At 33.5% G+C, this 72,089-nt stretch overlaps 4 protein-coding genes across 12 annotated transcripts; 3 read left to right on the forward strand and 1 right to left on the reverse strand.

The window, feature by feature from the left end:
• Positions 1-21,232: 21,232 nt before the first annotated feature.
• Positions 21,233-22,582, forward strand: LOC112715908 (large ribosomal subunit protein bL27c). The gene is made up of 3 exons (XM_025767731.2): positions 21,233-21,684; positions 22,108-22,209; positions 22,305-22,582. The coding sequence occupies exons 1-3, from the start codon at positions 21,400-21,402 to the stop codon at positions 22,479-22,481; spliced, it is 564 nt and encodes a 187-aa protein (XP_025623516.1). The 5' UTR covers positions 21,233-21,399; the 3' UTR covers positions 22,482-22,582.
• A 2,062-nt stretch (positions 22,583-24,644) lies between these two features.
• Positions 24,645-25,779, forward strand: LOC112717717 (isoliquiritigenin 2'-O-methyltransferase-like). The gene is made up of 3 exons (XM_025769674.1): positions 24,645-24,725; positions 24,813-24,947; positions 25,483-25,779. Exons 1-3 carry the CDS (start codon positions 24,645-24,647, stop codon positions 25,777-25,779), a joined length of 513 nt encoding a protein of 170 aa, XP_025625459.1.
• A 3,622-nt stretch (positions 25,780-29,401) lies between these two features.
• LOC140175699 (uncharacterized) lies at positions 29,402-30,499 on the forward strand. The gene has a single exon (XM_072204236.1). It carries the CDS (start codon positions 29,402-29,404, stop codon positions 30,497-30,499), a length of 1,098 nt encoding a protein of 365 aa, XP_072060337.1.
• A 10,079-nt stretch (positions 30,500-40,578) lies between these two features.
• LOC112715909 (uncharacterized) lies at positions 40,579-58,117 on the reverse strand. 9 transcript variants are annotated; one of them, XM_072205092.1, is made up of 20 exons: positions 54,654-58,114; positions 54,131-54,192; positions 53,620-53,692; positions 53,463-53,538; positions 52,910-53,322; positions 52,728-52,806; positions 52,436-52,496; positions 50,717-51,082; positions 50,157-50,329; positions 44,965-45,231; positions 44,757-44,856; positions 44,492-44,613; positions 43,969-44,053; positions 43,737-43,869; positions 43,442-43,596; positions 43,209-43,338; positions 42,577-42,690; positions 41,266-41,454; positions 41,072-41,149; positions 40,579-40,923 (listed from the first exon to the last, which is right to left on the reverse strand). In XM_072205092.1, exons 10-20 carry the CDS (start codon positions 45,215-45,217, stop codon positions 40,756-40,758), a joined length of 1,527 nt encoding a protein of 508 aa, XP_072061193.1. In that variant the 5' UTR covers positions 45,218-45,231; positions 50,157-50,329; positions 50,717-51,082; positions 52,436-52,496; positions 52,728-52,806; positions 52,910-53,322; positions 53,463-53,538; positions 53,620-53,692; positions 54,131-54,192; positions 54,654-58,114; the 3' UTR covers positions 40,579-40,755. The 9 variants fall into 9 exon arrangements, 7 of the variants coding, with proteins under 7 accessions (XP_072061193.1, XP_072061192.1, XP_072061196.1 ...); XM_072205091.1 differs by having other exon boundaries at positions 42,577-42,750; XM_072205095.1 differs by lacking the exon at positions 41,266-41,454.
• Between the last annotated feature and the right edge of the window lie 13,972 nt (positions 58,118-72,089).

The following is a 72,089-nucleotide window of genomic DNA, read 5'->3' on the forward strand; positions in this document are numbered from 1 at the left end:
GGTGGAGGAGTCCACTCTGATGAAACAGATGGACGACTTCCTGGTTGCGACGGTGGCGCAGCAGTAGGAGCCACGTAGTTGTGGTTAGGGACTATGATGAACCGGCTGGTCCTGTGCACCCATTATCTGTGACATCACAGGGGTAGTCGGAGTAGAGGAGGACAACTGAGAAGTCTCAATAGTACCAGTAAAACCCTTTCCTCTACCACAACCACGAGGTCAATTAATGACACCTCTATCTCTCGTTATGTCTGCAAAGAGCATATCAATTAATACTAGTCACAGAAACAGTGTAATAACAAAGATAAAATTCATTGACACTTTAATCCCATAAATTAGCAAATACAACACAAATCATGTGTACATTCATATTATTTAGAAAAAAATTTGACATAACCTCCCTAAAGTTGGACATATATCCACTTTTACTGTTCCCACAAATCCAACCAACCTCAACCATAAATTAAAACTTAAAAATAGCCACAACATATACAAAATAACTTAATCAATTAACTAATTAGTTGAGTTCCTAACTACTTAGGTCTTTTAATTTGTTCATCATTAAACCAATAATTTAATCAATAACACCCCAAAACATATTTTAATTATAATAAAAACAAATCAGAACTAAGTAACGAACACAAAATTATAATAGTAAATCAGAACCAAAATTATAATAACAAATCAGAACCAAAATTATAATAATAAATCAGACATTGTTCCTACTTTAGAAAAAGAGAAGTGCAGAAGCATTACCTGAAGAAGAGCCAGTCATCACGTGCTAATCGGGCAGATCTTTACTTAGAGTGAAACAGAAACCTAAAAGAAAAGAATTGAAGAAGTCCACTCAGAAACAAGAAAATTACATTGTGATTTAATTTTATTTAGATTCGATCTCGATGAAAACAATACATCCATACTTTGTATCCGGAGTACTTCACTTAATTTCTTCTGCAGTATTGGACTTTGGTGGTATTTATCATGTACTTCTGGGACCTGAGATTCTTGAAGAATCTTTTCCATTCTTCGGTTATGTATGAAAAGATAGAAATAAAATGAATACAATTATCATAACTTACAGATTACATATAAACACGAAAAATCGTAAATACAAAGAAGCACACAAAGAACATAGCAAATAGCAAACACAGAGAATGAACAATAAACAAATACAAACAAATGTGAAAACAATACGAGGCATGCCTATTCCTAATACAAGCCATGAGCTCATGCGTCAGTTAGCTACTCACACCCGACGTTATCCAGGACGAATCCCAAATAAATTTTCTCCATTGAATCAATTAGCATAAATACCACATAGGTATCTCCATGTCAGTCAGATACCAAAGTCACACGGATTTATCCGTATTAGTCAGGCTAAAACTATAATCATAATATTGCTATATCAAATATGCATTCAGTGAAAAATGGGGTACCATATAGGCGAACCCATGTCACTCAGATACCACTCTACTTTAAAGTAGGCCTTCCCACCTAGCAACTCTGCTTAGCTAGTACATTTTTCCTAGCTGAAGTCTCTGTCTGGTCCGTACATTTTCTCAGATGGGGTTTCTCTGTCCAGTCAATATATTTCTTTGATTGGGGGCATAAGGCATCTTGGGGCTAGCTCTTATCTCGGGTGAATCTTTTAACTCTATTTTTTCTTCTGTAAGGGATCACTACTTTTAATATTTTCTCAAATATTTAAATACTTTTTCCTCATCTTTCACTCGAGAGTAAATGACCATTTGTACCCACAAAAGATACAAACGCTGACAAATGTAACCATAGAAGAAGGAAACTCACCTTGTAACCACGGAAGATGACCTCCGTGTGCCAGAAATGCCCTAACCTTGGTTATGCATCTGGTCCGTTAATATCCAAACCTACGTGGCAATAAAACCACTCCAAACCTATCTACGTGTAATCCAACGTATACCTCTACAAAAACTGAAACCCTAGCATGCCTTTCTTGTTCCTTTCTTCTCCAATATTTACCCTAACCCAAAAATTGAAATCATTTCATTTTCGTTTCTTCTTTAAACACGAATACTGACAAAGAAAAATCCTCTAACCCTTGGCCATGTCTCTGCGCAAATGTAACTCTGCTATAAGTAATGTAAGTTGCAGCAATACTACGAGTTCAAGGAAGAAGAAGGAAAAGAAGCTTGATGGGAGATGCTTTTGTGGACTGGAGGTTGCGTTAATAGAATCTGGCACGGTAACAAACCCAAATAGATGGTTCATTCGATGTCCTCTCTGGAAGGTAATGGCTTAGCATCTTTCTTTTTTTTTTTCTTTTTTTTGTGAAGGTTCCATTTTTTTATTTTCGTTGACAGTTGGATGGGTATGGGTATTTTGATTTTTCAGACAAGAGACTGCAAATACTTTATGTGGGTGGATGAGATCGAAGAAGGTTGGGAAGGTCTTGCAAGATCATTAGCTAAAAGAAATACAGAGCATTGTTATACAATATGTGAAGATGGGTTGACAAACACTGCAGTTAAAAGGGAGAATCAAGAAAGCTTCTCCATGATTGCAAGGAAAATGAAAAAACTCAGGGGCGAAGTTAGAACAACTAGAGTGTTGCTTGTAACTATAGCAGTGGTGGCTGTGTTTTGTTTAGCTTGTAATTTGTATTTAGTGATGAAAATATAGGATTAATATAATCTGGAGATTGTTGTTTATGAACATTGTTTATTGTTAAGAATGACAAACTAGTTTGAATCAATTCAGTTTGTTATATTTGATAGGAGTAGTCATGAATGATTAATTAGATGGCATAGATAATCATGTGTATTTGCTTTATTTGACTAAACAGGTCCTGTAAAATTAATGAGATGCTGTCTAAAATGTTCATTTATCATGTATTAATTCTTGTGGTATAAAACTACAACACAAGTTTATAATTCTATAACACTGTCTTTAAAGGTTAAAACAAACTTCAGCTTGTGATACATTGTGGATTCATAGAGAAACACAAGAGTTTAGTATTTGTTAAAAAGTACCTCATATTACCAAAATAAAATTAAAGAGTCTATAGACTGTGCTCAGAACATCATAACAACAGAATGAAACAGAAGAGTCTGTCATCTCTCTTGATCACATGAAACATACCAAAAAAACAAGCCTAAAAGTCTAATTCAGATTAAAACAAGATTGAAGAAGTACATCAAAATAATTGGTTTTCATCAACTAAACAACTATGATTTTGGAGTTGAGTTGCTGCTCCCGCTTGAAACAACATTACTGGGTCCACTAGAAGTTCCTCTACCTCTGACCGTTGTTCCTCTGCCTCTAACAGTTGCACCAGGCGTAGGCATAAACTGCATAAAACGTGTGGTTGTTCCAGCACTAACACCTTTCATTGTTTGAGGTGTAACCATTGGTGTTGTTTCTGAGTTAGTTGTGGGAGGGTTGGTAGAGGGAGGTCTGGTAGATGGTGGAACAGTTGGAGGAGGTCTCTTAACACTTCTCCTTTTAGCAGGCTTTTTTATTATTGTAGGGTTCGGTGGGAGATTTGGTTGAGTTTTCTAGAGTTGATACAAGAAGCAATAGATTAGTATTCCAACTCATCATTAATCACTAACAGAATATATGAAGAATATATGAAGAATATTTTAACTTACTAAATTCTTAAATGTATTAGGTACCTTTTGCATATCTGACATGAAGTTAAATCCATTTGCTCTGAAATCTCCAATGTCCTCTTCTAGTATCTCTAAAAACCATTTCCAACTGGCTTTGTTCTCAAACTCAACAATGGCATAGGCAATAGGGTATATGTGGTTATTTGCATCTTGACCTATGGCGGTAAGTAGCTGATCCCCAAAGTACCCTCTGAGAAAAGTCCCATCTAATCCTATAAATGGTCTGTATCCTCCAAGAAATCCCTTTTTACAAGCTTCAAAACATACATATATTCTGAGAAACAGAGAGTTTGAATCAGGTTGTGGATTAGTGTGTATCCTCACTGTGGACCCCGGGTTAGTCTTCAGTATCTCATTTGCGTAATCACGGAGCCTAGCATATTGAGCAATCTCAGAACCCTTTATCCTCTCCTTTGCTTTTTCCATCGCTCTATAGATTTTTCTTTCATTAATCAGCACATCATACTCATTTCTAAAAAATTGGTCAGCCTCCCTTATTGTCAGATTTGGTTGGACTCTTATTCTCTCTTCTAATTCATCTACAACCCATTTTCCGTTAGCTGACTTACAATGGTTATCTCTGCTGCAAGTGTGTTCATTGACAAACGTCTTGACCTAATAACTCAAGGGAAATGATCTCTTAGCACAATATATTTGCCACGGGCATTCCTCATCATAGCAAATTGCTTTGCTTCTAGTTGAGTCACATCGAGGAAAGAATATGCTCCTTCCAAGGTTGATGTTAAACTTTCAAACTGCCTTCCTAAAATGGCTGAGAGTTTCAAACTCCATTCTCAACTCCAACCGGACTTGGCTAACAGGAGCATCAATATTGCTTTGAGGAAAGTCTGGAGGCTGATCAGCATCTTCATCACTTGCTATGCTTCTCAATTCTTTGGATTCATAACAATGGTATCCAGCATTTTCATCCGAAAATTCTTCTGACTCAACAGGCACATAGATGGATGGAGGCTTGTCAGGATCAGGATTGGGTATGAAGGATTGTCCAGTTGGGGGAGGTCTTTGTGCTGATCTTCTCTTGCTCACCTTAGGTCTTCCCTCAACTTGCTCATCTGTGTTGGTCTGATTGTTCTGAGGAGTACTGTTAGTATCAGATGGTGGGACTGGGTCTGATTCAGGTTTGATTGTGAAAGTGGGTTTCTATATGGTTATGGAATGTATTGGGTTACTTGTTCAGCTGCTTGGGCCTCGTTCTCACTAGATAATGAGACAAAAACTGCACTTGGAGATGTTGAACCAGCAGTATGTATTGGTTGCTGCTCTTCTTCAATGGGATTTTGTGAAGGCTGTGATTGATTGGAAGGTGCCTCATCTGGTTGCACAGGTGTTGTGGGAGGCTGAGACATCTGTTTTGCTGGAGATATTTGTCGGGCCACATTAACAACATCCTCCTTTTGGGACTCAACCTCAATCTGGCTTCTTGCTTCATGGACCTCTTTCCTATTCTGGACCTCACCATCCATAAGTTTTCTTCTTGGAGTCTTCTTTGGAGTTGGATTTCTTTTAGCACAAGTCTTCAATCTCACCTTTGATGGAGTAATATTCTCTTCAACAATAACAGGATCATTTATAGGGTGCTCTGTGTATAAGTAAATTCTGTTACCATTCTTCACATCAGCCTCATATAACTTAACTATGTCCATATCAACCCTTAACAATTTCAACCCATTATCAAGCTCCTTACCATGTTCTAGCTAATAAAAATCAGTAATGGATGTATATCCAATGTCCCTTAGCAAATCATTTATGAAAAATCCATTGAGAGTATCCACATTAACCCTCTCAATCTCTATTACTTCCCCACCAACATACCCAAGCTTCCCACATGGACCTCGCTCAAATCTCCCCCTATGATTAATACACAGAGTAATATGCACAGTGGCCATCCCTGCGACCAATACAGTATAGATATAAGGTACCATCCCATGTAATTACAGACAACAACATAGCAATTGAAAATCTAACTCTAACCCAAAAATTCTGAAAACATTCTAAGATGGAAAAACTGGTAATCACATACCTCTGTTCTCTATGGAGTAACGATGGTGGGCTATGGATAGTGGACAACGAGATGCATACAACAATGGTGGACTACGGGTAGTGTGGACGGCGAGATGCAGACAATAGTGGTCTGCGGGTGGTGAAGCAACGACTTGATTAAACTGGAGAAATATCTCTGTTGCGAAATGGAGGTGCTCCGGTCTTCTTCTTCGATTTGGAATGGCAGTGGTGAGTGGTGACAACAATGGAGCTCTGCTAGGGCACAGAAAGGGTGTAAAGATTTTTTTTCTATTTCTTAATAAAAAAAGGGTTACACGTAGATAGGTTTGGAGTGGTTTTCTTGCCACGTAGGTTCGGATATTAACGGACCAGGTGCGTAACCAAGGTCATGGTATTTCTAGCACACGGAAGTCATCTTCCGTGGTTACAAGATGAGTTTCTTACTTCTATGGTTACATTTGTCAGCATTTGTATCTTTCGTGGGTACAAATGGTTATTTACTCTTCACTCGAAAACGTCTTTGACGTTCCAATTTTTTTTTTATACTAAAAAATATCAAACGACCTTCGAATCCCGCAAATTTTATATTCATGCATCTGTATCAAACTAAAGTTTCTAAAGGATTAAGAATCACATTTTTCTGAGCGGTCTAGCTCTACTTATTGAAGAGAAACCGAGACTCCTGTGCTAGCTTCTCGAACAGCACCTTGTTTCTTCGCAAGGTCAATATGCGTCATGAAATATTAGCGGAACGACTCAAATTACTAATGGAGGTATTCTAGGGACTCTAAGGGTCGGTTTGGTTTTAGTTTTGGGTGTTCGTATTAAGAATTGAATTTTTTATAAATATTCAAAGTTCGCCTGCCCTGTTTGGTAACTTCTTAAAGAAAACAGCAAGTAGTAGTATACTTTGAAAAATCATGAAAAATCCATTTATAGTAGACTCTCCTAAGTGTAATATGGTTTAGGTTTCAGAACATTCTTATTTCAAAAACAAAAGTTATGCATATTCTGTCTTTGAGAGGTTTTTGTTTGGTTAATCAGTAAACCGGTTAAGTTCGAAAGGGCATAACTAATTTTCTATAATTGCTATAGCTCTAAAATTTGAACTGAATGAACTAGACATCATACGCATTTATTTGGTTTTGGTCTCACCTCAACAGCCCTTCTGGATTAGAAGTTATACATCTAGGAAGTCACTGCTCTAAATCTAGAAATTCTGTTTAGCCAACAGTGAGTAGTAATTTTCTAAAATTTATAACTCCCAATGTATAACTCCAAAATTTATGAGCTTTTTAGAAAATAAAATTAGACACCCTAAAGTTTTACTCTCAACTAGTTTCACATCAAATCGAGTTCTGGATCAACCGGTAGCTCACACAAGTGGCTGGCATAACTAAACGAGTCACAGGATTGCATGTCAATAAAACAGTGAACATGTCATTTTGTAAATTGCACAATTAATTATATAAAACTGATTTTGTCCTAAAATTTGGTCACACTATTATTGGCATGTCAATATCTCAACTCTCTTTAGTTATATCTTAAAACTTCTCAGAATTTAAAAGTTACATAGGTTGGAAGTTGCTGCTGCAATAGCTTTAAAATAGGTTTTTCAACAGAAACGATTTACTTTCAACAATTTTTATCTTCCAACCTACTCATAAAAAAATTATGAAATTTTTTAGGAAAGGTTATGTACTCATCAAAGATTACTGAAATATTTATTTTCTTAATTTTGGATGGCTAGATATTTCCCAGAAATTCGAGCAAGTTGCTGCCTAATTTGGTAACAGATTCTGCAGCTATTGACTTAGGTTTTAACTGACCAATTCGATTACCTAAGCTTCCAATCCTCTTCTAATCATGATTCTATTCTTAGACTCTCTTAGAATTTTCATCTTTGTCATATAGTCCCAAGAGCTCAGCTCTTGTTCATTTCATCATTCGTTCATCATATAATCATCCAAGAGCAATGTAGTGCAACAATTCATCATAATAGCACTATAGTCCTAATCATTATACTTAATCAGCATCAAATACATCAAGCAACCATTCATTTTATCATCAATCATCATCAATCACATAACCACAAACATGCAATTAAACTAGCCTAATCCCTACCTCGTTGGAGTTCACTCTTGGCGACACTCGGTTCAAGCTCTCTCTTCCTTTCTTGGTTAGTTTTCCTCCAAGCTCTGGCCATCCCTTTATTGGCTTGTGATTCAGTTGTTCTAACAGAGTTCTAATGGAACAAGAGGAATGATCAGAATTTTCAAATTGGAAGGAGAAGAAGATAATGTTGCTGGTTATTACCAAGCAAAGGAAGTCAAAGAACAGATTTTGGGTGATGGTGTGACTCCTTTTCACCTTCGGTCAGTCACCATTCTTTGTCATCACTCTCCTTTCTCTGTTGATGGTGTGATAAAGAATCAAGAAGAAGTGACAGAGGAAACCGAATTGATGAAGTGGATTTTGCATAATTCGATGGATAAAGACTACATTCTTGATTCGAATGTTAGCAAAACATCTCAAGCTGTGAGAAACCAGATGCTAGCAATTCTGCAGATTGCTCTTGTTTGTGTTAGTACATCTCCAGAAGCAAGACCAAATATGAAGAGTGTGCTAAGAATGCTTCTTAATGCTAGATAGATGAAGCCATCGTATTATTTGTTCTGCAAGGTTGCAATGAAATAAATTGTCTAAGTAGGAAACTTTTCTTTCCAGCATAGAATTTATAGATAAAAGATAGAATATCTGATAGCACAGATTTTGCTTAGTATGCCATTTTTGTACAGTAAAATCATATTAGACATTTAGTTCAAGGTGTTGGATTCTAGATCCTCTAATTTCATAGGAAAATTTTAAGAAGGATCTAAACTTTATCAAGGATTTTATATAACTAACAATACTATAATAGCAATGTTATTCTTTATTAGTATTTTGCTTAAGCTCCAAATTATTCGATGTCATATTGGGTGTTTTTGCCTGCCTTGAATTTTTCAAAGGAAAACAAAAATGGTCATTAAATATATATTTCTGTCGTACTAATTTGATATAACTGTATAATACTTCACAAAAAAGGACTTAATCTTAAGATTTTTGATAGAAAATTATTAAACAATCAAAAATATTTTTCTGTGATAATAAATGTTGATTGGCACATAGTTTTTTTTTTCTTTTTTTCCCTTAAAAAATCAAGTATATTAATGTGTGTTTGATACAATTTATTGATAAAGTGTTTGTATTTAATTTTCAATTAAGAAAAATATGGAACAACTCCATACTACGTTTTTGTTAAGCAAAACTTTTATGTATCTCATATTAGTAGAAGTAAGCAATTTCATAAGTCTGGTTGTTAGAGAGAATTATTATCTTTCAATCTTGATTAGTCAATTAATGTAATTACTTTACCAACTTATTTAAGGGTTTTGATAATTAGTAGAGGGAGAGGACGATTAAGAGGAGAGAGAGGGGGAGTGGGAGATCGGTATAATTTTGTAATGCGTCTCATAAAAAATTCCTATAATAATATTAACATTATCAACTTCCAACACAGCATAATTGAATGTCAATTTGATAGAGTGGCTACAACAACCTCGTCCATATGAAGAATCTAATAACTTAACAAAGGCTTCTAAAAAAATTATATATAAAAAAATAACATCATAATTAGGACCCTTGAAGAAATTAAAATATCGAATGACCGATATTTACACAGAATAACGTTAACACAAGTGAATGCCATTTACCAAAGTAGAATATATATATATATATATATATATATATATATATATATATATATATATATATATAGTTTTTAAAATAACATACATAATAATCACTAGTCTCGACCCACAAAAATAAAGTCGGAATATATATATATATATATATATATATATATATATATATATAATTTTTAAAATAACATACATAATAATCACTAGTCTCGACCCACAAAAATAAAGTCGGATAAAAAATATTATAAAACGAGAAGTACAAAAATACAACTCTGTTTTTCTAAAATAAAATCTCTAAGAAGAAAGTATACAAATACATGTTCAACAGTAAAGAAATTGCTAAATACAGAATAAACTTTAAAAATAAAGTCTTCTTCGCTTTGCCAACGAATCTCGCACTCTTAGCGAGATGCGTCACGTCCTGTTATCTGAAAAATCAATAATTTCTACAACGGTGAGAACCCGAAAATTTTCAGTAGGGTAATAGTTTCATATAGAGATTATGTAAAATTGCATGGACCTACTAGGCAAGCTTAGTCTCCAAACTCACAAAATTTAATCCTCGGGTTTTTTCTAATCTAAACAGGGTTAAGTTACTAAGTCTCAGCCCTTGTCAACCGTCTCTAACCTTAATTCTTTCTAGCACTAAGTTATTATTTCTCACAATATCATTATTGTTCGTTTCAGTATCAAGCCCTTTCGATCTTATCAGTCTCAAATAGTTATCATTAACAACGTTCAATCTCAATGGTATCAAATTATCATCATTATTTTATTATTCACCGTTTTTAGTCTCATAAGTCTCAATAATCTCATTAGTCTTAGTAAATCTCAACAGTCTCAATAGTCCCAATACATTATCAGATTCCTATATTTTCACTCTCAAGTTCTTAATATAATCAAACACAAACAAAACAAACAAGTCAATCACCATAGAGTGCAATTAATACAAGTAGCAGATAGGTGAACAAGTAGGCAAACCAAACAATTATACACACCAAAACGATTGCAAACAAATGCACATGATGCATGCCTATCCTACTGGCCATGAACTTACGCATTGGTTAAACTGCCAAAACCCAACACATTTGGTAGCTAACCTGGATATTGTCTCTCTGTTATGTATCCACACTCTTGGGATAAAGTACCCGTCACATTCTTGGAATATAGTGTCCGATACGTTTCCTAGGATATAATGCTCTTATAGTCTTGGGATATAGTGTTTGCCACACTCTTGGGATATAGTTTCTCCCACACTTCCCAAACAGAGAGAAACCGTGATGTAGTAAGAAAGAAAACCCTCAACCTAACTCGTCCACACTGCTGCCAGAAATTGAATAGAAGGGAATCCTCAACCTTCCATCCAATTTTCCAATGTAACAAGAAAGAGAATCCTCAACTTCTCTTGTCCACTGCCAACAAGAGAGGGAATCCTCAACCTCAGCTTGTCTATCCGTGAGGGAGATCAAACCACCATCGTCACTGTGGGCGGAACGAACTACCATCTCCACAACATCAATCTTAATGTCTTTTCCGTTAATATCACAACACAAGAGAATAAATTCTCAACATCAACTTGTCTGTCGCAGCAAGAGAGGAAATTCTCAATCTCAACTTTCCTATCTACTTCGAGATATAGTGTCCGCCACACTTTTAAATCATAGTTTTCATCATGAATCTCATATAAATCCTCGCTTTTGATCTAAGCCTCAAGTCAATTCAATTCAATTCAATCCTAGTCATAATCTTAACCAGCCTCGTAAAGCACAACTCATCATAACCCATTCACATACAAATATATGCACAACCAGACGAAATCCTTAACCTCCCCAATACATGAGCATGATTAAACCTCCGTCCTCACATCATACCGCAATCAATAAACAAGCGAGATCATGTAAAATCCGGTCAAACCGTAATTAATTAAATAATAAATTAAATAGGAGCGAATATATTTAGAAAATTTAGCAATCAGAATTTGGTAATTAAAATATGATATTTGGATTCAGGAAATTTTTCTAAGTCAAAAAACATAGTTTTTTTTTGCGTAAAAACGCGCACTGGAATTTTGACCGGCAGTACCGACTGAGATCTGTCTGGTACTGTAGCTAAGAAAATTGATTATAAGTAAATGAGTTTAAAAAATTAGGAATTATAATTAGGGAATGTATAAATATTTAAAGTGCGCTTTTGAGCACTAATCTTAAAGGTTTTGGACCAAAATTGGGCCAACGGACAAAAATAAGTGAACCGAGTCTAAGTGGGCCCAAAACCCAACATATATAAACATTAGTTATGAGCATTCCAGCTTATTTACCCTAAAAATGTGGAAAGGGGCGCTGAAATGGTGAAGAGGGGAGGAAGGGAGAAAATACTCTCTCCTTGAAACTTCAAATCACCATAACTTGAACTACGGAGCTCCGATTGACAAGCCGTTTGTGTCCACGCGTCGCTCTGCCCAGTTTTCGATTTTCCCTTTAAATTCGAATTTGGTTTGGGTTTTGAGGAAACCTTGTGATTTTGGTTGCTTACGAGTGCTCTAGTATGAGCCATGGTGATATTCATCACAAACTTTAGTGGGTTAAGGTAAGTAACCCTCCAACCCTTGTGATTTATCATTCTCATGAACCCTAGATTAATGTACATATGTGAAATTAGTTATGTTAGTGTATTTGGTGATTTTGGTGCACAACTGAGAGATTGGTGTTGCTTGAGGAGCTTTGGTGAGGCTTGGAGCTAAGGTTGGTGGAGACTTCCAAAGAAGAAGCTCAATTATTTTGGCTACAAGAGGTACGGTATAAGTTTCATTTAAGTACCGTGCCGTGTGATGAGAATTTCTAGGTTAGATGCCCCTAGGATTAAGTTTGGATTGTGTAAATGGTTGGTGGTAATATGCATAGTTGATATGTATGTAAATTAATTATTGGATTGAGAATTGTGTGAATTATATGTTTGGTGTGCTGAGAATTTGATGAATTGGATAATGAGTATTGATTTGTGGAATATTTATTTAAATTGTGAATTTGGGCCGAAGGCCGTGAATTTTGGGCCGGAGTCCGAAAAGAGGTGAGGAAGGTAAGTTGATGTGTGTATTGAGTGATGATATAAGTGATTGGATGGATTTTAAATATTGAAGGTGTGAATAATTGGTTTGGTTATTGAATAATAAGGTTTGAGAAATTGAAATATGGAATTTTATGGTTTTGGGTGAAATTGTGTAGATGAGGTAAGTTTGGTTTTGGTTGAGTGCAATTATGTGAATGTGATTGGGTTGTGGTCATTTGGATGAGTGAAAATGAATTTGGCTTGGGAACATTGGAAAAATTGGTGATTTCTATGTTTGGATAAAAACTTATTTTTGACCAACTTTGGCAGTCCGTAACTCAATCCATGGAGTTTGAAATTCTTCAAAATTGAATTTTTATGAAAGTTTATTCAACGATCTTTCCAACGGTTTAGAAATAGTTGAAAAAGAAATTTTGTAGAAGAAGTTATGTGTATTGAAAGTTTGGGGTTTGAAACTGTGAATTCTGCAGCTTTTTAACTTAGTAAAATTTTTAGCAGAACGCACTCCCACGCGTAGGCATTCCCGATGCGCACGCGTCGTTTTCACTACCCACGCGTGCGCATGGTCGACGCATACGCATCGATGTGCTGCACCAAATGCCAGCCTAATTTCTGAGAGTTGTGCAAGAACTGCTGGTTTTGTGCGTGGGGCACAAACCGCACCCACGCTTACACGTGGCTGACGCGTGGGCGTCACCTGGCTTTTCTTCCATCCACGCGTGCGTGTGGGCGACGCATACGCGTCGCTGTACTTTTGGCGTTCCACGCGTGCGCGTGGGCGACGTGCACGCGTGACCCTGTTTTCACCCCAAGGTTGATTTTTGAGTTTTTAAATCCAAATTTCAGACTTCTAAGTCTTCTTTCTCACCTTTTATGTCCTAAATACTTATAGTATGTCTAGCGATGGAAATAGACTAGGAGATGTGGTAACTTGTGGACGAAGTAAGGGGAGAATTAATGATAAGTCATGACTAATGATGACTGCATGGGTGTTGAGGGTGATGATGGAAGTGCGGGGTATGCCGTGAGCCAAATGGCTGTATTTGATAATGATTATTGGCTGGTTATTGGTTATGCCACGAGCCGGATGGCTATGATAAATATTGATTTATGGTTGGAAATGAGAATATGGCTTTGAATGATTGTTTTATCTTGAGCTCTCTTTCTCGGAAGTGCGACCCTAGAGAAATAGAGGAAGGTGAGGACCCCCTTCCTTGTTCTTCCTGGTATTGTAAAATCGCCCCCAGCGAGATGGTGGGAGGTTAGGATCCCTTCCTTGGTTCCTCCTGGGCATATGAGAACGTACCTCCTGGGTAGATGCAAGGGTTGTGGTTACGCCCCATTTGCTCCAGGTTGGTTAGTATAAAGGCTCTCCGGGTAGACGCAAGGGTTGTGGTTTCATCCCACTTGCTCCGGGTCAAAGATTGTGATGCCTGAGGAGTAGCAAGGGTTGTGGTTCATTCCACTTGCTCCCGGTCAAAGATTGTGATGCGTCGGTAGTAGCAAGGATTGTGGTTCGTCCCACTTGCTCCGGGTCAGAGATTATGGCGCCTGGGTAGTAGCGGCAGTAGTGGTGATTCCACTCGCTCCAGGTTGAGCCTTTGAGACTCTTTGGGTAGATGCAGTGGTTAGCCCCCACTTGCTCCCAGTCGAGTATGATTTGAGATTGAAACTATCTGAGTCTCGGATTTCCTTGGGTAGATACAGTGGGTCGGCTCCACTTGCTCCAAGTTGAGATCCAAGATTCTGCTGACCCTATGTCGTAAGTGCAGCCGGACACTGTGAAAGTTTCGGATGAGCTCGCCCCCGTGGATAAACACCAATATAGGTGTTGTATGATTATAATTATGATCATGTTTATGATTGAGAATAACTCGAGTTGGGGATGCACGACAGAGAGACAGTCCAATGGTTAGCTACCAGGACTTGTCGAGTTGGCTATATAACCGACAGATGATATCATCAGCCATAGGGCAGGCATTCATCATTTGCATATGTTTGAATTGTTGTGGGTTTGCCTACTTATTTTGGATTGCTATATCATATATACTATGTTACTTGATTATGTACTACTTGTTCTACTTGTACTTTAATTGTGTATTACTTGTCTGTATTGCTTGTGTTTGTACAACTGAGAGGTCCCTCATGCTGGTGTCGGTGGACGCTGAGGGCTGTTCTTGAGGAGATAACTTGATGATATAATTGAATAATGATGATGATCATTGAATGAGATAATTTGAGCTCCCTAGGTAGACGCAGTGAAGTGAATTCACTTGCTCCAGGCGTGGATATGATGTATTGATATAGTATTGCTGAGGCAGAATAACTGGTGATAGTTTTGTTTATAATTCTGGTCCTAGTTTGTTGGAGAGTTAGCAAGTTGAGAAGAATGAGAAAGATGAATTAGATTTAGCATTCCCTTATGACAGTTGCCTATTTATGGATTAGCGAGATCATAGGGTGAATATTTGGTGAAAAGAAGTTTAGGATGCTTAATGAGTTTTTATTGCAGTGCATTGTATTTATTTGGCACTTTTACCTTACTGGGAACCCATGGGTCAGGGGTTCTCATTCCGTATATATCTCTTGTTTTTCAGATACAGGTCCAGGTGCTCACAAGTGAGCTGTGGTTCATCCGAGAGATGGCGAAGATCTTTACATTCTCCACTTTATATTTTGCTTAGAATCTCTCTACCTTTATTTTGAAGAACTTATATTATGTATTGAACTCTTTTAAACTTGCCTATAGAGGCTCTTATGTTTCTTTTGGGAGAGCTTAGGAGATTCTGTTGTCAACTAGTGTTATACTATACCCTAGCCGACCTAAACTTCGCGGGTCACGACTAGTGGCTATTTACTTATGTTATATATCTATATACTATCCTTCTCTTATTCTCCTTTGTGCCTTTATCTATTTATCGCTTTCGACTTCACGCTTTATCTTTTAGTCGTCGAAACGTGAGTGATGCTCCATTGCGATTTTATTTTTACTCTTTTTACGCTTCTCAATTAATACTCCTTTCAATTATACTTATATTTATATATTAAAGATCCACCTGAGAGTCGTACCACCATAATATCATTGACTTATGACTCGAGCATAAGGATTTGAATATTAGGGTGTTACAGATAAAATCACCGTCCTTGCCTGATGCAGGTGCCAAAACAATTATCAAATCAATACGCAAGCGGGATAACACCCAGACCTTACCAAACCAGCCATTCAGGCTACAATTAATCAATATCAATGTCTTTTAGCACTTTTATAAATTATCAAATGCACTAATCCCAATTCATTATCAATTTTTCACACTTAGATTCATTAATCTCAATTCCTTATCAATCTATCATTTCCATTCTCTCATGAGCCGGATAAGATCACTGTCCTCATCGTGGATAGGATAAAACCACCATCCTCACATAGTAGTTTACGCATTGAGCAAGTGGGATGATACCATTGTCCTTGCCAGGCAAGAAATCAAGATCACATCTTAAACCAATTTACAATTCCATCCAGTCTCAAAAACCCTAAAACCGAAACCTATATCAATCTCATTATTCCGTAAGCAGGATGAGACAACCCTCCTCACCACGGGAGGGACAAAGCCACCATCCCCACAATATTTCATCCGGTTAACTAAGTGTTTATCTAGGAATAGTTCAATTTAATTTGTCATATCACTCTCTAGTGTATTCAAGGTTTAATTATCAGTTATTCAACTCCATACGGAGGTTAAAGAGTGTTATAACCATGCCGGAAAGGCAGAACAGTCAAAAATAGAGTTTTGGAAAAAACAGTGTTCATGTGTACGAACATATGTGCAAAATTCTCTTGGTGTGTGTACGCACACCCTCGTGCATACGCACGATTTCGAACACTTGTTATGAGTCGTGCGCCCGCACACTAGTTAGTTTTGTTGATTTTCTGCAAAGCCTGCAATTTCAGATTTTTATACCAGTTTTTAAATGCGCATAACTTTTGCTACAAAATTTTGTTTTCCTGCGTTCTTAAATAGTTTTAAATCTTTCATTATCATATTTAATTAAAGATAAAATTCACTCAATTTCGAGCATCGAGCGCCAAGTTATGCCCCATCGAAGTTGGTCAAAAACCCAATCTTATCAAAATTCTACATAATGTTCATTTTGCTATTTTCTCAATTCATTTCCTTTCTAAACCAACACAAACCAATCTTTACACACCCTCTACACTCAAAATTCTCCTCCACCTCAATCTCAAAAATTTTACTATCCAAATTTATATCCATCTATAATTACCTCATTTTCATTCTCAACCATATTTAACAACACAAACATCAACATGTAAATCATCACAACGCCAACTACACAATTATTTAAAGCATCTGGCCAACATAACTCTATAATCAAACAATCAATCAATGTATTTTTTCACTAAATTATTCACCAATAATCAATTCAACAATCAATTACCCAACAAATTTTCATCATCCCAACAACAAATCACACATGGCAAATGCCACCAACTTACTATAACTTACATACTAGGGGATACCTTACCTTATCACGGTCTTCGACCTAATTTTCATATCAAAGCCTTAAAAGGTAATTAACATAACATCTATCAATTCAATCATGCATACATACATCACAACACCATCAATTTTTACCAAGCTCACCAAAATTTCAATTCTCAAATTCACAACATATCACATCTTTGACGGCGTTTTCTTAACACTTGAATTCTTTCCTCTCTGAATGGACACAAGCTTTAGTTAATCCTTCAAGTTTCCACCAAGTGACCCAAAAATCAGCCCAAGTGCCAATTCAAGCCTCAACAAAAGCTCCGCAACCACACCAAGTACCCAATCCATACTAAAATCAACCAAGCAACTCTAATTTCACCAAATTTTACATATATTTAAACTAGGATTCGTACGTATAGGAGAAAATTCAAAGAAAAAGAGTTTTCTTATCTTGAACCACGAAACCTTAGGTCAAAACCACTCTAGGACCCGAGATAAGCCTCCCCTAAACACCAAAACGACAATGTTTTAACATTCACCTAACCAAAACTAAAATTTGAAGGAAAAAACAAAAATGAGGTAGAGTTCTTGGGAGTACTCACCATAAAAGTGGCATAGAATCAAAGAGAAATTCGAGAGCGACGCGTGACCACAAACAGGTTTTCGATCGGAGTTACAATTTGAAAGTTATGTGGATTGAAGATGGTGATGAATAGTAAAAGTTAGGGCATCTCACTCTCCTTCTCTTCTCTCCATCGTGACTCTCTCTCAATAATGGGGGATGAGTGGCCGAATTGTGTTAAGTGAGGTGCTTATGTATCATGGGCTTGAACCCAATGTGGGTCCGTTTGTGATTCTTAGCCCGTTAGTTCTATCGTGAGCCTAAATCATTGTGTTTGGATTTCTATCCTGCAGACATCTTCATCCCTGACCATTTGAAAATAATTTAAAATTTCTGACCTTTTAAAAATTAGACATATGAATCCCTCCATTCATGTGGGTCCATCAGACCCAACGAAAAAGTTTGACATGATTCTCGTTGTACTGACTTGGCCGTTGCGAATGCACACGTGACGAAAAAGTTTTTAAAATAGGACAAATTAGTCCCTCTTCTTTGTCACTCTCTTTAGTGCAGGGCACTTGAGCTCTACTTCTGTGTTGTTCTTGAGCGCATGCCGACTTCCTATAGCACAAACCTCTCTTCTGAGTCACCAATCTCCAACGTACTCATGGTGGCACTGAAGCGTGCACAGGCATTCCTCACCATCAAATTCAAGCTCAAGCAGCTCATTATATCCATCCTCGACGACTCAAGCGTTAGCAGAGTCATCGGTTAAGAGGAATGCAAATCGGTTAAGGAAGCATTCCTCCACTGAAGTTCGCAGATTGGTAAAGCTTCTTGTCTGGTTTTGTTTTTTAAGTACATATGCTGAAGAATGAACGTTCATTTGTGTAAAAGATGAGTTGAGTCTTGGTTGATTTTTTTCCTTTTGTTTGCTTTGGATAAGAAGTGGAAGGAATGTGCCTCTAACTCATCCCAGTTCTCCCAGAAAGCGCCAAAAAGTTCATGCTTTATGTTTCCATGTTTGATTTGCTTTCAATTGTTATTATGTAAAGTCAATTATCGTGTGACCTTAGCTTGTGTCATGAATTATTCAGGATTCAAGAAATTATTTATAGTGAATGGATTATAATTACAGTTTTGATTTATTTTGATTCGATTCAATGTTGCTATCTATTTGCTTTGTTTTGATTTGATAAGGTAGTTATTAAAAAAAAATGTTTTAAGCGTCTTTATGTGAGTAACTCCCATAAAATAATTGTTAAACCTTTTAACACATCTAATATATTAAATAAATATGATATTCGAGTGATTCAGATCATTTAAGTTTCGTGTATAATCCAAAACGATGAAATAATGAATGATAAGTTGATAACAAAGGAAATGAGAGAATATGAGTATATCAATCATAAAATTCCTGAAAAAATAGGCCTACCAAATTTGACTTCGGACCCTTAATAAGTTAGGTACATTGTGTCGGGGTTTTGGAGTGACACTATTTAAGTTTTTCTTTCTTATTGGAGGTTATTTAGTGTTTTTCACATTTATTTTTTAATTGATGTATTTTACATGTATGTGAAAAAATATAATTCATGAATGATGTTTTGTCAAAAAAAAAAAAAACAAAACAAATTCAAAAAGTATAATTTGTAAATGATATTTTAGAGAAAACATTCATTTTGGTCTTTGAAGTTACACTCGAGTCTCAATTTAGTCTTTGAAGTTTTAATTGTTTTAATTTAGTCTCTAAACTTTTCAATTGATTCTGTGACGAAAACCATCGTAGAGATTAACGTGATTAAAATTTGAAAAATTTAGAGACTAAGTTGAGACAATTAAAATTTCAAAGACTAAATTAAGGCTTGAATGTAATTTTAGAGACCAAATTAAATATTTTTTAATATTTTATCAATTTATGAGTAATATTTTATCCGTGACGTTTGTCAATTTTGTTGCTCCATACAACAGCGTAAAATATGTTTTTTCAACTATTTTTGGAGATTATACCTCCTCTTGGCCCAATATTTAAAAAAATATTTGATCATAAAATATAAATGTAACGGATATATTACCCATACACTATAATCAAGTTATATTAATTATATATTTTTAAAAATACATAATTTACAAAATTTCATGCTTTAACGAAAATACTTTATATATTTTGTTTTCTTGATAGTTAGAAATATATGAATGTTTAAATTTGATTAAAGTTTTAGAGTAATTACTATTTACAATAATAAAGAAAATGTGAAAAAAAACTGATCAAACAAATAAAAGTCTAATTTACTTTATTTCGCTTTTCAAAAGATCTTATGATCTTAGGAATGCAAATTTCCATAAATTTTGTGATGTATCGTCATTGTCACAACAAGCATATGTTTTTTTTTAAATTATCTAAGACCCAAGTTATTAACATATACAAGTTAAAATATGTTTTTGCATATCATCGAAAATCCCCTTTTCTTAATAATGAAATAAAAGATGATTTTTTTGGAATACTTACCTAAATTGGTTTCTAAGAATTTTAAAAACAGACATTTTAGTCTAAAAAAATTAATACATAGATTAATTTCCAAGATTTTATTCTGGCAGACAAATCAGTCTCCAATTCATTTTTTGACAGAATAATTACTTAAATCAGTCCCCAAAGATTTTAAAAACGGACATTTTAGTCCCAAAAAAGTTAATGTACAAATCAATTCCAACGTTTCTCTCCGTTAGACATAACAATCCTCCGTCCAAAAATAAAATAAAATAAAAAATTATTATTATTATTATTATTATTATTATTTGCATAATAATATTGTACTATAATTTTTTTTATTTTTTAAACAAAAATAATAATAAATTTATTCATTAGATTCTTATGTATGTATTTATATATATATTCACTCAATAATAATAATAATAATAATAATAATAATAATAATAATAATAATAATAATAATAAATAAAATTATTAGAGATTATTTTACAAAAAATTTAAGATTAAAACCATTTAATATTTTTGTATTTAATAGAATCAAAAGATGTACTATTTTAAAAAAAACATGTTTGTATTAAAAGAAACATGTATTTAATATAAATCCAAATTAAATTATTTTCTTTTAACACATATTTTTTTTAATACGAACATGTTTTTTTTTTTCAATAGGACATCTTTTTATTATATTAAATACAAAAATATTAAATAATTTTAACTTTGAATTTTTTGTATAATAATCTCTAATAATTTTATTGATTATTATTATTGAGTGAGTATATATATATATATATATATATATATATATATATATATATATATATATATATATATATATATATATATATATATATATATATATAAAATAAATTTATCATTATTTTTGTCTAAAAAATACAAAAAATTATAATATAATATTATTGTGCAATTAATAATAATAATTATTTTATTTTATTTTTGGATGGAGAATTTTTATGTCTAATAGAAAAACATTCGAGATTGATTTCTACATTGATTTTTCTTAGGGACTAAAATATCTGTTTTTAAAATCTTTGGAGACTGATCTGGGTAATTACTCTACCAAAAAATGAATTAGAGATTGATTTGTCTTTTGGAATAAAACTTTAGAAATTGATTTGTGTATTAATTTTTTTGAATTAAAATATCCACTTTTAAAATATTTGGGACTGATTTGAGTAATTACTCAAAGTTTTATTTATAATTTTTTTTGGTCATTTTAGCAAAAGTGAATGGACTTTGATGTAATTTTAAGTTTTCCTTATCTTCTTCTTCTCCTTGTCTTGAACTGTGACTTGTGAGGTAATAATACAGTGTGGTGAGAACAGAGAAGAGAACCTGTGGCTGAACGATGGCGGTGAGTTTCAACCTTGCAACAGCATTCAAAGGCCTTTCTCTGTCGTCGTCTTCCTCTTCCTATGCTTCTGCTTCGCCGCTTCCCTCCTTTGTATCTCTCCCTCGCACACACATTCAGTTTCGGCCTCCTCTCCCTCTCACCATCCAGAACGCCCACAAGAAGGGAGCTGGCAGCACCAAGAACGGCCGTGATTCCCCCGGCCAACGCCTCGGCGTCAAGATCTACGGTGATCAAGTCGCCAAACCCGGTTCCATCATCGTTCGCCAACGTGGTACTAAGGTACTATTGATTCCAATTTTCATTCTCTGTTTTTTGAATATGCACTCTATCTATTTGTTCTATTGTCTAAGCTGACTGAGGGGTTCCAATAGTGTTTATTATGTTTCATTTTTTTGCTATGTTTGCTTTCTTCCTTACATAAACATTTGTATTTTATACAGAACTTTTCAAGTTTCAATGGTGTTAAGTAGATGATAGGTGAATAGGTAGTACTATAGCTTGCTTACGACTGCAAAACCATGCTTCCTTAAACTTTGAAGCTTGATTATATATAAAAATTTGACCATTACCACGTTTTTGGCATTTAGAAATTTACGAGTAATATAAAATGTGTAGCATCCTATCACTTCGAAGAAGAAGAAGAAAAAAAAAGACCATACAGGGTCATCTAAGTTTTGATTTTGTTTTGGACAATACTTTTAGTTTCATGCAGGAAAGAATGTGGGGCTTGGCAAAGACTATACCATCTTTTCCTTGATTGATGGAGTTGTGAAATTTGAGAAATTTGGGCCTGACAGGAAAAAGGTTAAGTGAAGCTTTTTACACCTTGTTTATGTTACTTAGAAAAATTATAGAGAGTACAAATTGAAGCTTAATTATTATGATTTCTTCTACTTCAGGTGAGTGTTTACCCACGAGAAGTGCAACCTGAGAACCCCAACAGCTATAGAGCAAGGAAGAGGGAGTATTTCAGGATGAGGCGCGAACGCAGAAAGGCTAGAGAAGCAGCAGTACTTCAACCCCAGCTGGTGTTAGCTTCTGTTCCTGATGTTGCCATCACTAATTCAGTGTGCTGATACATGTGAAAAATTCCCCCTGTATCTGTGATTCCCTTATAGCATTGTATTCAGTTTGTTTTGATTTTGAAATAAAAAAATTAATATGATTGTATGTGTTATTCATTTATTCTTGACATTTCCTTTTGTTCAATAATTTTCTGTTTGATGATGAGTTCTCACACTTCCCACCTTCACAAGCTAAGCAAGATTGATATACATTAATATCACTGGATCATTCCCCCGTCCTGTCTTTTCATTTTTTTTCCCCTTCCCCCGGCGCCGGAACTTTGCATCGTGAAAAAATATATATATATTCCGAAATATATATAAAACGTATAATGAAATATGCACAAAATTTAAGCTTATAGAACATTTGTAATTTTTTATTAGTTTGCGACACATTATTTAAAAAATTCAAGTCACACATTATTTAGCCAATGAACTTCATATATTGCTAAAAGAATTATAAATACTCATGTATTATATTATTTTTTATGTTTAATTCTAAATCATTTAAAGAAGTAAGATGTTTAGCAATTTTGAACATGACATGTGCCAAAAAAAAAAAAAAAAGAAGGAAGAAAAGACACCCCTTAGGTGGAGTTGTGGACTCTGGACAGATTATATTTTAATGGTTTGAGCAAGTTGCAAACTGAAGAAACCTACCTGTATTCCAATTAGAATAAATTATTATTTTTTATTATAAAATAAATTTAAATGTTTACATTTTAACCTCAAAATATTTAAACTAACTCGATACACATAAAAATTGAATTAGTTCCATAAAATTACCCACAGATTAATCTTTTTTTCATTACAAATACATGCCTTTTATTACAATAATTTTAAAAAAATTAAAACAAATACATCTAGATAGATTTAGTATTTTTTTAGATTTATAATTTTAGATGTGTTACAACTTACAATTGAAAAAAAAATAACTTTTACGCACATACATTTTAATCATTTTAAAAGCGCTAATGTTCAAATAAGTAATGAAAAAATCCAACTAATAATAAAATAATTGTTGAAAACTATAAACTTTTATTAAATTTTTATTTGTTATCTTTTTTTTCTCCCGAATATCTGCAATTGCTCCTTTATTTATCTTTAATTCGGTCTAATTATTTTATGTTGGTGGTATTCTCTAATCATTCTAGAGATAAAGATTAAAAAAATGAAAGAAAGAAAAAAAAAGAAAGGGAAGAAGAAGAAAAGAATATTGATGTATAGACTGATAATTCATTTATTGTTTAATTCCATTGTTGATATAATCTTATTAAAATTTTATTTGACAATATGATGAATGAGTTTTGAGTTAACATGCAAGTTACTCGAAATAGGAATAAAATAGCACGACTCATCTAATAATAATAAAATATTAAATATGAAATAGTAAATTTATCTTTAGAGGAGTGATACTCTTCTATAAAGATTTTTGTGAAGAACGTGAGAGAAAGAAAAAAAACAGTACGAGAGAGACGAAATGTACAAATAAAATAAAAAAATGATAAAATAATTATTTAATGAACGGGATAGAAAGTTAGAAAAATTTTAATATTTAAAATTTAAATTAATTTTAATTACTAACATGTGAGCTACAAATTAAAAATGTGTTTTAATTAAATTTAATTAAATAACATTATTTAAATTTTAAAGGCTGAACAAAGACTAAATTTTATTGTACATGTACAAGTAACATTTTTCATTAAATAACATTATTTAAATTTTAAAGACTGACCAAAGACAAAATTTTATTGTAGAAGTAACATTTTCCTTTTTATTATAAAGATGAAATTAAAGCTGCACCGTTAGCAACCATCTAGAAACATGAGTGGAGAAATATAACAAAACTAAAAGATCAACATATAGGAAGGAAAACTTCTTGAAACCTATACGTACGACTCTAACAAAATCCTGCATGTGACAAAAATTGCTGCGTCAACTGATCCCTTTTGGTACGTCTTCAAACGTAGCAGCATTAACTAAACTAATCCCATGAAGAAATTGAATAACAATGAATGTGCCTTTATTTGCAGAATTTATTATGCACACGTATTTCTTCTTTTTGTATAGTACAAGAGATCTTTTTATCTTGTCAAATGAGAAATATACAAAAGAAATGTTCACAAACACACAGCTGGAGTGTAAGAAAACTGATTAAAGCAAGGAAACCAAATGATGAGTTCATCAGCAAGAAAGGAAGAAGGATATGATGACGACGATGCATGCATGTATGCGATGTTGTTGTCAACTTTTCAAGTGTTCCCTTTCATATTGAATGCTGCTGTTGAACTCAACCTGTTTGAGATATTGTCTGAGTTAGCCCCCAACGGTGCATACTTATAGGTTTCCGAAATCGCCTCAAAGCTTCCTTCACAGCACCCTCAACTCCACAACAGGCTGGAGAGAATGCTTCGTGTGCTTGCCAGTTTCTCACTTCTCAATTCGAGTGTCGTCGTTGACCATGGCGTTGGCGGCAAGGTTGAGAGGCTTTATAGTCTCTAACATGCTGCTAAATATTTTCTAAAAAATCAGTCATAATCTAGCTTTTTTTCTCAAATCTCAACTGCCACCCAGCTCTAACAAGGATTTGGTGAGTGAGTAATTAATTAAGAGAAATCTTAGAGGATCGTCAGAATTTCTTGTTTTTGGCTATCGAATATTCGTCGATATTTAAAAATATGGAATAAAATATGTTGTTAAATTACTAGATTAGAAACTAAGTTGGGTTGGTCTAGTGGTTAGCTCATTAGTCTACTTAAGCAAGTGTCGGGGATTCGAATCTCGCCTTGTGCATGCAGCAACCTATTGGTCAGCGACAAACTCTTAAATAGAGCTCAGTACCACCGTGAAAAACCAAAAAAAAAATACTAGATTAGAAGAACTAGACTAAGAAAACTAAATTAATGACTAAGTCATGACAAAAAATAATAAATTCTGATGTTTCTAACACTTTTTTTAATTAATTAATCTGATTGAGTTGCATTAATATATTCTTGAATTATAATTAATTAAGGTAAACATTAAGGATGCAATTGTTGATGGAGGAATAAAGGTGTTCAAGGAGGCTAATGGAATGTCGGTGTGGGAGTACATGGAGAAGGATGCAAAACTGAGTCACACTTTCAACAAAGCAATGGCAGGAATCTCTGCCAAACATATGAAGAAATATTTGGAAGCATACGATAGATTTAAAGGAGTGTCAACGCAGGTTGATGTTGGAGGAGGTACTGGACACTGCCTCAAAATGATCGTCTCCAAGTACTGTAATATTAAGAGTGTGTATGGTGGAGAAATTATAAATAATTTTTAAAAATTTTAAGATTAAAATATTATATTATTATATTTGGTTCAAAATTTAAAAAATTATTTTTAAATAAATTTGATTTTAAAAAATTAAAATATTATTATTTAATTTTTTAGGGTTTTTTTTAAATATATTTGATTTCTATAAATTTTATAATAAAATATATTTTTAAAATTTTTTAATAATAATTAAATAATTTTAGTTTAATTTTAATTATAAATTAATATTTTATATTTTATTTAATTATAAAATTTATTTTTTATTTTATAAATTATTATTTTATAATTTATCTATCATGTTTCTGATGACAATTCAATGTTCCTTCGTGCTGGAGGCATAGAGAGAACAGAAAAAAAAAATTGGGAAGCTATGCGAAGACTCTGGATTTACCACTTACCAGGTTTCGGAATCAGAGAATTTTATAAATAAAATACAAGGATCACATACATGTTCTATTTATCATTTTTTTTGGACATGGTGAGAACCGAGCAAACCCGACCCACACTGAAAAGGATCCAAAACCCAAAACCCACCCAAACCCACTCTTCTTAATTCAAACTTTGTCTCCCTCTTACCTTTGTTCATTTTTCAATTTGTACCTCCCGTACAACTATGCCCACTTCCCATTCAATTTTCAATCCAGAAAATTTATGTTAGGATGTCAAAAATAATATACATTACATTTAAAAAAATATTAATTTAAATTTTAAAAAATAAAGTATACATTAATTATTTGAATATAAGAAAAATTAAAAATTACATATAATAAAATAAGACGAAACATATTTTTTAAAATATTTTTCATACTATTTTTAAAAATAAAAAGTATATATTCTAAATTAGTAAATTGATCAATTGACTTTAGAATTTTATATGCAACATAATTACATATAATAAAATAGAACAAAAAATAAACAAATAAATAATAAGGATAAGTAAATTGAAAATAAAATAAAATATATAAATTTATGAATAGAATAAAAAATTAGATTAATACCTAAACTATAATTGCTTGAATTAAAATTTACAATTGAAAATATCAAAAAGAAAAATAATAAAATTAAAAGATAAATAGAGTCATAAAAAATTATATAAAAAATATTTAAAATTTACTTTTTGATGAAAAAAAAATGACCATTGAAAAATGAATAAAAAAAAAGTTGAAAAGTAAGAAAAAGATTTAATAGAATAAAGAAGTAGTGACGGCTGAAATTTGAAAATGAAAGAAGATTAAATTTGATTAGATTATTTAATAGTCAAGATAAAATAAATTTAAAAATTTAAATAATTGGATTTAATTTATTTATAATAGAATTATTTAAAATTTAAAATAAAAATATTATATATATATATTTAAAAGAAATTGAAATCGGAGTGGGGGCAAGTGCCCCCCTGTCATATCACGTAAGTCCGTGCCTGCCTCCCGCATCAACTACGTTCACTCCTCAAATTCTTCCACTCTCTCTCTATAGCTGATTCTGAGATGGTAACTGTTTATACACTGACTCAACACTAGGATTTAAGTCCAAATAAACCAAAACAATTCAATCCTAAGATTGGCCTTCGCTACCAACCGACCTCCTTAGAAGAAGTTGGATTCAACACATACCTCACTCCCAAGAAGTCGGGTTCGAAGGATAGTTAGCAAATAACACTTATTTAAGTAAGTACCTGCCCCTAAAATCTCTCAACTCACTTCCAAGAGCCATATCTCAACTTCCTTAAGATAAAGGGATGGTTACCCACCTTAAAAGGTGGAACTACTCTAACGGCGGTTATTGGTTTACCATTATAAACACACTGACACCCCCTTAGGTATCTCTGAGTTCCAATACATTCGAAACCTACTTAACCCGTTGCTGACTTAGGCATCAGAGTGTCTTTGCAGGTACCACCACCCATTCCATTATACACATACGTCGGACGGTGGCTTCTAGACGCAAACAAAATCAGAGACCATCTCCTCCTGACATTTGGGCCAGCCTTACAAGCCCAATCCATTAATCTCCGGTTACCCATTGTAACATTGACACCGTTGCCGGGGAGCCGAGAGATCAACCAGTGATGGCAGACGATTTGAACGAGGATTGAAACACAGCATCTGATTCTGAGCAAGAGAATCAGGACGCTGGTAACAACGACAGAGCTATAGTCACTCACCAAGGGGTGACTAACCAGCACAGAGAAGGCACCTCAGGGGTGAAGGACCCGAAGGAAAACTCATTCGAGGGGCACGAATCAGGCAAAGAAGGACAACCCCACGCAACTGATTTCATGGGATTATTCCATGGCCACCAGGGACGGCTGGAATAGCTGGAGCAAGAATTAGAGCGGCAGCGAGAAGCAGAAAGGAGCTTGAGAAGAGAGGTCGAACGACGGAAAGAGCTTGAAGAAAAGCTCTTAAGACTAGAGTCCACTCTCCGAGGCAAAAACTCTTGCAGTGACTGAGAAGACTCTCCCTTGGGAGGGGAAGATCCCTTCAGTGAGGACATAATGAGGGCGAAAGTTCAAAGAAACTTCAAAAGTCCTGATATGGACTTATATGATGGGACCACCGACCCAAATCATCACTTGAGCAACTTCAAATGTCGGATGTACCTAGCTGACACCTCTGATGCTACTCGCTGTAAGGCCTTTCTGACGACCTTGACAAAAGCAGCGATGACGTGGTTCGATAGCCTCCCCCCAAGGTCGGTCACTAGTTTCGATGACCTTTCGCGTAAATTCCTTATGCGATTCTCTATCCAAAAGGATAAGGTGAAGCACGCACCGAGTCTCCTGGAGTGAAACAGGAGGTCAAACAACCTTTGAGAGATTACATGGAAAGGTTCAACAAAACGTGCCTAGAAATTCAAAACCTGCCCACAGAGGCAGTGATTATTAGCCTAGTAAATGGACTTCGAGAAGGGCCTTTCTCCCTGTCCATATCGAAAAGGCATCCGACTTCTTTGAATGATATACAAGAAAGAGCAGAGAAGTACATCAACATGGAGAAAAACGCCAGGCTAAGAGAGCCAAGCTGGTGACCTGGGCATTCTCACTCTTCAAAAGAAAAAGAGAGGGAAGCCAAGAGAAAGGAAGAAGTCGGGCCTAAAAGGCCCATGAGATATCACATTTATACTCATCTACGAGTTTCCCTAGTCGATGTCTACAAGGAAATTTGTTACACTGAAAGGCTACCTCCCGCTAGGCCCATCAAGAACAAAAGGGGGGAAGTCGTAGCGACTACTGTGAGTACCATAAACTATATGGTCACTCAACAAATGATTGCTAAGACCTAAAAATGTGATAGAAAAGCTGGCCAGAGAAGGTCGGCTTGAAAGATATCTCATGAAAAGGTCGGACCATTATAGCAAGAGAAAGCGAGACGACGAGGACCGAAGAGATCCACCACCACAGACCCCCGGAAAGACATATACATATGATCTCAGGAGGATTTGTTGGAGGCGGCCTCACGAAGTCATCTCACAAGAGGCACTTGAAGGAAGTCTACCAGGTCAGGGGTGAAGTTCCCGACCTTCCAACTATCTCTTTCACTAAAGAAGATGGGCAAGGCATAGTTCCCTGACATGATGATCCGGTAGTGATCACTATGATCCTTGCCAATGCCCATCTGCACAGAACCCTAATGGATCAGGGGAGCTCAGCCGACATCCTATTCAAACCAGCATTTGATAAGCTAGGACTAGATGAAAAGGAAGTAAGAGCTTACCCTGATACCCTATATGGGTTGGGTGATACTCTAATAAAGCCACTAAGATTCATACCCCTACACACAACCTTTGGAAAGGGGATGAAATACAAGACTCTGAGTATCGACTTCATAGTCGTTGATGTGGGTTCGGCCTATAATGCTTTAATAGGCAAAACAACTCTAAATCGACTTGGAGCAGTGGTGTCCACCCCCCATCTTTGCATGAAATTCCCAATGCCAGAAGGAATAACAACCATCAGGGGAGACCAGAAACTAGCGAGAAAGTGCTACAATGAAAGTCTAAACCTGAGAGGAAAAGGCAAGGAGGTTCACACCATTGAGCTCGGAAGAGTCAGAGCTAAAGAAAAGTTGCGACCACAACCTGAGGAAAAAACTGAAGAGGTACAGGTCAGAAAAGAGGAAGGAAAAAATATCAACATAGGAGCCAACCTGAAAGAAGATTTGAAGCAGAAGCTTATAAGGCTCCTACGAGAGAATTCCGACCTCTTCGCCTGGAAAGCCTCCGACATGCTAGGAATAAATCCCGAACTCATGTCACATAAACTGTCAATGTACCCCAGATCGCGACCTGTTCAGCAAAGAAGACGGAAGCTCAGACTTGAACGGGCCCAAGTGGTAGAAGAACAAGTACAAGCCCTCCTAGAAGCTGGCTTCATCAAAGAGGTCAAATATCCGGCGTGGCTGGAAAATGTAGTGCTAGTCAAGAATCAAAACGGCAAATGGAGGATGAGTGTTGACTATACCAACCTGAACAAGGTGTGTCCCAAAGACCCATATCCACTTCCAAATATTGATACCTGTTCATGCCATGGGTCGAGCTGTACGACTCGGGCGGATCAACAACAAATCGACCGACCTGTTCAGATCAGGACTACCCAACCTCTTTATGAAAAGAGGTCGGCCAAATCACTACAGAGGCCAAAGAAGGCCCAAGAAAGAGGAACACGACCCAAATCTAAAGGCAACCCGAAGCCTAGAGAGATAAAGGCGGTTCCCTTGAAGACAAGATAACTTCACTTAAAGATAAGATAAGATAACTATCTTATCTCTAAAAAGGTCACTCCACGCTATTATAAATACACTGGAGCACCCAGGTATAACTCATACTCTGATTCTACTAAAAACCTGCTTAATACCCTTGCTAATTTAAGCATCGGAGTCCCTTATAGGTACCACCACCCTCCGGTGACGAAGGATCAACACCATCACCCAGTCCATCAAGTCAGACACATCAGCTTCGACCCTTACAGAAGATCTCATCCGATATCAACCTACAGTTTCAGGTAACCCTCGGAACAATACCTTAGTAAACTCCAGCTCAGGGTATCAATACTTGTCGTTTATGGAAGCATACTTGGGATATAATCAAATTTTGATGTACAAGCCGGATCAAGAAAAGACATCTTTCATCACGCCAAGAGCAAGTTATTGCTATGTGGTCATGCCTTTTGGGTTAAAAAATGCAGGAGCCACATATCAAAGGCTGATGAATAAGGTGTTTGCACCTCACCTTGGGAGTTTAATGGAAGTTTATGTAGATGACATGCTAGTAAAAACCAAGGATGAGGCCGACCTCTTGACTGACCTCTCGCAAGTCTTCAACACTATTAGGATGCATGGGATGAGGTTGAATCCCGTAAAGTGCACCTTTGTGGTGGAGGTTGAAAATTTTTTGGGATTTATGCTAACACAAAAGGGGATTGAAGCCAATCCCAACAAGTGCAAAGCAGTCCTAGAAATGAAAAGCCCGACTTACTTAAGGGAGGTCCAGCAGTTGAATGGCTGACTTGCAGCTCTCTCCAGGTTCTTGGCAGGATCAGCGTTAAGATTCCTACCACTCTTTTCTCTACTAAGAAAAGGATGCCAGTTCGAATGGACTCCTGAATGCGAAGAAGCATTCCAGGAGTTCAAAAGGTTTTTAAGCCAACCTCCGATTCTCTCCTGACCTAAAAGCGGGGAGGAACTCATCCTGTATTTGTCCGTAGCAGACAAAGTTATAGCATCAGCTCTAATACGGGAAAACGAGGTCGGACAGCATCCTGTGTACTTCACCAACAAAGTTTTACAAGGCCCTGAATTAAGGTATCAAAAACTCCAGAAGTTTGCATATGCTTTAATAGTAGCCTCTCGAAGGCTACAGCCTTATTTCCAAGCTCACATAATAAGAGTTCGAACAAACCAGCCCATGAAGCAAATCCTTCAGAAAATGAATATTGTGGGCAGAATGGTTCAATGGGTCATAGAGCTCTCTGAGTTCGACCTAAAGTATGAAACTCGAACTGTAATTAAAGCCCAGTACCTCACCGACTTCGTGACAAAATATGCAGGAGATTAACAGGAAGCCTCCACAGCATGGGAACTATACGTGGATGGCTCCTCCAATAAAGTCAGAAGCGGTGCGGGCATAATACTGGTCAACCAAGAGGGAACACAAATAAAAGTCTCCCTCAAATTTGAATTCTCAGCCTCTAACAACCAGGCAGAATATGAAGCCTTGATCGCGGGGATAAAACTAGCAGAGGAAGTTGGTGTGACCAAAGTACTTGTGTTCAGCGACTCTCAGGTGGTGACTTCCCAAATAAATGAAGGGTACCAGGCTAAAGGCCCCAATATGAAGAGGTACTTAGATAAAATTTTGGAATATCTTAGGCGGTTCTCTGAGACCGAAGTCAAACATATAACTCGGGATCTCAATAGCAGAGCAAACGCCCTTTCCAAGTTAGCTAGTACCAAGCCTGGAGGGAACAATAGAAGGTTGATCCAAGAAACTCTCCAAGAACCCTATGTAACAAAAATAGAGAGTAGACAGGATGTCCTCGAAGCATCTGGATTGGACCTCGGATGGATGAGCCCACTAATCGAATACATGAAATTCGACATCCTGCCCAAAGAGGAAAAAGAGGCCAAGAAAATCCGGAGGGAATCACAGAACTATACCTTAGTGAAAAATATCCTCTACAAAAGAGAAATATCCACACCACTATTGAAGTGCGTTCCGACCTCAAGGACGACGGAAGTACTGGAGGAGGTCCACAATGGTATCTACGGGAATCATCTCGGAGCAAGGTCCTTGGCTAGGAAAGTTATACGAGCTGGGTTTATCTGGCCGACTTTATAGAAAGATGCCACTGAGTTCATAAAGAAGTGTCAGCCATGCCAAATGCATGCAAACTTTGACGTCACTCCCCTCGAGGAGCTCATTAGTATAACTTCTCCATGGCCTTTTGCAAAATGGGGATTGGACCTATTAGGACCCTTCCCCTAAGCGCCTAGACAAGTAAAATATCTAATAGTTGGAGTAGACTACTTCATGAAGTGGATTGAAGCAGAACCATTAGCAACCATCATAACCCAAAGAAGTTGAAAATTCCTCTACAAGAACATTATCACAAGGTATGGGGTTCTCCACTCCTTTACCACTAATAATGGAACTCGATTCACCGACTCTACTTTCAGAAACCTAGTAGCCAGTATGAAGATCAAGCACCAGTTTACCTTGGTAGAGCACCCACAAGAAAATGGGCAAGTTGAGGCAGCCAACAAGGTCATACTGTCCGGGTTGAAAAAAAGGCTACAAGAAGCAAAGGGAGCCTGAGCTGAAGAACTCCCTCAAGTGTTATGGGCATATCGGACCACACCCCAGTTTGCCACAGGAGAAACACCCTTCCGACTTGCTTATGGCTTAGAAGCCATGATACCAGTTGAAATCAACGGGCAAAGTCCAAGGGTGAGCTTCTACGACGAGGTTGGCATCATACAGGGGCACAAAGAAGAGCTCGAACTACTCCCTGAAGTCTGAGAATAAGCTCAGATATGGAAAGCAGCGTTGAAACAAAGGAAGATGAATAGATACAACAAGAAAGTCATTCGAAGAAGTTTCACCTCAGATGACTTGGTCTTGATCAGAAATGACATTGATGTTAACAAGTCTGGAGACGGAAAGCTCACTGCTAATTGGAAAGGGCCATATAAGATAAGCAAAGTCTTAGGAAAGGGCTACTACAAGGTGACCGACTTGAGTGGCACCGAATTACCTAGGTCGTGGCATGCTTGTAACATGAAAAGGTACTATAGCTAAAAGAAAACTTTACTCCCTAATGTACTTTTTTTCCCGACTTCATGGTTTTTTTCCAAAGAAAGGGTTTTCCTAAAAGGGGATTTTAACGAGGCATCAAAGTGAGGGCTAGGAAAAAATAAACCTTTAAAATTTTTCTAGTAGCAAAAAGTACCTTCATTAATAAATAAAGATGTTTTTTCATTACATCTCTTTTTTCCCATATTGCCATTATTCTATGAAACACACCGACTTAAGCTCGAGAAAACGTGAAAATCCCATGTTCAACCCACGTGGTCGGTAGGATAAAACAACGAGGTACAAGTCCGTGTAAAGAGGTTACACGGACGATCATAGTAATTCAGAATCTCAAAAATTTAGAACGACTACCTAGTCGGAGGATCCGAGAAAATAGAAATGCATTGCAAAAATAACCTAAGTTACAGAAACTCAATAGGCAAAAAATTGAGTATAAGGAATACAAAAGAGATAAGAAAAATCTTTCAAAGATAAAGGTTGTTGTCAAAGAATCACACTTAGACAAAAACAGCCTGATCTTCACAGAATCAAATGGGTTTTCATAAAAACCTAACAAAAGCATGCACACGCGAGGGATATCAAAAGCCCTTATCCAAAAAAGGGGCAAATTAAGTGCAATTTTTGTTAGTGGCCAACAAAAAAGGTCAAAAAAAGTCAACAACAAACCACCACAATAAAAAAAAATTAAAATTGTTCAAAAAAGAGCCCACAAGCCGGGCCCTAATATAGCCAAGTCACTGGGAAGGTAAAGGAGAACCACCAAGAAGGGAGCTCGGATCTGCATCAGGAGGAGTCAGAGCGGGGTCTTCAGCAGCAGGAGCTGGAACCTTTGCAGAACTCCGCAGGTATCCATCTTGTTGCTCCTCACGAGGAGGAGATATAATTAACCTCTGCCCGCGAGTCTTCAGTTCGGAGTCCGACTCAGGGCGGGGAGGAGAAATATTAGCCCCGTTTACAACAATACTGTCAGGATTTAGAGGAGAAAGGTCCAGATCAGGAGCGATCACTCCGACTTGCTCTTTAAAAATCCTACAGGCTTCCTCCGAGCTCTCATCCACGGAGTTCTCCAAATCCTGATAAGCCTCCCGACCTCTTGCCAGCTCCCGCTTTAAATCAAGGTTCTCCCCAAAGAGCCTGACATAGTTCTGCTCCGCCTTCTCTTTAAGGCCCTCCGCCATGGCACACTGGCCCATCAACCTCTTCTCCTTTTCCTGAAGTCGGGTTCGTTCCTCCTTTAGCCTGGTGACCTCCTCCTAGAGCCTCTTCTCTTCCTCCTAATAGAGACAATCCTCCCCTCCAACTCTTCAACCTTTTGGGTAGCGCCCAAAGAGCTAAGGGGAGTTTTGTCCAAAATATCAAGAAGTTTTGTGCATACCCCAGCATCCCGAACACTCCCCTAAACCATAATTTTAAGATGGTTTCGAATGGAAGCATCGTCCATACTAATTTGAGTATGGGGAAATATGTGATTCCGAACGAATTTGGGACCATCAAAATTAGATTCCCTAGAAGAAAAGCCAGATCCCGAGGTCTTGCCCTTCTTCTTCTCGGGTTCAGGGGAAGGTCGGACTGGGGGAATGGGAAGAGGAAGAGAAGAGGCAGAGGCAGAGGTTACCATGATGGGGCGAGAAGAGGTTCCCAAATCACGAGGAGGAGGAGGAGGAGCGCCAGTGGCTCTTGCAGCGTCAGCCCGCCCGAGCCTTTCTCCTGGCATCTTGAACTTTCTAGTGAGCAGCACTTGAACTATCCTTCACCATCTCTGAAAAGAAGAAGAAAAACAAAGTAATTAGTCTATAAGTCGGAAAAAGCATCACAAGTCGGAAACCACATAATTCGACAACAAAAGACTACCTAGCTGGGTTTGTACGAAAACAGGGGAACCCAAAAGAAATTTCTTTGTGTCCAAATGGGTTGCCCTCGCCTAAGCATCTCAGAAAAATCCAACGATAGCCTCCTCTATCTCATCCAGATCCTCCAGGCCATATTTCTCTACAGGAGAGGCCTCTAACCAATAGAGAGGAAATCGGGGGTTGGAGTTCTCATCAAGAAAAAAGGGATGGTAACCCGCTACGGCTTGGACTTTGAAGAAAAAATTCTTGAAATCGTGAAAAAGAATCGTGAAAAATAGAAAAAACTTTCCGACCTTGAATGGCCCGGAAAGAAATCCACTGTTGCTTATTATTTTGCCTACTATAGGGCTTGGTCATATGAAAGAGGTAGAAGAAGATCTTTAAAGAGGTCAAAAAATCTAGCTCTCGACTAACAAGTTGATAAATTTTCAAGAAACCCCAAGAGTTGGGGTGGAGTTGGGTAGGAGCAACTCGGAAATGGGACAGCACGCTCATTTCAAAGTGAGAAAAAGGCAGAAGAACCCCCAGATGGGTAAAGAAACAATCATACATAAAAAAGAAATGAGGGTCAGCATCAACAGCCTTCCCAAAACAAACCCGGTCTTTAGGACCCGGGGCTATCAACTCATACTTGGGCTCGTCATCATCGGAACCACAAATCCTATGGTGAGTACGGAGGATGGTGATGTAATCAGTATCCACTAAGGGACTCTCCTCAAGTACGGTGTCATCTACCCACCGTAACAGAAACTCAGGAATGGAAGAAGACATCTTTTCCAACAAAAAGAAGTAGGTGAAAAGGCAATGAGACCTACAAAGAAAAGAGGGAAAAAGATCAAAAACAGGGTCTCTAAAAGACCAAAGCAGTCCCTCGAAAGAACAGAGTCACTAGACCTACAAACAGGCTTACTACGAACACGCAAAAACTCCCCTAATGTGCAGAATAAAGCATTAAATAATAAGGAGGAGAAAGGAAAGGCTAACCTTTATATACAGAAGCAAGGACGAGCAAGCACAACAGTGACGAGCACTCCAAGAAGGAAAGCTAAAGAGTTTTCTTTCAAAGGAACAGAGAATGTAGACAAGAAGTTTCAGAAGACGAAAGAAAACAGTGAAAAGAGAGGGAAAAGTATTTATAAACACGCTAGGGGCATAATGGTAAATCGACGCCATCATTAAAGAAACACGCCGTTACCAATTTAACTGCTCCCATGTGTAAATGCGAAACCCCTAGCGGATGCAACGTTTGATTAGATGCGACTGATGAGAAATTTAAATCACGTCGGTTTCAAAAATCACGTCAGTTTCACATTACATCGGCTACAAGCCCGAGTTCAAATACTCGAATCCAACTCATAAGTGAAAGAGATCAGACTCAAGTAGGGGCCTGTTCATACCCTACCCTAACACTAGGGCCTAGGTCCAAATAAACCAAAAATGCCCAATTCCAAGATTGGCCTTCGCTACCAACCGACCTTCTTAAAAGAGGTCGGATTCAACACAGACCTCACTCCCAAGAAGTCGGGCTCGAAGGATAGTTGGCAGATAATACTTATTTAAATAAGTAACTACCCCTAAAATCTCTCAACCTACTTCCAGGAGCCATATTGGTGCGGATTTTATAACCCACAAACTAACCGGCAAGTGCACTGGATCATACCAAGTAATACCTTAGGTGAGTGAGGGTCGATCCCACGAGGATTGATGGACTAAGCAACAATGGTTGATTAAATTACTTAGTTAGACAAATAGAAAAGAGCGTTTGGGTCTCAATTGCATTAAACAGTAAATTCAGAAAATTAATAAAGTAAGCAGTAAACAAGTTGTGAATAATATATGGAAAAAAACAGTTAAGGTTTCAGAGATATCTATTTTTCGGATTGACTTTTCTTACTAACTATTTTAATCATGCAAGATTTAATTCATGGCAAACTATATATGACTAAACCCTAATTTCTTAGACCTTTTTAGTCTCCTCTAAAATTCATCAACCGCCAATTCCTTGGTCACTTAATTCCAATTAGAGGGTGAAGTTTAATTCTAGTTTATATGCCACAAAAATCCTAATTACCCAAATATAAGAGGATTATATGTCATGTATCCCGTTAAGTCTAAATAATTAGAAATTTAGGAGAATATATTTTCAAGCTGTTGTTCAAGTAAAGAGCTTTTCCAAGTTATACAAGAACTCAATTAGAAAAAGGGTCATACTTCCGTTCCACCCAAATTCATGAAATAAAGAACGAAAACAATTCTTGAAATATAAATCAGTACATGAATTACAATAGAAAAAATAATAGTATCAATCCATACAATAGATAGAGCTCCTAACCTTAACAGTAGAGGTTTAGTTGCTCATGGTTCAGAGAGAAAACTAGGATTCAGGCAAACTGTAAAGTGCGGAATGAGGTAAAAAAGAAGAGATTCTTTTCCCTTTTATATATAATCCTAATTAATGTAAAATATATTTTCTAAAACAAAATAATATCTTTTTCTATTTTTAAATAAAATAAAGTTTAAATCAGAATTAATAGGAGATTGCGTGCTTGCTTCTTAGAGAGTTGGGGACCACTTGATTCCTTAATAATCCACACCTAACTCGATAAATCTAAAGTTAGGTGCAGCCTTGGCCGAATTGATGGAGAATAAGTATGAACTATTATATATCGTTGGAAAGCTCTAGAAGTTAGCTTTCCAACGCCACTAGAATCACGTCAATTGGACCTCTGTAGTTTGAGTTATTTAGGTTTGAGTGCAGAGAGGTCAAGGTTGATAGCATGATTCGCCTTCTTCTCTTTTTCTACGGAAACTCCATCAAATCCATCCGAATGCTATCTAAAATAAATAGAATTGCACACAAATCAAAGTAGCATCCATAGTGGCTAAAAGATAATTAATTCTTGATTAAACTCTACAAATTAAATGCAAATTCACTTGAAAAATGTATGAAAGATGCTCACGCATCACAATACCAAACTTGAATTGTTGTTTGTCCTCAAGCAACCAAAATTAGTACATGATTAAGATGTGAATTTTCATGAGAGGTGAGAGTTCAGTTATGCTCATGTCTCTTCTTGAAGTGGGATTTATCTATTGTAATTCTAAACAGTTTTGGCACCTCACTCTCCTTTGAATAAGAAGAATGTCACTGTCCTTCGGAATTAGAATCCAGATCATATTATGAATTCTCTGAGCTTTATACTCCAGTTTAATCCTTGAACACAGCAAATTACCTTTAATTCTCTTTTCTTTGGTGCTTTGCATCTTGAGCCTAACCGTGACTTTAAATGTTTTGTCTCAAGCTTCACTTTACACAAAAATAACACAAGCACTTAACTGGGGAACTCTCTGTAAGTTCTAATTTTTCTTTCAGTTACTCCCAGACAGTGGTGCCCAAAGCCTTTGGCATACTCTGTTAAATGCACTTAATCTTGACTCTAGATATTCTTTCTCAAGGATTACTTGACACAAGAACACCACAAGCATATGACTAAGGAAACAACTCTTTGAGCTTCTAATCATGTCTGACCTCCTTAGTCATTGATGCTCAGAGCCTTGGACCTTGCTTTTATTTTTCTTTTGCTATTTCTTTTGCTTCAAGGATTAAGCTTTCACTAATTTCAGAGAAGCCATAATATTTCTCTAAATTCTTGTTCTTTATATATCAACATCCTTTGATTCAAATTCAGATATGCACTGTTCATGTCATGCATTCAAGATTATAGAAAATATCACCACATTCAAGTAAATAAGACTATTTCTCAATATAAACTCAATCTCTCATGCAATACATCTTTTTCTTCTTTCTTTTCTTTTGATTTCAAGCTCGGTGAGCAATACATAAGACACTCTTTCAGAATAAAAAAAATCAAATAGCAAAATAAATAGTAAATTAAACTAGAACCTAAGAATTGAAATAAAAACTGATCATGCAATAACAAAAATAGCAGAAACAGGAATATAGCATAATAAGAACGGGAGAAAATATAGAATGAAAGGAACTCAACTACCTCAGTTATCCTAGTGGCCATCTCTCATTCTTCAGGTTGTGTTCCTCCGTGAAGATGATTCACCTCCTTTTGGTGCCATTTAAAGGAAACAGAAAAGTCAGAAGCGAAGTGACAATACCAAACCTAAAAGTTTGCTTGTCCTCAAGCAAAGAAAAACTGAAAACAGGGAGGGACATAAAAAGACATACGGAGGAGTAAAAATAAATATTAATGCAAAAAAATCGAAAATAAAAAAAGGACAAAAAAATCAAAAGTAAAACTTAATTTTTTTTATTTATATATATATATATATATATATATATATATATATATATATATATATATATATATACTAGCAGAAGACCCATGCAATGCATGGGTTGAAAATTTTTGTTCCTTCTTTTGGATTTATTTTTTCAGTGTTATTGTATTGTCACTTTTTACGTTAATAAAAAGTACTTTTGTTATTCAATTCTTAACTAAATGTAACAAATTTATTTACTCTATCACCACTCAATACATAAGTATTTTTTCTAACTCTTCATTGTTTGCATAAATATCATTGCTTTTCAAAACATTAATTTTGATGAGCACATCTTAAAATTGGCTATAGAAATCCTCTCACAGAACATTGTATCTTGTTCAACTTCATAAATTATGCAACAACAAATACAACTTAAAAATATAAACAACACAATTAAGAAGATAAACATAAATAAGAACCAAAACCAATATAATTAAAGAAAATTTCATACACATGCGCAATTCACTAATTTATTGACCTAAGATCTCAAATGCAAGTAATTCTCCTAACATAACCAACTCCATCAATTCCAGTAACTCCACCGCAAACAACACTTTGAAATCAGTGTATTCGAATACCGATATAAAAAGGAAAAAAGAATAGTTAATTCATATATACAGGAAAGATATCCGAAAAAATCCTAATAAATTACAAATGATCAGATATTGTTGATATAAGACCAAAGGAAAAGGACAAAATATTTACCTTAATTCTTTGGGAGAATTGCTTCTCCCAAACCACCTGTTAGAAATGCATGCATCAATTCTGCAAGTCATATACTAAAAATTCTTACTTAGAACATAAACTCCACTCTTTACTAATAAAATTACAACTGAAATCGTAGGTTACTCAAATAAAAGGAAACATTTGAATTTAGAACTTCAGTAAGTAAAATGTTAACAAAATGTCTAAGTCCGGCCAACTTATAACAACCCAATTCAAGGAAACTACAACACCATATCTTAAACATAAAGAAACTAAATCACACATTGTAACTGAACATTCTAGGCAAATCACATTAGCAACAAATCCTAAATATTCATAGATGATGATGCCTCCTCATTATCATTCCAAGTTCTATCTATACTCCTAGAAAATGCATCTTCAAGTTTTTGCTTTGTAGATCTTGGTACATCACGGTATAGGGATGCCAATCTCTTGTTGCAAATAATTTCATTCACCACACGAACAGATTTGTGCTAAGAAATAAGACAACAAAAATAAAATCTGTTAAATTTACTGAAATTTAATTAAAGAAGAAATACTTAAGCAATAAAGAACCAGTTCTACAAAAATGCGATATCAAGGAATAATGGTCGGAAATACAATATAGAGATGAAAACTTACAGCAGGTAATACTGAACCAGAAATATGTGAAATAGGGTCTTGAATAGAAGCCACATTTGAAGCCGAAACAATAGCACACTAATTATACATGTTTTGATAGAGAAGACAATATCATTGTTACGCATAATACTAAAATAGTGAACAAACACTTATTAAAAAATATCTTGGAAGTCAATAGAGAAAACTAAACTAACCGCATTCAAAACACGATTCTTAACACGTTCAATCAACTTTAACATAAACTCATGTGTAGAAACTTTAAAAACATTATACGCAGGGCATATTGTGTCACTCTCAACGGGCTGAGGATCAAACATGAATACCAATTTTTTTCCTATCAATTTGTACAAAAAATCGGATGCATCCAAGTGAAATTCTTCATTCTGACAATAGAAGAATAGAGAAATCAATTTCTGAAAATACAGAGAAAAAAAGAATAGAATATCAAACCCAAAAAATCAAAGACACAGAAAGAGAACAAATTAAAGAGTAGTAACAACACACATGATGTATCTTTAAGATACAATTTAAGAAAATCATTAATTGATATTACACTAGAGAGAATTTTACAGAATTTTTCACTTTTAATCACAATGATTTTTTTACATTAAATAAATTAGGATATATCATTTAACATGTAGAAATATAAGAGATAAAGAGTTCCAGTCTAGAGAACATAGTGAAAAAAAAGCAGAACATCAACATTATTAATTTTATTTCAACTAAATGTTAAACATATCCAACTAAAATTCAAGTAGGGTATAATAACACAGATAAGAATAAACGCCTCACTAATTTTATTTCAATATTAGTTGTAAAAAATACAGATTTTTAGTATTACTTATAGCACCATATGAAATAAATGAGTTGTTATCAAATTTCATATCTGAATAGTTCACAATTTTTAGATAAATTATACGCATCAATGTAACAAATAAATAATCTCGTTTAGAAGTAACTCGTGAAGAAGCTAACCAAGATAAAGGAGCCATCATCTCTTAAAACCTCAGAACATTTTTACCCCATTAAGTCTTGCACATCTCCATCATGGAGAATTAATGCATTGCAACCACTAGCGTGATTAACATAAACTTTTATTTTGTATCTACAATAACAAAATAACAGTAAAAATATTTTAAAATAATCCATAAGCCCTAAACTAACCCGAAAATCTACTAATTAAACAATATATAAATAGAAATGAACATAATTCAAAAGATAACCTCAAAACTCCATCAGAACAATGTGTCAAGCAAAGGTGACAAAAGAGCTTAGAGTGGTCAGCATTTATTTTTTCACCACACAAATAAATTGAGTACCATCAATTTCTATCATTAGAGATAAATGTAATTGTACCAGCCAACAGAACACAAGGATCCTACAATTTGTTGAATTTTATGATAAAAAAAAACAAAAAAAACATGAGAAAAATAATTAAATTGAATCCAAACAGCATGCTTAATATCATCTATATTTATACAAAATCAATCTAAACTATTTTGTACCGGCTTTGTAAGGTTATACGCAGCACCCAAAGCCTCCATATCAACTTCAATAGATTTCATGTTGTCAGAATTAACTGAGATTCTACTACCAAGAGATGATATTTCATCATGATGCTGCAGATTTTGAATAACATCCTCATAAATCGGTGAAAATATAGTTGGTGGGAGAAGTCTCTACACAAAATATTAATTGATCAAGATAGAAATAAAAAAGGAAAAACAGAAAAATCATGGTAACTATATGTCTTTGAAAGAACAAAAGATCAATTTACGGTAAACAAAGTCCAAAGTAAAAGTATGGAATGGAACTATTAACACTGAAAACAGGATCTGTCTTAAATTTGGTTACAATCACATGATTATCAGAACAGTTGACTACTTTAAATGTCCCAACATTTGGTCTATTTCCAACTTTTTTCCGGTCTACTTTAAACACAACTTCCTTTCTAATTACATCATCAAAGAATGGTAGATAAGGGGTTGCATATACAACCTACAATTAACCAGAAAAGTATAAAATAAAAATGAAGTCAATCAAAATAAATGAATATCACTCAAAAGACCAAATATCATTAATAAATGAAAAAGTATAAAATATGTGTTTTGGTATTATGAAATATATATATCTATACCGAGTGCTCAGCATCAAAATTCCGAAGAACTTCAATGAGCTTTTTCTTGAATAAGAGCGCTGCGGAACGATCATACAAAACAAATCTAGCACTTCCAGTAGCATCCTCAACATTTACTAAAACCTTGTACCTAAATTAAGACATAAAATAATTATAAGATCTTTTAACAATGAACTAATTTCACATATAAATTATATAACATATGATATTTTTTAAAAGTGAATCGGGCATACTTCTTCACAGCATTCTTTATTTTTCTTCCACATTCGGAACAACTGAAATGACTTCTAAAAAACTCTAAAAGATAACCACAGACACATGAGTAGTACAACCAATCAAAATTGTTGCATATACTTTTAATCTTAGCAACAACATTGAAGAAACCATCCTATATCACAAATATTAAATTAGAAATAATTACAATAATGATCAACACAAAAACAAAATTTCAAAAAAAGATAACTATAATAAGCAAAGTTACACATAGTTTACATCAATCCTAAAAATGTTAAATTAAGTTCCACTAACCGCATCATTTTCTCTTAATTCCTTAATACTCCTATTCATAGAGAGATTGACAAAATCATCATCGACATCAGCAACAATAAATCCATTACCAAATGTGATAGAGTCAATGGAATATGACTCCGAAGGATTCAATCTACATATTTTATAATCACAAAAAAGTTACTAAACACCAACATTAATGTCAATATACACAAAATATATAACACCAATTAGAAGAAAAATTTATGCTCACCTAGTAATAAAGCATACAGCCTCTGGAATATCAGGATTGATCATGATTTTGCTACAATCTATTACATTCTGAACTACAACTTTTTCTATCATTGGTAAAATAAAAATAATCAAAATCAATATATTATTTTTCTGTGAAAAAAATAATATCAAAATAAACTTTATCATCCGAAAACAATATTAATTGAAGTCATAAAATCAAATATTATTATCGATAGTATATTAATAAGGGCATAAACCTCTCTAACAATTTTTTTTTACTGAGTTTATACTTAAAATATCATATTTATCACATGCTCCAGAGTTTCTAATCTTTCCATTATCTTTATTTTCAATTTTGGAACTATTCATTTATAATTAGATTGACATTAATTAAAACATTAACTTTATTCACACATTATAATAACCTACTAATTTTTTTATAAAACTTATGTAAATAAAGAGTAACTTAAATATTTGAAGCCATATGTTTAGAACTGAAATTCTTTACGAAACAACAAATTCTAAAAAAAAATTCAGAATACCTTCATAAATCTTGACCTTAACAGATTGGAGTAAAATGATTGGCAGTTGCGAGACAGCATTCATAAGAGCCAACCGCATCTTTGTTAAAAAATCTCCAAATAAATTACAGGTAAGATAAGAGCTACAATATGACGTGTTCAACATAAGTACTAACTAATTTGTTTATTAATAGACTCCATGAATACGGACATATAAAGAATGAAAAAATCCAAATCAAATACTAAAAATCGCAACAAATAATAAACAATCAAATAAAATGCTAACCCATTTGAATACAACTGGATGAGAACTAATTTAAACTTTTTTCCATCGTCAAGTTCAACATCAGAATAGTCATGAACACTTATCAGAAAACCTATGACATCTGATCACATCAAACAGAAAGAGATTAACACACAACGATGATATATAACATACATATCCATTTTATTTGAGATTAGAGTACATTTAAGATAGTAAATCATAATTATACCGATCAAGTATACTGAATCTTGTCCCATCTGAACAACACTTTCAACAGTCTCTAATGAATATGAAGCCTCTGGAAACTCAACATCTGAAATTGGAATAACCTCCGTGTCAAACTGAAAAAGCAACTTATATCGATGCTTTACAACTTTTGCTGCACCAATATTCGGAACTACCGTGAATCGAGATATAGAATACAGCTTTCCTTCTCTGAGAATTTTTCGGAATTGATTAATGACCTCCTTCTTCAAGTACATTATATCTTGTTCAACTTCATAAATCACATGACAACAAACACAATTTAAAAATTTAAACAACAAAGTTAGTAGTATATAGTGTCTTGTTCACATGTAAACACAATACTATCACCATTAATAAAAAAGATTGAAGATCAAAACATGTTAGGAGTTTTAACTTAAAGATTTACATATGTATTAACCATGTAAAAAATGGAATAAACATTAAAATATTCAGAAGATCACAGTAAATATAATTTGTTAAAAATAATAAGTTAGTTTCCTAATTTGATTCTATTTAATTTTTAAAAATGCAAATGAAATTAAGTGCAAATTTAATTGAAGGCACAACTCAAGCCACCACTGTCACCATTCATAGATCCTAATGTTACAAAATTCATAAATTTTTTTTGTAGTAAACCACACAAGCCGCACTCTGTTTCACTTTATTGAGTAAGTGATATATTTTTATGAATTATTGTATTTTATATATATGGGATAACCGTCCAAGCAGTTGGAAAATTAAACTGCATTCAGAATTATTTCCTCCAGTGTCTTCTAAAGCGTACAAAAATCAACCATTGATATAATCATATTAAAATTTAATTGAGAATAAATTATTATTTTTGTCTCTTAAATAGTTTAATTCTTTTGATAAAATAGATTTTAAAAGAATAATATATTAGTTTTTTAATTAAAATTGTAATAAACTATTATTTGTCTCTTAAATAGTTTAATTATTTTGATAAAATTGCTTTTTAAAAATGGTATATTAGTTTTTCTAATTTAAATTGTATCGGTTTACAAAAAAATGCACTATCTTCTAATAACTAACAAATAATTTATATATTCATTCCAATTTTTCTTAAAAATATTATTCGAAGTTTGATCCTTAAATTTTTTTATTATTTTTTTAATTGATTGCCATTGGCAAAAGAAAAAAAAAAAACGGTTAGCATAAAATTACTAATTATAAAGGATAGAAAACTTTATTTTTAAATAAATTTACAAAAAATTGCTTTAAAATATGAGTGAATTTTTTTTAACCATGAAAATAAATTTGTTCCTCTCACACTAATTTAGAAATAATGTAACACTCCAATTTCTAAGAAAAGTTGTTTAACTTCATAAATTATGTGGCACAAAATATAATATAAAATGATAAACTACATAGTCCAGAATATAAAGCTTGGTTAGTAGTTGAAATTTTTATACAACTTGTTGAACTCAACTACTTTTAAGAAAGTGCACATAAATTGATTAAGTTAAAATCACAATTGTTCAATTATTTTGAAAAACTTTTAGAATTTTCTAACTCCAAGTTATATTCAAAGTATACACCCAAACTTTTGACAAAAAACAAAAAAGAACAATCAAATCTTTTAATGAGAAAATATAAAAAACTAAAATTTTAGACCATGATTTTTCACTAAATAGGCAATATCCAATTCAAGTGACTAATTGAAGAAACTAAATTTTCATTAAACTGATTTGAATACACAGACTACACTTTTACGCTATTCCAATTACTTTAGCATTTTTACCTTAGAATAAAATCCACAAACAACACAGAAAAGCTGAGAACAAAGAATGAAATAAAAGTTCTGCATCTTCGAACCGAACATAAAAGGTAGAAATAATATACCGAAACCTAAAACAAATTATACAGAAAATTCAGACTTTATTATGGGTAAACTTTTACTTGAGAAACTATAAAGCATGTTATTGCACTAAATGAGTATGTCATTTCCAAAAATCACTAAATGAGAACTACCACAGCATGTGAGATAAGAAACTAAATAAAGATACGTAGAATACCAAATATAAAATTGAAAGAGAATTAGAAATTAAGCAAATAATGAGACTAAGTAGTATTAGTATAGAAGTATAGGAGAAATTTACTGGGTAAAATCTGATAAAATTATAGATGTTTTTGAGGTATGATGCCACCAAATTGTGGTTAGATACGAAAAAAGACGATGGATTAATCTATGATTTACTATTATCTAGATTATTTGGAGAATCGGGAACCAAAAATTCTTTGAAGATAAACAAATATAGGATAATGAAGTTTGGGAAGAAATCATTATCATTGGAAGGAATGGAAGAGGTGCAAATAGCCAAGTGTAGGAGTCTAGAAAATTGTAAAGAAAAGCCGAAAGATGGAAGGTGGGGTCAAGGGAGAAAAAAATAGAATTTATTGGTGTTATATGCAGAATTCATCAATGATAAAAATGTAACATGAGTGGGAGATCTTCTTATAAATGCTGAAAATATATTAGTGTGCTTCTTGTCTGATGTTATTAATAAAGGAAACTTAGTAGAATCTGAAATTGAAAGCATTGAAGATTTAGTGATAATAAGAACAAATCATTTGATGGTGCAGTGGGCATTGAAGAAGGATATTAGGAGTCGGACATACAACTTTTAAAGAAACAAATTCTTGAACCTGTTACAATTCAAGCAAGCTAATGCAAACAAATTTAAACACATGGACGAGTCTAATAAACATGGCGCTACAAAGAATTATGTAGCAAGTTATTAGGCGTTAATGCTCCTGAAGTTGAGAGTGGTTGTGCTGCTCATTCGATGCTAGTAGCTGCATAGCAATCAAGACTATATCATTTTTGTCAGTAATTATTTTCTATGTGTACATGAGTTGTGTTCTTTTAAATTTGCTAAAGTTAGTGCTTAGGAGGAGAATTGACAAAACCATGGTTTGTGGAGAGCATTAGTCCTAACTATTGATTGAGATTTGTAGGCTTAGATGCAGGTAGATTTTGCTTTAATCTTGCTTTTACATTTGTAATCAAAGTAGAATTCCTTGAATTAGTTTCTAAAATCTTTGTAACACTGTTAGTATTAGCTTAGCCCGTTGCTCCTTTTACTGCTGTGGAGCAAGAAGTGGAGTAGTTGGCTCCAAACTTAACAACTATTAGTACCTTATAATTATGGTCAATAAATAACTACCATGTGATCATCTTCACCTAAACACAAAAGGCAATAATCAAAGTTAAAAATCATAAGTGGACAAACAAAAATGTGAAAAGAATTTTAGGAAGAAAATTACACACATAAAAATAGATGAGTAGTTAAATTAATTATTTTTTGAATAAATTTACTGTTTAAAATTTAAAAAGAAAAGAATTATCAATTCAATTGTAAACTTAGCAAAGCTATAAAAAAGGAATTTCAAAATAAAAGAATGATTATTTGAAAAACATAAAAGTGTTTTTAATTAAAAAGTAAAAAATATATCTAGAAGATATTTTATTTAATCGGATTGAGTACTATTAATTGTCAAGGAAATGGAAATCCTTCAGGTTTTGTACCATGGTTTGTGGAGAGCATTAGTCCTAACTATTGATTGAGATTTGTAGGCTTAGATGCAGATAAATTTTGCTCTAATCTTGCTTTTACATTTGTAATCAAAGTAGAATTCCTTGAATTAGTTTCTAAAATCTTTGTAACACTTTTCTTAGATGTTTCATAGGCAGTTTAGTTCATCCTCTATGGTTGTTCGTTAGTTAGTGTTGAAGCACAAAGATTCCATAGTATACACTCCAACTTATATTCAATAAGCTCTGACAATTTCAACCAAAGTTTTATGAAGATATTTATTTAGAAGTATCACTCTGTAGTATAGAAAAAATATTTGACTAAAGTCTCGTTGGTGTAAATGTTGAAGTTTGATAAATTGAGCTTAGAAATTCAGAATCAAACTCTGCTTTTCTGTGAGGAAGATCTAAGATATATTCATGTTTAGGGTTTGCTGAGTTAGGGCTAAAATTTGGGTGGAAAATTCTGTATATTTTATGCATTAAGTTTATCTATGAAAATTTTGACTTCATTTTTACCCCACAATTAAAAATACCCTTAAGGGCTTAGAAAAAGTTCAAGCAACAAAATAACTTGCTAGATAGAAAAAAGACTGATTTGTTTGCCTCATATAACTATTACTTTTTGACTGACTATATATTACATCAATGGCTGCCTTTTGATTGATGAAATTGTAAGGATTAGAATCATACATGACCAATTTGCTCAGCTTTATATTACTAAACTTTCTTTCTAACCATTTTAACCACAGACTTGAACCAATCTAGATCATGAATCATGAGCAAAATTTGCACAATCAAGCTTGTGCTCTGTCATTGGATTCATAAAGCAAAATTTGTAAAACTCAGGATTTCTGTTGAAGTTGTGATTCTACTCATTCTGAAAATTGTTTCCTTCAAATGAACAACATCTCAAGCATTGGCATATTCTAGAGTGACACACAAGTTAAACGAAAATTCAACTCAAGTAAGAACACATTAAATAAGCATGTCCTATTCAAAGAACACATTAAAACTAAACCACCATGATTGATTGTCTAGTTCTCTTGAATCCATGCCCTTGTTAGAATAAAAAAAATAAAGTAGTAAATAGCAAAATTTCAATTATCAACAGATTCCAAAGACCAACACAAGTTAAACAAAGCAAGTGATCAACATATCCATATCTTTGTATTAAATAACATGTTTGAAAGAATGAAAAATGAAAAAAGTCACAAAAAAATTGCCAAGGATGGAACTGTGTACTAATGCGACAGATATATAGCATTAAAGTTAGCTTTCAAATTATTCACATAGACATTCTATCAAGCAGTATTCATACATTAATTTACACAAATATGATTATGCATACCAAACAATTAAGAAAGATCTCGTACCAATAACAACAACAAAAAAAAATTTGGAATGATAAAACTGTGAATTATAATTTTTCACATTTTACATAGCTTCTTCTAATGATGAAAAACCTTCTATTGAAATATCTGACTCAACTCAAAACAAAACAAAATTAAATAGACTGAATCTGCACCAGAGAGTAAACTTGAAAAATTAAACAAAATTCTGAAAACATATATAATAACTCTCGGATTAAAAAATGTCTCAAAACATATATAACAACTCACTGATTTATCCATGACCACAATATGAAGAAAAGCAGGTTCGTCAGTCTCCTCTCTGGGATCATATAAACTCCACATCCTGATCACCCTAATGGTTATTTTCTAATACTCCTTCCAATGAGTGATGTTACGAAGGCATTGTTGTGAATCAATTGACACCATACAAATCTCATTTGCTGCATCCATCGCCAGAATCAACACAAGAAATGAAAGGATATACCCAATGTTGAATAATAATTCAGAGAAGAAAGAGCATACAAAAGGAAACTCTTTTTCTGGGACCAATAAAGCAATTTGAAAAATTAGAAATAACAAATTCCAATAACATTCAAAATCAATGAAATAAAAACTCTAATACACCAACTCCAAAAGAATTTTGACTAAAGTACAGCCAGTAGATATTAGAATCATCATGATCAACAGCAACCCTAAGGAATAGCTATTCGAATCCATCAATCACTTCCACATAAAAAATGACTCAGTTAGATACAAAATCATGGTAAAGAAGTAGAAGTAGTTACAATTACCAATTTAATAGGCAACTACAAATCTAAATAGAGTACCTGTATAGTGAATTCTACTGTGCCCTGTGATTGCTAACCGGAAACATTCGTCAAATCAATGAAAAACTCTATGCATGTTCTGACAGAAGATCTTCACCATGTCACCATCATATGGGAAAGAGAAGCTCTTCATCGCCGCCATCATCGGAACCCAAGAAACGCTGCAACAGGGAAATATATCTTCTTTGAGCGACATGGAATGGAGAGCCTGGGAAGACCTGTTGAGCGACACCTAATAGCAACTTGTGCTCCCTTCATATAGTGGGTTGCTTTTCCTGGTTTACGAAAGAGATGTTGAGTGACATGAAATGGAGAGCTTGGGAAGGAGAATAACGTGAATGCCATCATGCCCTGTGAAAAAGACCCCTAAAATTGAAATAGGAACCAGAGTGAAAAAGGGTTTATAGGGTATGGGATAAGAAAAAGTAAAGTAGGATAGCTGTGAAAAAGGAGTTTATAGGGATGAGACAAATTGAAAGGATATGGAGAATGGGTGAGGATTTCACATAATGATTTTATCTTGGAAGAGAGATTTTTCTATCACATCAACCCTTCTCTATTCAATCAAAACTAAAATATTACAGAAAAATAAAAAAGAATAGTCTAACCTTCTATTTGTTATACTAGCAGGAAGACCCGTGCAAACTGCACGGGATTACTATTTTATGAACATACCTAAAAACTGAATTATTCAATAATGATCTCCCCAAAGCAAAATCATATTCAAGTTAAAACAGTATTAAAGACCTCATAATAAAAAGAAAATCTATTATTAGACAAACACAGTTATATTTAAACAAAAAAAGTATTAATTAAATAACTTTTTCTGTTTAATTAGATATCTAATCAATCAAACATAGCCATATTCAAAGATGACAATGTTCTAAAGAGAAATAAAGTAGATGATCAAACTGAATAAAATTAGTTTAAAAAAGTTATGATCATATCAGAATTAAATGGTTAGAAAAAATCAAAACAATACAAATGTCAACCAATTAGAAAGTTTTTATTAGAAGACAACTTGAAAGAAACATCAAGTTGTAATATTGTTAAACATAAATTGTATCTAAACATATATAGTAATCTGTCAGATATAATATCGTCATATCAATGCTAATTAGGATCTAACACATCATGATAATGATATAAAAAGAAAAGCATCTAATTGCAGTAAGTATAAAGTTAAGTGGGGGAATGATATAACCAAATAGCATATTAATTTGACTGTTCACATCTAATATAAAAAACTAAGTAACTTAACCAAGAAGTTCACATCCCATACATATTTTGAATTTTAGATGATGAAAAATCCAGAGTCCAAAATAGAATACATATCCCAAAATTAACAAAAGAAAGTATCAAAGCATCTGAATAATTAGTTTCTAACCACAGAAACCTGAACCAAATGGTTTTAATTCGAAACACTTCTAAATACACATAAATATCCAGGCCTAAGTTTATGCATCTTGACAAAATCTATCTATTTGGGTCCAATTTTGTACTCTCGATTCTTGCCCTTACTTTTCAAGACATGCATTGTAAAGGGTTTAGTAATCTTTGAGCCCTTAACAGTAAATTTCCATTGTTCCGATCCACCATTCTTAAGCAATAATCTAGCAAACTCACAGCGAATATACTGTTAAATAAAAAGGGGTTAGAAACAGGTCTTAAAATAAAAAACTCATCAACAAGTATAAAACAATAGTTACAAAAACTTACAAATCTATCAGCCTTCATATCATACTCCGTTAACCTCTTGCTATAATGTTCAGCAACACATCTATATATTTCAATTTTAATTGATAGGAAAAATATGAGCAAACTAAAAATTGTAACAGTGAAAGATGTAAGATAACCTTATACAGAATAGTGTGAGACAGAATTTGATTACTGAAATCAATACGCCTAAAATGTAACAAACTCATCAATTAATTAAATGATATCAAGAGTGAGAAAATCAACAACACATGGAACAACAATCTAATATTAAACCAGAAAAAAATTAACACACCCTCTTTTTTTTTGTTATTGACCTCTTCTTGACAGTAGTTCCATTGGAAGTGTTCGTTTGAATCCTTTGCACACCAGAACTTCAAGTGTAATAAAAAAAAATAAATACAGTAGTTAGAATATAAGACGCATAAAACTAAGAATAATTAAGAATTAAAAAAAAGGAAAACTATGAACTCTAACCTTTTCATATTTCGATGCATCTCATTATCTTCTATACCATATGAAACATCATCCAGTCCGTCAAAATAGTTCAATCCCAACTCATCTTGAATTACTTTTAGTAAAGATATATCAACAATATCTTTAACATAGTGAAAAGCATAAAAATCCATATAAATTGGTTTACTTCGCCTATCCACAGGAGCCACAAAAAATATGACACTTGTGACATGCATTAGACCGATTTTCACCACACTCTTGAACTTATAGAAAGCAAATAACTTGTCTACCTCACCGGAAGGTATCCAGATTTTGTTTCCCCGTTTTTTTAATCTAAGCTTGATACAGTTGTCACAAAGATCAATCAGGACAATTTCATTTTTCAGCTCGACCCCATATCTAGCAACTACTATCTCTGGAAGCAAAACATCATCCTAAAAACAAAAAGAGACTTATCACATACATTTAATTTTTTACCATTAATTTTATTAATTCAGTTATATATGATTTATGTATTGATCACATGGACCAAGATAAAAAAAACCAGAAATGATATATTAATCTAAATATATACCCGTCCTCTGTATGCACGAAACATAATTGTTTCTTCCTTATCATTTCGTCAATGCTCTCTTGTCCCAAAGAAACGCCTAAATTAAACCAACTCAGTATGTTTCCAGGATAAATAACAAGATATCCTTAATAGAAAAGGAAAACAATATAATCTCAACCTTGTGCGATCACTTCTACGTGCAATAAGGCTCATCATAGCAAATTAATGTCCGAAAAACCTATTTCAGCTATCTGAAAAAAACACACAAAAAAAAAGAAAAATAGGAGTATTGTATGAAAATATATAATCCTGAAAATTGGAGAAAAGAAAGAGAACAGAAAAAAAAATAAAGATGCAGTCCCAGGGATAAATATTAAGATATTGCACAATTCTTAGTTAAAAAAATTTTGACTAATAAGGTGCCTAATAGTTGCAAATTAATAACTTACTACTATTTTTAGGATGATTTTTATTATAGCATTAAAAATATAATATTTGAATTTTTTGTTTAATATTTTTTCTTATTGGATACAACATAGTAATACGAAATTAGTGAATTTGACACGGCCAATACAACGTGAGTTAAACAGAATTAGTTAACCGAAAAAGAAAAATAAATAAAAAAATAGTTTTCTGTTAATATCATTTGAATTTCCACCATGTTATTATGTTATTTTTTGGCATGTTACCTTAAATCTGGCTTAATAATCAGAATGACCATCAAAATTAGCTCTTATCCACACTTCAAAACCTGGTAACAAAAAGCATAAAAAAAAAGAAAAGAAGAAGTTAATAAGAGTGAGATGTTGTACTCAACCAAGTATGAAACATGCCTTGTTGTGGAAATCAAATATTTCTTTCTTTTCTTTTAAATTGAGAACCAAAGTTTCCTTGAATGAGACATGCATGTGAAAATATATGACAATATCTTATATTGGTTTATATTAATATACAGCAACATGTCAGACAAACACAAATCTTACGTTTAGGAAGAAAATAGTCACAAAGGATACTTGAACTCATCACATTCTCATAAAAGTATTCAGTCGATATTTTTAGAATCCAAAACTGTAGTTGATAAAATTACTGAGACACGAACCACCAAAAAATGAGAAGAAAAGCAAAGGAAAAAAGAATGTACAGAAGAATCTGTTGAGAATGTAACGATTAGGGCAAAAATTTAAAATCTTCTTCTGGTGTCAGAAGATTTACCTTATCATTATCTCTCCTGCTCATTGGACAAACTATGTATTCTGGATCTCTCAAGAGCCCAAACAAAAAAACTATGCGCCGAGATATCTCGTTCATAGGAATGGAAAGCGTCGGGAGACACCACACTGGAGGAGAGTTCTGGAATTTGTAGGAGCATATGCGGTTTAACCGTGGTAATGTTGGGTGGTGGGATTTCTATCTTGGGTGACGTGAGAGAAAAGATAGAGATGACAGACGGTCACTCAGTAAGTTCTTCTCTCTTTTTTTTTTGATTGCGTGTGGGAGAGAGAGAAGGGAGGGACCTTTGGGTTTTTTAGGTTTTGTTGGTGACTTTAAAAAAGGGAAAATACTAATAGAAGATAGGAGAAGATAGAAGATAATAATTAGAATTATCTGGATAGTTTTTTTAAAAATAAATTACACTAAATAATAATTATAACAAATTAATTACTCAAGAATACAAATAATCACACAATTATTAAGGACTAAATTTTTGTTATTATTTATATTTATGATAGTTAAAAAAAAAACTAAATATTCAGAAAAATATAATATAATATCATTTTTTATTTATTTCATATTTTTTATATGAATAAATTTTATTTCTCTTGAGATTTAAGTAACTTTCATAATTTTTTTTATTTTCTATTGATAATCAGTTAAAAGAATGATGGAAAACCACAGAAGACAAAGAAATAAATAATTAAGTAATCATGTAATATTGTAGCAATATAAAAAAGATTAACATACGGATTAGGAAAATAACTAAAAAGATAATGAAGAATATATTTATTTTTTTATAAAAAAATTTTGTCTTCTTAAATATAATACATGTTAAAATAAAAATTAATTATTATTAATAATTTTAATATTAAAAATTATTTTTAATAATTAAATCTTCCCAACAATCCTTTAAAGTGATTTTTTTCTTTTTTTATATCTGCAAGATGGATAACTTTTAGTACAAGGAAAATATATAGTTATAATAATATTATAATAATTATGAATTAAAAAAAATAAAACAAACTGCATCACACAATGTAATAGAAAAACCATGATAATGTCATATATAGAAACACCCCACAGTGAGTGATTTTCACTCTAGCACACAGTTTGCAAAAAATAACACAATAAAAAAATTATTTATACCAAATACCATTCCAACTACTCAATTGATGCAAAACCTGATAAAAAAGCAGGCCGATTTTCAATTCTCTATAACTTTCCAGAACAATAGAAACGCTTGTCTGTATAAACATATCCAACAACTTCTTCCATGATTCACACACAAAACAATAATAATCAATCAATTTTATTATAGAATTATCATCATCATAATCGTATATGTTGTAATTGTAACTTCAAAACAGAATAATTTAGCTAATAAATTGTTGCCCACAGAAGAAAAAATGAATATAGGAGGTTTCAATTAACGAACACAAAATTGAAACACCATTAAAAAAAACCCGGCATTTATTGGAAAACGGAAGAATAGTATTACTAAATGCAGAAGTCAACACATAAATTCAATAGGATAGATTATAGAAACATGCATCATATTCAAGAAAATTCATTAGGCATTGGGAAAGGCTGAAAGCAATTTATAGAATATAAACAATCACACATGAAAACTTTTAGAACTTGAAGCTTAAGACAATTGTGAGGCAAATCTATTAGAAAACTCCTCTGAAAACTATGAAAATTGACTTGTAGCTGAATCAAATTGCAAAAGTTGGAAAGCTCCAGTACTGGTGCACTATTAAGCACTGCATGTAGAAGATCACACCATATTAATCTCAACACATCACTAAAAGCATAAATTCATCATTTCATTAAACAAATCACCTCTATTGTTGAAACTTGCAGCCATTATTGTTGTAAAAAAAAATCCAAAAGATAGAAGTACAAAACATGATTCACACACAAAATAATAATAATCAATCAATTATATTATAGAATCCTCATCATCATAATCACATCTGTTGTAATTGTAACTTCAAAACAGAATAGTTTAGCTAATAAATTGTTGCATACAGAAGAAAAAAATGAACATAGGAGGTTTCAACTTCAAACTTCATATTCCAAGTTTTTAATTAACCCACTAATTTGTAAATCTTTCCAGGCATGTCAAATTAGTAAAACAGAGAAGAGGTTAGGAAAGTACTTTCCAGCAGGAGTAATAATAGAAAAAATCCTTTAGCAGAAAATTAAGGAACACACAATCGAAACATCATTTTAAAGAGAACAAAAACCCAGCATTTATTGGAAAAAAAGAAGAATATTATAACTAAATGCAGATATCAACACATAAATCCAATAGGATAGATTATAGAAACATGCATCCTAATCAGGAAAATCCATTAGACATTGGCAAAGGCTGAAAGCAATTTATAGAATATAAACAATCACACATGAAAACTTTTAGAACTTGAAGCTTAAGACAATTGTGAGGCAAATCTATTAGAAAACTCCTCTGAAAACTACGAAGATTGACTTGTAGCTGAATCAAATTGCAAAAGTTGGAAAGCTGCAGTACTGGTGCACTAATCAAGTACTACATGCAGAAGATAATTCGATATTATTTTCAACACATCACTAAAAGCATAAATTCATCATTTTATTAAACAAAACACCTCTATTGCTGAAAGTTGCAGCCATTATTATTGTAAAAAAAAAATTCTAGAAGCTAGAAGTACAAAAAATGATACACACACAAAACAATAATAATAAATCAATTATACTATAGAATTATCATCATCATAATCATATTTGTTGTAACTGTAACTTCAAAAAAGAATAGTTTAAGTAATAAATTATTGCCTACAGAAGAAAAAAATGAACACAGGAGGTTTCAATTTTCAAATCTCAGATTTCAATTTTTCAATTAACCCACTAATTTGTAAATCTTTCCAGGCATGTCAAATTAGTAAAATAGAGAAGAGGTTACGAAAGTATTTTTCAGCAGGAGTAGTAATAGAAAAAATTCTTTAGCACAAAATTAACGAACACACAATCGAAACACCATTTTAAATAGGAAAAAAACCCAGTATTTATTGGAAAAAGGGAGAACCGAAACGGTGGAACCAAGCTGACACCAGCGATAATGGCGCAGAGATGCGAGACGTAGATACGAACGGCGTCGTGGAACAGATGGTTCTTCCAGGGCTGATATGATAACGATTGTGGAGAGCTGCAACAACCACGACTCTAATCTTCAAAACCGCAACCTCCATCGGAGACGCGAGTCGTTCAGCGGCTGGAGAAAAGTCAAGGAGACAGTTCACTGAAATAGACAGGAAGCACGAGACCCAGCGAGAGCGAAGGGAAGAAGATATATGCGCCGTTCCATCAGTTGCTAGGGTTCTTGGGTTGGGAAGCGAGTATAAGCTCGCAATACAGAATGGGGGAAATTGGGGGGGGGGGTGATGATAGAAATATGTATTTGTTAACTCATCATCGGCACTGGAGGTATCATGTGGATGGGGCCAAGTTTAGTTTTTTGTTTCACAGCACAATATGGGCCATTTTCAGAACACCCTCTTTTCATCTTTAACAAAAATCAGTGTTGAATTTGTGAACCAAAAACAAACACAACTTATAGATTAACTAAACCAGCTTGTATCGGAATTGGATCAAGCAATCAAATGTCCCCGAAGAAAAAAAAAATGCACTTAAGTTTCAAGACCCAAAAGGGAAAAGAAAAACTGAAATAAAAGTGGGTTAAATAAGAGTTTGGTCTGATTAAAGTGTTTGATTTTTTTTAAGTTAAATAAGTGCTTCTCTCTACTTAGGGTATAGTATTTGTTTGGGTAAAATTTTTTTAAAAAACGTAATTTAATATTTAAATATCTCTCATATTTAAATAAATTAAATGAATTCTATTACTTAACACGATAATACATTATGAATCACATAATTCAAAAGTAGTTATTAACACAACATAAAAATTTTAACGGGATATTATATAGTATTTATTTATTTTTTTAACTGAAGAAAAGATATAAACAAATAAATAAATAAAGACTGCAAGAGAAACATGGTACATTAGCTAGTGGAGTGTCCATTTTCCATTAGCAATCTCAAAGTCAACTTAATAGCTGAAAAAATAGTTCCACCCACAATTGAAGTATGAACAACATACATCTTCTTCATGTGTTATGTTTATTATCTATAAAATTAGTGATTAATTAATAGAAATTTTAAACAATATAAATTTGATGACCATATAAATTATGAAAAATAAAAGAAAAAATAAATATGAAACTACAAAACATTATCAATTTGTAACTTATTTTCCTTGTAAAATTTGCTTCAACAACCAATTATTGTAATTCATTTTTTAATATTAGAAAAACTGTATTTAATGGGCAAACTCGTGTCTTCATCGTGGCTAACCCAAAATTTGCCCATCACTTTTAATTCATCTAAGTATTGTCTAAAATATAAACAAAGTATATGTCGTGTGTTGCAAATACAATTCACTGACTAATCGATTATTACATATAAAAAACATATTTAGTATTCTATAAAATTTTTATCACATAACTGTACATAAGTACAATATATTACATGTTTAATTATTTTATTAAAATAGAACTATATAATTTAAAATATATAATATACTTGTGTATAAATATATAATAAGATAATAATTACAATATTTATCATTTTAATTATTTACATAATGATTTTAAAAAAATTAAATCAGTTAACAATGAAGACTAAGATTACTTAGTGAAATAGTCAACAATTTCTATACTATGTATAACAATTAAAATATAACAATATCAATTCAAAATTTGAAACTACAACAAATAAAAAATATAAAACATAAAAAATAAAACAAAAATCATATTTTTAGCAATGAAAAATAAACTCTAAAAAATATAGAATGAAATTAATTATTGACTTTTTGTTTGTTTTCAATTACCAGTAGATTAGTGCTGTCATGAATATACGAAAACTTTAGAACAAGAAAGAAAGAAGGATTTTTCAGTTGTATAGAGAAACTTTTAACCATGTATATTTTTTTTTCTTACATTGGACATGTTTTATCTAATTCTTGAAATAATACTATCTTTAAGTTTCATGTATTATTTTCATTATCTATAAAATCAGCGATTAATTAATTAAAATTTTAAACAACATAAAATTTATAAGCATACAAATTATGAAAAATAAAAAAAATAATTTAAAAATTGTAAAAACATCACCAATCTGTAACTTATGTTCATTGTAAAATTTGTCACAAAAACTAATTAACAATAATTCATCTTCGAATATTAGAGAAACTATATTTAATAGGTCAATTCGTGTCTTCATAATGACTATATTTAATTATAAATTAAGATTTCTTGATCTCCAACTATATGTGCTGATCGCGTATGGAGATTAACCTCAAGATAAGCGTGTCTTCATGAATATACGAAGACTTTAGAACAAGAAAAAAAGAAGGATTTTTCAACTCTATAGAAAAACTTTCAACCATGTATATTTTTTTTCTTACATTGGACATGCTTTATCTAATTCTTGAAAAAAAAAGATTTAAATAAATTATTTAGGTAAAAAAATATAATATTAATAAAGTAAATAAAAAAAATTAAAAAATATTCATTAAAACCAACATCAATTTTTTTTTAATTGAAAATTTAATACTTTGTTCTTTGAATTTATTGAACTTGGATTCAAATATGAAGTGAACAATAAAATAAAAAAATTAACATAATAAACATATAATTTATTAGATAATTAAATGATATATAACAACACAGTCGTTTTCATGGATCAAAAATGGATATATATGAAAATATGTTTGACAAGGTTGCAAGCATTCCATTAATGATATTATATTATGCAAATCAATAACACAAAATTTAAAATTTTGTAAGAAACATTAACAATAAAAAAATAAACATTATGTAAAAATAAATCAATTAATTAAAATTAAAATTAGAACCTTGAAAAAATGAAATAATACCGTCTTTACGTTTCATGCATTATTTTCAATATCTATAAAATTAGTGATTAATTAAATAAAATTTTAAGCAATATAAAATTTATAAGCATACAAATTATGAAAAATAAAAGAACAAATAATTTAAAAATAGTAAAAACATCACCAATTTCTAAGTTATAATCATTGTAAAATTTGTCTCAACCACTAATTAACAATAGTTCATCTTCGAATATTAGAGAAATTATATTTAATATGTCAATTCGTGTCTTCATCATGACTAATCCAAATTTTGTCCCTTCCTTTTGGATTAATATTATTTGCGCTAGTTTTAAAAGGAATCCGAATCAAAAGAAAACCTATTATTTGGTAAATTTAAAACATAGATTGCCAAATATCCATAAAAATAAAAAAGAAAATAAGAATATATCCAATACAATTGAAAACACAAACAAAAAGATCTTTTTTTACATATTAATAGATAAATAGTCATGCTTAAGTATAAATTAAGATTTCTTGATTTCCAACTGTATATGCTGGTCCCGCATGGAGATTAACCTCAAGATAAGCTTGTCCCTTCTCTTTAATTTGTACAATCTACAACACTCCTTCCACTCAACTCCAAATTTCCATTCTGAATTTCTTCCTTTACTTCGCAGGAGATGGAAAAAAAATATTTTTCCCTACACTTGAAGGTGGACCAGTTATTTTCCACACAGAACCATGACCAAATGGTTTCAGATATGCAGCAAACCTAGTGGACAAGTACTGCAACGAATATATAATATTTAGCAATTCAGCAGGCATTTTCTAGGTAAGCATTAATAAATACAAAGTCAATATTTCATAAGTTTGTTAAAGAAAGAACTGACTTCATTAAAATTATTTTACCAATCGAGTCGTGCCGAGATCTGAATTTGTCATGGTTTTCTCATAGCAAGGGGATCGAGGATATCTAATGTATGACACATAGACATTTTAGTTACGATAGTAAAATATATGTCTATTCAGCATGACATTAAAATAGAACTTAGGAAACAAAAAAACTGTGTCCCATAAACGATTGTGAGGAAAGCTAGATAATGTTGTCAAATCAAAGGGATTTTATACTCAGTGATTTACCTGTTGAAACCACTTGTACCTGCATACATCGCCATTCAGCTGTTTGATCCTTTAAATATCCTTATCAACACTGTAGAAAAAATCCAATATTTTATCTGTTATATAAAAAAGAGAGATTGTTTTACAATGATTAAATAAACAGCAGTAGCAAATCGTAACAAAATCAAGAACAAACAATCAAGTCCAAAGAAAAAATAGAGTGAAATCACTAGAATTGTGAAAAAACAGAACCAGGGAAAATGGCACGAATTGCAAAACGTTGGAGATCACAAGCTACAGATTAAAATTGAGAAACACCGAGTCTGAATGATTCTTGAGGGAGAGAATGGAGTCTAATATAAGGAGTGAAAATTATTTAATGGTGACTTTTGGATTTTGTCTTAAACTTGACCTATCAAATTCTTTAACTTACGATTTAAATGTTTGCATATAATTATCATGAGGCATACTTAATTTTTTATTAGACCAATATACATATGCCATCAAGAGAAGTGTATATATTAAAAATTATAAGAGAAAGAAAAGGATGTATTTTTAAATTATAAACACAAAACTGTATACATTTTCATTTTGTTAAGTATTTGAAGAGGCATAGAAAAACTAATTGTCAGCTGTTAAAAATTTAAACCCTTTTCAAATAATAAAAACAGTAATAAGTAAAAAAAATTATTGCTATCCTACATTGAATGTTAATTATAAATATCACCATTTTCTTTATGTATTCCAAAACTATACAATTATTAGTATGTTACCTTAAATTAATAATAATAAATATCACAATAATAACAACATCACATGTTATCCATATTAAATAGTATATACTTTATTTTTGGATTACAGAAATATATATTACATTTTTTGTAACTGACTTTAAAATTGTTATGAAAAGCTTAACTTTCTAATTTCTCATAAAAAATCTATATCGATAGTAATTTTATGTTTTTAACATTTTAATACTATAATTTTTATTTTTCAGTGAAATATTATTATTATTACGATTTTAATACTAACAATACAAAAGACTAAACCAAATAAACAACACTTTTCATGACATTATTATTCTAATACTAACGTATTTTAAATATTCTTTACATCTATTAAATATAATATTTTCTTCTATAACAGATTGCTAAATAGAAAACTTGTCATTTCAATAAAATAGTATTATCCAATTCAACTAACTAATTCAAATGTTTAAATCCTTTTTAAAATGATTAATTAATCATCAACCGAAGTAACTAATTCAAGTAGCTAAATCAGTTTTTAAACTCATTTAATCGCAAATAAATCCTACACTTTTTTGCATTCAAAAAATACACACAAATCAGTTAAACCAAAAATGATGCATACATATTTTATGCATCTCAAATAACTAAATAATTTTTTAAATTTAAACTAACTTTAACACAAATAAATTTTAGAATTTTTTCATTTGAGCCAATAGTGCAATGAGATTAAAGGTAATTAGAGAAAACGGTAGCACCTTGTATATAATCCATTGAAAACTTAGTTCTTCTTTCTTCTTCTTCTAAATTTTTCTAAAGAGAAAAAAGAAGTCATCATTGAAGGCAGATATTCTTTCAGTATTTAAAATATTTATAAAATAAATTAAAATTTTTTAACAAATAACTTCATCTTTTATTAATATAATATAAATTTTAAATAATAAATATATTTATTTATTAAACAATATGAAATTATTTAAATACAGCTAAAAATTTTAAAAGTTAATTTTTTTAAAAGTAGGTGTGCACCAGTTTTTACGAAATAATTTTTTTTAAGAGTATTTGTTACATCTAATAATCTAAATACATCTAAAAATTTAAATAACTTAAATTTCAGTATGTGTGCACCATTCTTTAAGAGTTAGTTTTTTTATATACAAAAAACAAATAGATACGATACAATTTAAACAAAAAAATATCTAAGTAACTTATATCATAAATCTATAACATAAAATTATAAGGAAATGTTTTTGAATAAAATTTAAATTTTAAATATATTAATAAAAAATTTACAACTAACTCTTACGAAAAAATAAATTATTTACTAATAAATAAAAAATCATCAACTCATTAAAAAATGATATTATAGAAATATATAATGAACATTTTAAAAAAATAGCTAATAGATATTATTCGATACAAAAAAACTTAACAATAAAAGCCTCTTTAAAAAACATATATAACAATTAAAAAGTTTTTAGCAAATAAGTTTTAAGCTTAAAATAAATCATTTTTTATACAGAAAAATTGTATAATTTTCCAACATCTTTTGCTCCTCTATGAATTTAACAAAATTTTGGACAAAAAATAAAATATAGACCCCAAATAGAATAAAAATAATCAGAAAAAGAATACTTCTAAAACAAACCTCAACTTTTTCAACAAATAATTCATATAGCACAGAGAAGAAACTACTTACCAAATTATATTTTTTAAAAACCTTCTTTGTAAACAACATTTGATGTGAGGTTACACATTTCATCATCTTCATTAGATAATAATATTTTCAATCTTGACCTTGTCGTCACTCTGGATATTGCAACATACAACTGACCATGAAAAAAAACTACTCTTCGAAGAATAAAAACTACGCTGACATTTAAACGGGATTCCAGGATCACTGGGTATTAAATTCATCCGAGGAATAAAAACGTTGTCACCAATGTTACTTCCGGACAAAATTTCAGCCCCAATAATATTCTTTCCGAGATCTTGAACAATGAGTTGAGTTCTATTACACAATCTATTTGCTCGATCTATGTTTTGTAACAAAATAATGGGAACACCTTTCTTCAATTTAAGAGCATGTTTTGGTATTCCAGAACATGTAATCTGGTTCAAAAACTCAGTTGTCAACCAATCAGTGTCAATCCCATCTTGACAATCATTGCGACAAATAGAGTCAGAACTAAAATAAACCTTCTCAAGCCCAGGAAAATTGTCAACAACAAATTCATTTATCTGTTGCACAATATCAACAGTAGGAGTAAGTATAGCACATTCTTGAAAATAAGAAATATTACCATAGTTATCATGAATATTTGAATATATAGCTGAAACAATATCCTGAATAGGATTGTCAGTTGGAAGAATATGTAAATCACTTGGAATATCAACAATTATTTCATCCTCCTTTTGATTCCCACAAGAACCTTCATCAATCTTTAAAATTCAGTTTGAGAATTCCTTTATTTCATCCAAATTTGACAAAATAGAGTTCTTTCCCAACCTAAGATTTTTTGTCAACCACATTACCTTATGTAAGACCCAAAACCTTTGAAAAAGGGCTATCATTAGCTAATTTTAAATTCAGTGTTTCTGTAGTTTTAAATTCAGAAATTTCTTTATTAAAGAGAATTAGAGCAAGTTTTGATTTATTGAATTTGAGATGAGTTGTGATTATTATCCAACTTTATAATTATTGGATTATTTTCTATATTTAGATTATAAATTCGACAGTTATGAAATAATAGGGGTTTTATATGATTTGGATTAAATAATTAATATTTTAAATATTAATACTGCTACTTTGGAAAATATAGGGTTTAATTATATTATTTTTAATTATTTGATTTGAACATTTTATTGAAAATAGAATGTGAAAATGATGAGAAAATAGTATTTTTATACACTATTATTGTGGATTAGAACTCATTTCTAATTACTATATTAACCCTATTTTTAAGTGAAATTACAAAATTATCCTTGTACCCAACTGTTACCCTAACCCTAAAACCCTAACCTGTTACCCATTTCCCATCAGAAGCTGCTGCAGCAGCTGCAAACCCCTTTCTCCCCCCAAAAACGAAAACACACACACAAAACAGGGGAGGAGAACTTCTGAGAGAGCTAAGGGAAAGAGAGGGGGCTTTACCCACGCTACCATCATCCTCACTGAACCTCACCGTGAGCTGCGCTTCACAGCCGCCCGTCGCGTCTTCCCTATGTTGTCCTTCACGTCCGTTGCCGCGAGCTGAAGGGGAAGCCCAGATGAGAGATTGAGAGAGGGAGACAGAGAGCTCAAGAGCCAAGGATGGGGAGGAAGGCTACTCCTGTCACTGCCGTCGTCCTTACTGCTGCGCCACTGTCGGGCCCACAATCGTGAAGGAAGCACAGTGCCGCCGTGGGTCCATTTCTGTCGAACTCGAAGGAGGAGGAAGACCGAGACTGGGCGACGCTGGGAGAGAAGAAAATGCGAGCCAGAGGAGCTGCGTCCAGTCGCCGCCGACGCGCCACTGACCGTCGCTGTTCCGCCGCACCGAGGGTCCCTTTCCTGCTAGATCTACCGCCGTCAAGCATGAAGGGAGGAGGAAATGGCATCGCGAGTTGGGGCTGATCCTTTTACGGCCGTTGGATTTGACCGAAGAGGGAAGTGGTGACGGTGGCCGATGTTGGTGCTGGGTTAGCGCCGCCACTGCTGTTGGCCATTTCGAGCTGCTCTACCGTCTTTGTCGTCGGAGAACCTCGCTGCCGTCACCGAAGGACTCTTCCGGTAAGGGTTTTAATTAAGGTTTCTGCCTTTTTGGATTTTGAGAAGGTTTTAATATTGCGCGATTTTTATAGTTGATCCACCGGAGCTTCTGGCCGCCGCCGGAGTTGTGCTGGGGCCGGTTCGAAATCGCAGCTGCTTTGTGTTGTTATTCCGGTAAGAAATTATGTTTCGAGAGCCCTACGTTAGTGTCTTGTACGTGTATTAAAGCCTTTACGGTATTAATGTTCCTGGAGTTTAGTAACTGAGGTTGCTTGTTGTAATTTAGATCTGTTTATGCTGCTGCAAAAATGTGTGGGGCTGTGCTTTGAAGCTGTCTTTGATTTTGAGTTGAGGCGAAAAGAACTTATGAGGTGTTTGGATTATGGAATTTGCGTTTTGAGGTAGGGGTGCTTTCCAAAAACTATATTTTATGTATGGAATTATTACATATGGATACTGATGTGAGACAATGTCTATTTGGTGGTTGTAGCAGCCTTATGTATTATTAATTGTCTCGAATGACTATGAATATTTGTTTAATTGGATTGTTGTGTGGCTTTGTGAAACGAAATGCTTTTGAGGTTGATTCTTTTAAAGCTTCGAGATCGAGTTTAATCCGTTGGAAATTGATTTGAGTTGAATGGATTTTCTTAAGAAGGTGAAAAATAGAATACACTCTTGAATTCAGTCTGGCTTGCTTTAAATGATCTGATTTTTGATAAATGGTTGTTGCTGAACTGTTTCTTTAAAGCGTTAGAAATGAGTTTATTCGGCTGTTAATGATTTGATTTTGAAACAGTTTCCTTGAAATATGGAATTGAGATGACTGTTGGATTTGGCTTGCCTTGAACTGATTTTTGGATTTTGGGCTGTTGAAAAGAATTGTGAAACGGTTTAGTTGGGACCCGAACCGGGTGGCAAAGTCCAAGTTTTAGGGGAGGTGCTGCCGAAATTTCTATAAAATCTGAGTCTTTATTGAATGTTGTCTGGAAAAATGATGAGTTAAAGACTTCTACTATTTTATTTGAATTATCAAGAAAAGGATGATTCATGCTTTTGAAATGAATTATTAAAGAGGAAATTGTGATTTAGTCTTGCTTCTTAAGAAAGGCATTGTATCTCTTTCAGGAGAAAGTTATTTAGATGAAACCTATGTTTTAAGGTTGTTTTAAATGTGACAAGGGAAATGCCTTTGAATTTGACTTGAGGGTTTCAATTAGAGGAGTTTCAATGACTTTGAAAGAACTTGAATGTCTCTTGACATGTTTCATTTTGAAATGTTTTGAGAAGGATTTTAAGTACTCTTCGAATTCTGAATTCTTGCAAGACTAAAACAATTTTGAACAGTTGAAACGTTCTAGAATTTATCATGGGGGTTGAAGTTGGTTTTGTCTAAGTAAAGGAAATGGATTTGAAAGAAGTGAATGATTACGTGACTCGGTTTGGCTTAGATCCTATTTTATTACTCAAATCGGAAAGCCAAGGTTTTAATGATTTTAAATGAATTTGGCGAAATGTGTTATGTTATTCTCCCCTAAAAACTTGGGACTTTGTCGAGAAATTTTGTTATAAAATCTCATTGTTGGATGGATGATTTTGAATGTTTCAAAGTGAATCTTTAACTTTCCATGGTTATGGAAGTTTTGGAAAGAGGATGCCGAGAGTGGCATTGTTTTAAAAGGGGAATTTACCTTGAGTAAAAGTGGCTTATGAGCCTGAAATGATTTGAGAAATAAGATCTTTAAAGCCAAGGCTGAAAAGAGTTAAAACTTGATTTCAAAGTGAAATGAATTGAGAAAAAGTAATTTATGGCTTAAATGCCGATTTTAAGAATTTAATGATGTTGAATGGTAGAAGTGCTGTTTTATTATGGGCCTGAATGGCTGTGTATGATTATGAATATTGGCTGGTTCTGGATTGAACCGTGAGCCAGAATGACTGTGTATGATATGAATATTGGCTGGTTCTGGACTGAACCGTGAGCCGGATGGCTGAGATGGATGTTGATCCATAGATGAGAATGAATGCATGTATATGCTGAATTATTGATAATTGTGATTTGCACTTCCACTATCAGAGACATGAGATCCTTGGGAGAAAGCAGTGGCTAGCCACCACGTGCTTCAGGTGGAGGATCGAAACTCTGCTAACCCTATGTCGTAAGGGTTGCCGGGCACTGTGAAAGCCCCGGATGAGCTCGCCCCCGTAAATATTCACCAGTGAAGGTGATGGATATGGATCATGATTATGATCAATTTTATTATGAGTATAACTCGAGTTGGGGATGCACGACAGAGGGACAGTCCAATGGTTAGCTACCATGACTTGTCGGGTTGGCTCTATAACCGACAGATGATATCATCAGCCACTAGGACAGGCATGCATCATATACATCTATGTGATATTATTTGGGTGTGCATATTGTACTTGGTTTGCCTTTGTGATTAACTGCTAATTGTTCTACTTGTTGTAATTATTTGTTTGTGCTTGAACTTTCTATTTGTGTTTGCAACTGGGACTTTATTGGATTGTGGTGATTGGTTGTTGGTTAGATTGTTTGGCCTAGGGCCATGGTTAAAATGGGATGGACTGATGGTTGGTTTTGGTTTTGTGTTTCTGGTTTGGAAAAATATGAAAGGCTATTTTGGTTCAGCATAGATAAACCTTTTTGAAAGGCTTTTGAGTTTTTGAGAATTGAACGGTTCCTCTTTTAGAAAAGATTTTTGACTTTACTTTTATTGTAAACCGTTGTTTTTAAAAAGAGGCATAAGACGGTTATTAATCACTGGTACAGTTTATCTTCACGTATCCTATTACAGTAATTCCCAAAAATCCTCTACTGAGAACCCTTTCGAGGATGATGTTCTCACCCCCCTACATTTTTCCCCTTTCAGGATATGGGCACTGAAGTCACGAAGAGTTTATCTAGTTGTTGTTGAGTTGCTCTGTTGGTGGACGAAATTGTATCTCTTTATAGAATATGATAATAGAGCCTGGTCCAAGATCAATTTCGTTCAACTAACCAGCAAGTGTACTGGGTCGTCCAAGTAATACCTTACGTGAGTAAGGGTCGAATCCACAGAGATTATTGGTTTGAAGCAATCAATATTTATTTTATTAATCTTAGTCAGGATGTCAATAGGATTATTTGGATTAAAAGTGAAATCACTGGGTTTGATTATAAAAATAAAAGAGGGAACAATGTTACTTTGATTTGCAATACTGGGGAATATGTTGGAGTTTTGGAGATGCTTTGTCCTCTGACTTCTACTCTTCCTTGAGATCCTCTTCTCACACGCAGATTCCTTCCATGGCAAGCTCTATGTAGGGTGTCACCGTTGTCAGTGGCTACTTCCCATCCTCGCAGTGAAAACTATGCTCACGCACTCTGTCACAGTACGGCTAATCACCGGTTGGTTCCCGCTCCTACTGGAATAGAATCACTCTTTTGCGTCTGTCACTAACGCCCAGCAGGTTAAAGTTTGAAGCACGTCACAGTCATTCAATCCCGGAATCCTACTCGGAATACCACAGACAAGGTTTAGACTTTCCGGATTCTCATGAATGCTGCCATCAATCCGGCTTATACCACGAAGATTCTGTTGGGGAATCTAAGAGATATTCATTCAATCTGATGTAGAACGGAGGTGGTTGTCAGGCACACGTTCATGGATTGAGGAAGGTGATGAGTGTCACGGATCATCACCTTCTCCATAGTTAAGCGCGAATAAACATCTTAGATAAGAACAAGCGTGTTTGAATGGAAAACAAAGGAATTGTATTAAATCATCGAGACGCTGCAGAGCTCCTCACCCCCAACAATGGAGTTTAGAGACTCATGCCGTCAAAAGTATGTAATTCAGATCTGAAAATGTCATGAGGTACAAGAAATGTCTGTAAAAGTTGTTTAAATAGTAAACTAGTACCCTAGGTTTACAGAAAATGAATAACTAAGATAATTGGTACAGAAATCCACTTCTGGGGCCCACTTGGTGTGTGCTGGGGCTGAGATTAAAGCTTTCCACGTGTAAAGGCTTTTCTTGGCGTCAAACTTTAGGTTATGACGTGTTTTGGGCGTTCAACTCCGGATCATGACGTTTTTCTGGCGTTTAACTCCAGACAGCAGCATGTACTTGGCGTTCAACGCCAAGTTACGTCGTCTATCCTCACTCAAAGTATGGACTATTATATATTGCTGGAAAGCCCTGGATGTCTACTTTCCAACGCCATTGAGAGCGCGCCAATTGGACTCCTGTAGCTCCAGAAAATCCATTTCGAGTGCAGGGAGGTCAGGATCCAACAGCATCAGCAGTCCTTTTTCAGCCTAAGTCAGATTTTTGCTCAGCTCCCTCAATTTCAGCCAGAAAATACCTGAAATCACAGAAAAACACACAAACTCATAGTAAAGTCCAGAAATATGACTTTTGCCTAAAAACTAATATTATTTTACTAAAAACTAACTGAAACATGCTAAAATCTACATGAAATTACCCCCAAAAAGCGTATAAAATATCCGCTCATCACAACACCAAACTTAAACTGTTGCTTGTCCTCAAGCAACTAGATGAATAAAATAGGTTCTAACAGAAATAAAGAAATAATAATATTCTCGAGTTTTAAATGAGGCTCAGATTCTTATTAGATGAGCGGGGCTTGTAGCTTTTTGTCTCTGAATAGTTTTGGCATCTCCCTGTATCTTTAAATTTTCAGAATGATTGGCATCCTTAGGAACTCAGAATTCAGATAGTATTGTTGACTCTCCTAGTGTAGTATGTTGATTCTTGAACACAGTTATTTTATGAGTCTTGGCTGTGGCCCTAAGCACTTTGTCTTCCAGTATTACCACCAGATACATAAATGCCACAGACACATAACTGGGTGAACCTTTTCAGATTATGACTCAGCTTTGCTAGAGTCCCCAGTCAGTGGTGTCCAGAGCTCTTAAGCACACTCTTTTGCTTTGGATCACGACTTTAACCACTCAGTCTCAAGCTTCTCACTTGGACCTTCATGACACAAGCACATGGTTAGGGACAGCTTGGTTTAGCCGCTTAGGCCTGGATTTTATTTTCTTGGGCCCTCCTATCCATTGATGCTCAAAGCCTTGGATCCTTTTTATTCTTGGCTAGTGCCCATGGCTTGTGAATATTGTGTTTTTTTTTTTTTGACTGCTTTTTCTTGCTTCAAGAATCAATTTCATGATTTTTCAGATCATCAACAATATTTTTCGTGTTCCTCATCCTTTCAGGAGCCAATATTCATCAAATTCAAAGTACATATTATGCACTGTTCAAGCATTCATTCAGAGAACAAAAAGTATTTCCACCACATATAATTAATTATAATTTTATTTATTAAGAACTCGAAAAATATAAATTACTTCTTTATTCTAAAAGAAAATCTACTACTTTATTCATGCCTAATGATGATGAGAAAAATAAATTATAACTTAATTGGAAATAAAATCAAAATAGACATACTAATTACTACTAAATATCTTCTAAGGTCAATTTCTAAAAGGAATAATTATCCCTAAGTTAAAACAGAAAAATTGGAATTCAGCAACCTGTAGTTTTGAGGAGTGGATGTTCCTCTAATTCTTTGGGGTGTGGTTCAAGGATTAATTTTTGGCGCTTCAGCTCCCTTAGATCACGCCCTTGCTCCTCCTGTTCCTTGAGCAGTTTGCAAATCATGCTACCTTGATTATTCTGTTCTTCCTTTATTTGATCCATAGCTTCTTGTAATCTGGAAACAGAAGCCTCAAGCTGTTCCCAATATTCGAATTGGGGCAGTTCTGGGAGGGCTTCTTGTGCTCTCCTTCTGGTTGCATCCTCTTGCTGCTGTTGTCTGATCATTGATATTCCAGTAATGGGCTTTTCAATTAG

Source organism: Arachis hypogaea, chromosome 10 (assembly GCF_003086295.3).
Source record: "Arachis hypogaea cultivar Tifrunner chromosome 10, arahy.Tifrunner.gnm2.J5K5, whole genome shotgun sequence".
Classification (NCBI taxonomy): Eukaryota; Viridiplantae; Streptophyta; class Magnoliopsida; order Fabales; family Fabaceae; genus Arachis; species Arachis hypogaea.

What these genes read in the sequence shown, in the direction of transcription:
- LOC112715908 (XM_025767731.2), top strand. Translation starts at nt 21,400, where the DNA reads ATGGCGGTGAGTTTCAACCTTGCAACAGCATTCAAAGGCCTTTCTCTG. An exon ending in TTCGCCAACGTGGTACTAAG is followed by an intron (nt 21,685 to 22,107) that starts GTACTATTGATT and finishes CAATACTTTTAG; the next exon opens with TTTCATGCAGGAAAGAATGT. An exon ending in TTGGGCCTGACAGGAAAAAG is followed by an intron (nt 22,210 to 22,304) that starts GTTAAGTGAAGC and finishes CTTCTACTTCAG; the next exon opens with GTGAGTGTTTACCCACGAGA.
- LOC112717717 (XM_025769674.1), top strand. Translation starts at nt 24,645, where the DNA reads ATGAGTTCATCAGCAAGAAAGGAAGAAGGATATGATGACGACGATGCA. An exon ending in TGTTGTTGTCAACTTTTCAA is followed by an intron (nt 24,726 to 24,812) that starts GTGTTCCCTTTC and finishes GCATACTTATAG; the next exon opens with GTTTCCGAAATCGCCTCAAA. An exon ending in ACCATGGCGTTGGCGGCAAG is followed by an intron (nt 24,948 to 25,482) that starts GTTGAGAGGCTT and finishes TAATTAATTAAG; the next exon opens with GTAAACATTAAGGATGCAAT.
- LOC140175699 (XM_072204236.1), top strand. Translation starts at nt 29,402, where the DNA reads ATGGATCAGGGGAGCTCAGCCGACATCCTATTCAAACCAGCATTTGAT.
- LOC112715909 (XM_072205091.1), bottom strand. Translation starts at nt 45,217, where the DNA reads ATGTACTTGAAGAAGGAGGTCATTAATCAATTCCGAAAAATTCTCAGA. An exon ending in ATCCAGTTGTATTCAAATGG is followed by an intron (nt 44,614 to 44,756) that starts GTTAGCATTTTA and finishes GTCATATTGTAG; the next exon opens with CTCTTATCTTACCTGTAATT. An exon ending in AGAATCGTGTTTTGAATGCG is followed by an intron (nt 41,150 to 41,265) that starts GTTAGTTTAGTT and finishes ATGTATAATTAG; the next exon opens with TGTGCTATTGTTTCGGCTTC.